General features: G+C 36.6%; 1 protein-coding gene and 3 pseudogenes across 1 annotated transcript; 1 reads left to right on the forward strand and 3 right to left on the reverse strand.

Annotated features, from left to right (window-relative positions):
• Positions 1-7,577: 7,577 nt before the first annotated feature.
• LOC120193242 (katanin p60 ATPase-containing subunit A1-like) lies at positions 7,578-11,684 on the reverse strand. Its single transcript, XM_039195793.1, has 7 exons — positions 11,418-11,684; positions 10,559-11,027; positions 10,092-10,289; positions 9,494-9,738; positions 9,007-9,165; positions 8,756-8,843; positions 7,578-8,070 (listed from the first exon to the last, which is right to left on the reverse strand). The coding sequence occupies exons 1-7, from the start codon at positions 11,537-11,539 to the stop codon at positions 7,789-7,791; spliced, it is 1,563 nt and encodes a 520-aa protein (XP_039051724.1). The 5' UTR covers positions 11,540-11,684; the 3' UTR covers positions 7,578-7,788.
• Positions 11,685-14,672: 2,988 nt separating this feature from the next.
• LOC120193162 lies at positions 14,673-16,007 on the reverse strand (annotated as a pseudogene).
• A 486-nt stretch (positions 16,008-16,493) lies between these two features.
• LOC120193164 lies at positions 16,494-39,535 on the forward strand (annotated as a pseudogene).
• An 826-nt stretch (positions 39,536-40,361) lies between these two features.
• Positions 40,362-41,857, reverse strand: LOC120193165 (annotated as a pseudogene).
• Positions 41,858-72,089: the final 30,232 nt, after the last annotated feature.

The following is a 72,089-nucleotide window of genomic DNA, read 5'->3' on the forward strand; positions in this document are numbered from 1 at the left end:
CTTGATGGATTATCTTTTCCAGTTCGAGTTCATAATGAGAAGAACTCATCTGAAGAATGAAGAAGAAGTTCATAATGAGAAGAATTTGTTCAACCTTTTGCTCAAATCCATCACTTGATGGATTATCTTTTCCAGTTCGAGTTCATAATGAGAAGAACTCATCTGAAGAAGGAAGAAGAAGTTCATAATGAGAAGAATTTGTTCAACCTTTTGCTCAAATCCATCACTTGATGGATTATATTTTCCATTTCGAGTTCATAATGAGAAGAACTCATCTGAAGAAGGAAGAAGAAGTTCATAATGAGAAGAATTTGTTCAACCTTTTGCTCAAATCCATCACTTGATGGATCAGCTTTTCCAGAAGAAAATCATAATAAGAAGAACTCATCTGAAGAAGGAACAAGAAGTTCATAATGAGAAGAGCTTGTTCAACCTTTTGCTCAAATCAATCACTTGATGGATTATCTTTTCCAGTTCAAGTTCATAATGAGAAGAACTCATCTGAAGAAGGAAGAAGAAGTTCATAATGAGAAGAATTTGTTCAACCTTTTGCTCAAATCCATCACTTGATGGATTATCTTTTCCAGTTCGAGTTCATAATGAGAAGAACTCATCTGAAGAAGGAAGAAGAAGTTCATAATGAGAAGAATTTTTTCAACCTTTTGCTCAAATCCATCACTTGATGGATTATCTTTTCCAGTTCGAGTTCATAATGAGAAGAACTCATCTGAAGAAGGAAGAAGAAGTTCATAATGAGAAGAATTTTTTCAACCTTTTGCTCAAATCCATCACTTGATGGATTAGCTTTTCCAGAAGAAGTTCATAATGAGAAGAACTCATTTAAAGAAGGAAGAAGAAGTTCATAATGAGAAGAATTTGTTCAGCTTTTTGCTCAAATCCATCACTTGATGGGTCAGTTTTTCCAGAGAAGTTCATAATGAGAAGAACTCATCAGGAGAAGAAGAAGTTCATAATGAGAAGAGCTTATTCAACCTTTTGAATGACTCTATCACAGAAAGAAAGAGGTCAACATCATCCCCAGCGGAAAGTTCATAATGAGAAGAACTCATCTGAAAGAAAGAGAAGAATTTATTCAACATCTCCATACTAATCAAGTGAAGTCAAATGAAAAAAACTTATTATCTTTTCGTCTTTGCTCTATTCTTATTAAGAATAAGCAAAGAGGGGCAGCTTAAGATATTCATTTTTTTCATTTTAATGTTATTTATATTTATATTATTATTATAATTATTATTATTATAATTATAATAATAATTATTATTATTATTATTAATATATATTATTTAATATTACAAGCCCAAAATGGAGGCCCAATTACAAACAGTGGCCCGGATCCAAAATCTCATAGTAAACCCTAAACCTAATTTAGGGTTTGTATCATCCAGCTGCCGCCGCTCAGTTTCAGCCGTTGGATCTGGTTTGATCCAACGGTCCACAGTTTGCCAGAGGAAACCCTAGGGTATCAAAACCCTAGGGACACATCCCAGCGCCGCCGTAGATTCCAGAAGACCACGCGGCGCTGCTTCAGTCTCGCCACCACTCCAGCCGCACACGTCTTTCCCAAATGGTGAGTCACCACTGGAAGTCCGGTGACTCACCGAAGAACCCCTTTCGGACCGGTTTGAGACGAGCACCGGTGATGGCTATAAAGCCATCACCCAACCTGCAAAGAAAGAAAAGAGACCGAGAGAGAAACAGAGAAACAAGATACTAAAAAAAAACTACCAACGATCTCAGTCAACAACAACGCAGCAAAGAAACAGAAAAGAAAAAAAACAGAAAAAGAAAGAAGAGAAGCTTACCGAGGAAGCCACGACCACCGGACCTCACCAAAACCTTCGAAAAACCGAAGGTATATTTCTTAGATTTGCTCCGATCGGGAGCCGTTTAAAAGAAAAAGCCATCGGAACCGTCATTAGGACGGTCCGATCTATGTTTTAGTATAAAAAAAAATTTCCGGCCACCGAAGGCGGTGGCCGGCGGCGATGGCTGGCGGCGGAAGAACACCGGCGGACGGCTGCCGGCCGTCTGGCTTCTCTCTGTTTTAGAGAGAAGCGAGAGAGAAATTGCTCTCTCAGAGAAGAGAGAGAGAGGAGAAATAGAGAAATGAAGGCTGGCCCTTCGGGCCAGCCGTTTTGGACCTTAAATAGGCCTTCCCGAACGACGTCGTTTCGGGAAGGACTATTTGTGCAAATTTAAATTGTTAAATCCCATCCGCAGCCATTATAACTTGTAACTTTTACATTTTAGTCACTAAATCGAGTTTATAATCCTTTTAATTCGGTTCTTTAATTTCATTTTTATTTGTTTTAGTCCTTTATATTAAAATAATATATATAGGGTAAATAACAGATTTAGTCCTATAATTTTAATAATTAATATTTTAATCTGAATAGTATGTTTTAATTTATTTTAATCTAATATCCGAATTTTATATAGTTTTATTTTAGTCACTAAATTAATAAAATAAGAAAATAGCATGTTTAATCCCTATAATTTTGATTAATTATGAATTAGGCTTTTAATTTTAATTTTACTATAATTTAGTCACTAATTTTAAATGTTTTCATTTATTTTACTGCTTTTAAATATATCGTTCTAATTGTATTTTTATTGTTTTATTTAAATATTTTTATAATTATTATATCATAAATATATATAATAAATAATAATTTATATTTTTTTCAATAAATTATTTTAATATTTTTCAATATCGAAGAAAAGGGCAGTCTTAATACAACTGGATGTCCTATTCTGGTATTTTAAAATTAAATATTATTAAAAATTATTATTTAATTTAATTTAAATTTAATTTTATTAATATCAAAGAAAAGAGCTGTCTTAAGGCACCTAGAAGTCTTTTTCTGATATTTTTAAATAAATAAATATATTTTATATAATTTTGAAATAATAGGATTATAAATTAAATATATTTTGAATTTTTAAATTTCTAATAATAGAGACAATTTATAATTAAAAAGTACCAATTTTGGGCGTTGTAGGGGTGCTAATCCTTCCCTAAACGTAACCGATCACGAATCCCTTTTTATTATTAAAAAGAAAGAATTTTTGGTTATAAACGCAGATCAACTCATCTTTTAACTGATTTTTTCTTAAAAACTCTGTTAAAAGATAATTTTTAGGTATTCGACCTACCTGACCCAAAAGGCCGATGGCGACTCACAAATTATTTTTAAAACCATTTATTCACATCATTTATTCCGTCAAGTAATAAATATTTCGTGCCCGGACGAAAACCGGTTACGACACTGAGGCTTCTTCCAAGATCCAAACCGGTATTGGTTCGGAGTAGGAGGATTGATTGGATTCATAATATTGTTGAATTTTTTTTTTCATATTGGATTCATGTAACTGGATCAGGTATTAGAACTCATCTAGATTTGTTTGTGTTATTATTTACAAGCTATTTTGTAGGATGCTAAATCCAGTTGATATGCAGAGATTCAAGAGGATGTTCAAAGAAGCATCTTGTCAAAATCCTCGTCTATAACTGAGGTAACTGTTGTGGCAACTGCCATCAAGAAAAAGGGAATGGTTCTTCCATTTGAGCCTCATTCCATGACATTTGATGGCATTATATATTCTGTTGATATGCCACAGGTAACGCAAGGTTCCATGTATAAATTGTTTATATGTTTAATGGTTGGACTGTATTGTTTTTCCAGTTAATATGGTCCACAGATACGAAAGTTTAATCGATTCATCTTAAACTTCCCAGGAAATGAAAAGAACGAGGTTTTACTGAAGATAGGTTGGTTCTACATTAGTTTGTTAGTGGTGCTTTTAGACCTGGTGTTCTTACAGCTCTAATGGGTGTCAGTGGTGTGGGTAAAACCACTCTTATGGATGTGCTTGCTGGTCGGAAAACCGGTGGCTATATAGATGGGAACACCACAGTTTCATGTTTCCCGAAGAAGCATGAAACATTTGCTCGAGTATCCGGTTACTGTGAGCAAATGATATTCACTCTCCTCATGTCATTGTGTACGAGTCTCTGCTTTATTCCGCTTGGTTTCGACTTCCTGCTGAAGTTAATGCTCAAACTAGAAAGGTTGGCATTCACGGAACTCTGAGCTATTTCAAGTCTCTAAATCTTTCTTCCTTGATATATGTTACTTATGTTTTTAATATGATAATGCAATAGATACAATTGGATCTTGAACTCCAAGGAATTATTCGAGTTGAGAAGTTTTTAGTTTGATACCCTTTTATTGCCTACTAGCAGAGTCCAACGAAATAACCCATTTTCTTAATGATCACTCTGGTACGGCTTATGTTAATGGTTTTCTTTTGAATTTTCTTTCCAGATGTTCATCGAGGAAATCATGGATCTAGTGGATCTAGTGGAATTGAACCCGTTGAGGCAAGCACTAGTCGGTTTACCTGGTATAAATGGTTTATCAACCGAGCAGCGAAAGAGGCTCACGATTGCAGTTAAGCTTGTGGCGAACCCTTCGATCATTTTCATGGATGAGCCAACTTCAGGGCTTGATGCAAGAGCAGCAGCAATTGTTATGAGAACAGTTAGGAACACGGTGGACACCGGAAGAACAGTTGTCTGTACCATCCATCAGCAAGTATCGACATATTTGAAGCATTTGATGAGATGAGGAACTTGAAAGTCAATTTAGAAAGAATTTATTGCATATTGTTGGCTGTTCATATGAGTTTTTAACTGAATAAAACATGAAATTGCAGCTGTTCCTCGTGAAGCGGGGAGGACAAGAGATATATGTCGGACCATTAGGACACCATTCGAAACATCTGATCAAGTGCTTCGAGTTATGATGAAATGACAGACGTCAAATAACAAGATTCATTTACTTATTATTCCAACACTATAATGTTCAACTTTCTCCAGGGAATTCAAGGAGTTAGCAAAATCAAAGACGGATACAATCCAGCTACATGGATGTTGGAAGTAACCACAACAGCACAGGAATTATCACTAGGTGTTGATTTCACTGATATCTACAAAAACTCAGATTTGTACATGTAATGATAAGATACTCAGACTGAACATTGCAACAAAAAGTTGTAAAATCATTCAACCAATGACATTAATTCAGCATGAGATTGATATCTGAGATAGCTGTCTTATCTAACTCCAATTTGCTATAAATGTGTGTCATTTTTTTCAGGAGAAACAAAGCTCTTATTGAAGATTTAAGCAAGCCTGCTCCTGGGACAAAGGAACTCTATTTTCCAACTCAGTACTCTCAGTCGTTTATGACTCAGTGTGCTGCTTGCTTATGGAAACACACTGGTCATATTGGCGCAACCCACCATACACTGCTGTTCGGTTTCTTTTTACGACTGTAATAGCATTGATGTTTGGGACACTATTCTGGAATCTCGGCTCGAAAACGTAAGCTACAAGCCAAACCAAAAAGCTCATGCTTAAATGTGGTTTCTAGCAACATCATATATCTAACTGTCACATTTGTGGATTACACGAATACTAGGCAAGAACTGACGAATGCAATGGGTTCAATCTATGCTGCTGTTCTTTTCCTTGGTGTCCAAAATGCTTCATCTGTGCAGCCTGTTGTTGCTGTTGAAAGAACAGTCTTTTATCGAGAAAGAGCCACTGGAATGTACTCTGCCATGCCATGTGCCATTTCACAAGTACGATTTTATGATTTTGAAAACTTGGAAAAGCTTCAAAACGGTTAAGAAAGTTAAACAAACTTCCATTTTTTTTCAAATTGCAGGTCTTAATCAAGTTGCCTTACATTTTTGTTCAAGCCACTGTGTATGGCCTCATAGTCTACTCTATGATCAGATTCAAATGGACCGCTGCAAAGTTCTTCTGGTACCTCTTCTTCATGTACTTCACCTTACTATACTTCACCTAATATGGCATGATGGCTGTTGCCGTCACACCAAACCACCACATTGCATCGATAATCTCCGCCGCATTCTACGGAATATGGAACCTCTTTTCAGGGTTCATCGTCCCACGACTAGTAAGTTCTTCTCTTTTCATCATGTGATTCTCCATTGTTAAAGTTCATTCAGATTTCTTGACAACTTAAATCTATTTTGCAAAGCATACGTGTTTGGTGGCGATGGTACTACTGGATTTGTCCGGTATCTTGGACCTTCTACGGATTGGTTGTTTCACAATTCGGAGACTTAAAAACACCCCTTGTAGACGGCGAGTTTCCTGGTCAGATGGTCGAAGAATATTTCAGAAGTTATTATGATTTCAGACATGATTTCCTGGGAGTTGTGGTTGCAGTAATTCTTGGTTTCACTTTGCTGTTTGCATCCATCTTTACTGTGTCCATTAGGCTGTTTAATTTCCAAAGGCGTTAGAATTTGTTCATGTATTAAATGCATGGCATTTTAATTTCTATGCAAGTTTATCTTTATAACATACAAATTTTTTCATTGTAATTGAAGATTTCGTTGTAACGATATGAATTAATGAATAAAAACACTTGATCTATTAGTAGGGTGACAGAATAACTCTTTGCTTCATTGGTATGTCGTAATGAACATTGAAGGGTTTGAGCCATAATCTCACCAATTTCACGGCTGCTGCCTCTGCCTGCCGTTACTGGAAGTTGAAGAAGAAGCTCGAAAAGAGAAGCTGTTGAATGATTGGAATTGGAAGAAAATGGGGTTCCTTGTATAATTCCGCCATGCTTGCAAACAAGTTCTCTCATGGAAAAAAGCTCAATCTTGCTTCAAGTCTGCATATTTCATCACCCTTCGCTTCCAGTTTTTTTGTTTCCAGCAGAGGCCTATCATCAATAAAATCATAAGCACAAACGAAGAAGAAAACAAAATGTCAGTTCTTAATCTTCCTTGGTATTCTTGAAACAATGAAATTTCGGTGAGTGACTTTAATAACGCGGCCTCCTGGCTTCTTGGAGCCGAGTTTAAAGAGGTTCGCCGTGCAGTTTCTTGTCACCACAAGGAGGCCATCAAAGAAGATGGAGGGTACCTTGAAAATAAATGTTGATGGGGCCTTTCATTCCCATCACCGCAATTGCATCAATAGGCGTTGTAACTCGTTATCACTTTTGTATGGTTGTTGGCGGGATAGCAACAAGGCTTAAACACAGCTGAGTCGGTTGAAGCTTGTAGTTTCATGGAAGGATTTCGTTTGCCAATTGACGACTGATGGGATAATGTGATTATTGAGAGGGACGCTTTCTCCATTGTTAGCCGTTTGACAAATTTGTGCTATGATATTTCGGTAATTGGATTGATACTTAATAAAGTGTGTGTGACAGTCGTTAGATTTTCGACTTTTAGATTTCATCACTCTAGTAGGGAGGCAAACCAGATTGCGCATTCACTTGCTAACTGGGTCATGTGTCATATATTGATTGATCGACTCATTTTAACAATTATTTTAACAGCCATTATGACATAAACACCTAAATGATAACATTGCATCTAAATTGACAAAAAAATAACACCTAAATGAAAAAAGATGTATAATTTAAACAATTTTTTTATTAGGCCTTTTTTATATTTAAAAAAAATCAGTACTCGTGTAATTCAGATGCCAATACATAAACCCTAATTAAGGCAGAGTTTGATTAAATTACAATGAAAAATGATGAGGTTACAGGTACAAATAACAACAATGTACGAACTTTCAGAACAATCAGCAACTTTCAGGTGAACAAATAAACTTTCAGAAATTACAATGAAACACCCTTTCACTACCAAACATATCAGGAAAGCAAACAATATTGTCCATCCACTCAGGTTTTAGTCTTTTCATTATGCTGATCCGAATTCGGTAAACCATTTTTCATGCTTCTCGATATCGGCTTGTGAAACACTTCGCTGGACCTTCGACAAGGCTTCTTCAAAGTCGCACATTGCCACAGGATCCTTTGAAATCTCATCTTTCGACATATTCTTAATCTCGTCACGTGTTTTTCCGGCTATTTTACGCCTCATGCCATTTAAGGAAGCATCACGGCAAACATTGGTGAGATCATCCCCACTATACCCTTCTGTTCGATGGGCCACTTCATCGATATCCACATCAGCAGCTACCTGCCACATTACCACACGGACAAGGTAACCTTTTCAGACTACGAACAGCCTTGATGCTCAAAGACCAAAGCACAAGAACTGGCTAACTAAAACTCAATTTTATAACAGACATAGTGTACTAGCCATTGGCCAATGTTTTTCAGGGTCCATTTGCAAGGAAACTGAAGTAAATTTTAGAAGTTTATCCGACCGGTAAGTATCGATCCAAGCATTAAATCCTTCACTTGAAAAAAAAGGTGAACCATAAAATTTTAATAGGAAAACGAAACATGGAAAAGATTTGGTTTTTAAAGAAGGTTTGGAGCTATGTTGCTCTAGTTCTTTATTTTCTTGTAGCACCCATACCCTAAACCGATGTCTAGCACAAATCCAGCCATGGGTAGAGGAATATAACCCTCCAAACATCCACCACTGTCACCAAAAAGAAGAAACCACTTGGCTGCCAAATTTCTTGTTCTCATCAGACAGATTAATGAAGAAATTAATTTTACATGAGACATGACCTACCTATCATAATATTTTATAAACATTTCGAATCATCTAGTTTTCAGATGTTTCATATATATACTTACATTTGGCTTCCAAAAGAAACATTTAATTTACACCATCACCATTACGCTACCAAAGCAACATTTCATAAATAACCATGACACAAATTTAACAGTAGATTAGTGAGAGTATTCACCTCAACTGTTTTTAAATTGATCCGAATGAGCTCCTTACGACTCTCAAAATTAGGCAGGGGAATATATATACGCTTTTCCAGTCGCCTCCTACATTCCATGAAGAATAATTGGATACAGCATATGTAAACTAATAACCTTAACAATAAGATCTCTCAGGCATAAGATTGGGTGCAAATAAGATACCCAGACAAATGAAAACGAGAGGAAAAAAATTCGAAACTTGAACATATGAAAAATAAACAGGACAAACCTGAGTGCCTCATCTATGTCCCATGGAAAGTTAGTTGCAGCCAAAACCATCACTATTTTACGGCTACCATCTTCATTTGTGCCTGTATTATTTACACCATCTACCTGAACAAGCAGTTCAGATTTCACCCTTCTAGACGACTCATGCTCCCCAGAAGCCCTAAACCAAAATAAAATAAAAAGATTGCATTTGAAATCAAGAGTATGCAAAAGCCATGCCAAAAAGGGAGAGAGAGAGAGAGAGAGAGAGAGAACTCAATGCACCAATAAATGCCCAAATGAAGAAGAAGTAAAAGAGAGCCTGTCTATCTGTGTAAATTTATGAGTTAAACATTAAAATAGTGCCCCCACCACCCAAAAAAAATATATCATGCAAGAAAATAAACACAAAATACCTAAACTCTGTACATCAAGAATAAATGAAAGGAAACTGCAAAGATAGATCCCAGACAACAGACAAACTGTACAGGATCAAGCAGCAAACTTACCCACGGGCATTGCAAAGAGAGTCAATCTCATCAATAAAAATTGTACTAGGAGCATAAGCCCTTGCTAGATCAAACAAGCACCGAACCATGCGCTCACTCTCCCCACGCCACTTTGAGGCTAATGTAGCAGAAGAAACATTGAAAAAGGTTGTACCACATTCAGTTGCAACGGCTTTAGCCAGAAGTGTTTTCCCAGTACCAGGAGGTCCAAACATAAGAACTCCTTTCCATGGCCTCCTAATACCCTAAAGACAAAAACACGAAGAAAATAACTCAAAACATTCTATTAATGCAAGTCGGAGAAAAAAACATTTAAAATAGGGAGAAAAAGGATATGCAGAAAAGTTAATTTTTTAATTTTCCAGATATTTCAAAATAAAACTAATCCCATCTTGATGATTTTCCGTGATCATAAAAATGTATAGAGAAAACTAAAATTAAAATTAATATCATTATGTCTCTTAACTGAATGCAAAATCAAGGCAAAGAAATAAGAAGAAATAACAGATTTAGTACTTAAATCATAGTATGTGACAGAAACTAGAATCAATCTGGCAATTATGCTTTGATGGCAATTCAGGTGCAATGCTGCAAATACCTGAAAATATTCAGGCATCCATAAAGGAAGAACAACAGCTTCCTCTAAAAGCCTTTTTGCCTCAGTCAAACCAGCAACATCATCCCACCGTACTCCAGGAGTTGCTTCTAAAACATCCCTTTCTAACATCGCAGCGAGATCTGGATCAGGTCCCTCATACTGTGACCTCTTAGACTTCCCATCTTCAGCATCACCATTCTAAGCAATTGCAAAAGCAAATCAATCACCAAAATATTGAGAACATCAAACTGAAGTACTTGAACCTCGAAATAGAGAAACTGTTCATATCCCTATAATTATTTAGGGTTGTATTAAAGCCCCTCTTCAGATATTAACAGCAAGCTTGCCACATGCATCCGTGTTTTGAGCCCAAACATGTTAAGCTTTATATCGAAATCTCAAACTTCAATAAATAAATAAATGAAGTTAAAATTAACAGGAAAGATGTTCTGTCAACCAGAACTTACTGCTGAATCTCCTTTGGTAGATTTCCCTGAGCCAGCACTCTTCTTTCCAGTGGTAGATGCTCTGGCCCCTGCGTTAGTCCTATTTGAACCACCTGCCTTCGCACCACGTCCAGTCGTACCACTTCTAGTATTGCCACGACCCCAAGCCCCATCTTGTGGCGATTTCCTCGCGCCCACTTGACCAGCCCTTGCAGGTCTTCTACTTGAAGTGTCCCGACTTGGAGGCCTCCACACATCAGGATCATCCATTGGGGCACCTGATGAAGTCGGGTACTCATCTAATGGTTGGAATACGAAAGATGACTTAGCATGAATCGGTGGTGAAGAAGGACGCCGCACATTGGGAGCTTCCTTAAATGACCTTCTCTCAGCATCCAATTGCTTCACAACTTCTGTCTCTTCGGATAGTGCTTTCTTTACATTCATCCATTTTGCACGAATTAGCGGGTCATCAAGACTGGTTAGATGCCTAAATGCATAACAAAAAATAAAAGAAAATTAAGCAAATCAGTTCAAACAATAGTCAAATAATGCATCTTTTACAAAAAGAAAAATGAAACGAATAAGTAATTTATGACCCAATAAAATAGAATATTTATATTTCATATCTACAAACTACAAATCATTTTCTTAAAACTGACAATCTAAAAAGAAAAATCCAAGCTGAATATGTTTTGCATTTTACCCTTAATACTTGATTTTTTTAAAAGTCTAACTGAACTGCTGATGTAACTAACTAAACAGCGAATCAGAACGGTATAAAAAAACCGGAATTGTAACGGGAACAAAAATAGGGGAAAATGTGAGTGGCTGAAATTGAGGAAAAGGAGTGGAGATTAAAAAGAGGAAGAAAGTTTACTTGTTGATCTGAGCAATGGCTCCATCAAAGAAGATAATAGAAGTGTCGTAGAGGCCTTCGAGAGCGTATTCACGGGCCAATTTCAAGTGATTTTGCAATCCAGCCAGCGAATTCCCTACCATTTCGATTTCAAAAAGAAATATCCAATACAAGCAAATCCCCCAAATTCTAGGGTTTTAAATTCGAAGGAGGAACAATCTCTTGCTTTTTCCCCGGTTCAGATTGGTGGAATGGATAAGCTTTCACGGCGACGTTTAAAGCTCAAACCGTGGGGAGGAAAGGGAAGGGAAGAGAGATTAGGGTGGAGAGGTATGAAATTACTTTTGAACCCCTACTTGACGAAATTACATTTGTGCCATTTCTGTTTTGGAGAGTTTTAGGCCGTTGGTTAATATGGTGGACCCAATAACGGATCTTACATCCATGGTGGGGCCCGAAAGGCAAAAGGCTTATTAATTGCTTTGATTTTCATTAGAGATCGAATCCCATTTTTTCAGGTTTAAATGTAAAATCTTATAAAAATTGAGAAATTAATTTTTTTATTTTAATTTCTTAGAAAAATCTTTATGTTTTTATAAAAAAAAAGTAATAAGGTCACTTAATTATGAAATTAATAATAAATGAACTAGTTATAATGCAATGGAAAAAAATTGTTCGAATAACGCACTCTCAAAATTATTTGTTCAAATGGGATGAATGCTACAGTACACATCGAAGTCGCACTGAGCTCTCTGCGTCTCCCCCAGGTCGCATGGAACACCATGCGACTCCCCCTCCCTTGGATCACAATGAGTCTCTCCCCAATTTTAGCCTTCCCAATTTTTTATCTAATGATTAAAACTTAAATAAAAAATGAAACCAGATCAAAATACGTCTCTCTCCCCCCAATTTTACTCTTCTTAATTTTTTATCTAATAATTAAAACTTAAATTAAAAAATTGAAACATGAAAAAAAAATATGGGAGACTCATTGCACTCCATGCGTCTCCCCCAAATTTATATTAGAGTCGCATGGACTGCAAAGCGTCTTTGGGGGTGTACTGTAGCAATTATCTTATTTGAAGAAATAATTCCGAAGTACCATATTCGAACAATTTTTTTCGACTAAATTATTACAAAAAATCAGCCAATTAAAAATTATTACAAATAAATTATTAAATTATTAAATATTAAATAAAATAATAACATGACATTATATAATAATAATTTTAATATTTAGAATTTTTAGAATTTATCAACCCGTTCTTAATATAAAATGATTTAATACTTATATTTAAAAATTATAACATTTTAATTTTGTTCCTCTCCTAAATCACTTATTCTTACACTCTTAGTTTTCTTGGTGCTTGAACCCAAGAATTTAAGGAATAACAATAATTTCTTTATTACTGAAGTCATTTGATTTATTTAACCGTTACTTGTTTCAAGAAAGAATGTGGTTATCCAATTACTTCTTTGATCTAATGGGTTTGTTTGCTTTGATAGTATAAAAAAAGTTAATTTGATAAAAGTTTTAAATATAAATGATTAAATTTATTGAATTGTTTAGAATTAAAAAATTAATAGAATGTATTTTCTGAATAGTTTGAAGTGATTATAAGGTTATCTGTTTAAGATTTTACTTACTAACCAATTGAGATGTAAATGAGACATGACAGATCACGAGCTACTCGAGATCGACTCGATCAAAGCTCGATAAATACTCGATTCGAAATAATTTGACTTGAGCTCGAGATATACTCGAGTTCTTAACAAACCGAAACAAGTTATTTGATACTCAACTCGAAAAGCTCGTGAGGAGCTAAAAAATAATATATTAAGATTTTATTTTCTAAAAAATAAATTATTAATAATATTAACATTTATGTATTGATTTTTTTAAATGAAGTATAAGATTTTCATGTATTTAAAATTCAGGTTCGAGTTTTAGTTTGATGCTTTAATCGAGCTAAGTTTAAGATTTTTTCATTTTGAGCCTTTTTAAGCTTTTACGAGCTTCAGTTCATGATTTTTAGTTCATGTCGAGCTTGAAAGATTTAGGCTCGCGAGTTTTCGAGTCGAGCTCCATTTCAAATTTTTTAGTCGAGTCGAGCTCAGCAATACTCGAGCTCGACTTGGCTCGTTTATAGCTCTAATCACCATCAACGTATATATACCCTACAGGCGTAACTACTCAAATACATAACTTCAAAGGAGAATAACACTCTTTCTAACCACTACAATTACTTAATGAATTCAAATTAATATAATGTATAAATTTTAAGAATTAAAAATATTATAATATCTTATCAAATTAAAAATTTATTTTAGTTTTAATAATAAAGTAATTTATTTATAATAATATTTTAAATAAATAATTTATTTATTACTAAGTTTATAATTAAGTGACTGTGTAATTTACATATGAGTCAGAGAATATAAAATAAAATAGGGTAAATTACATATTTAGTATCAAAATTATTTATTTTATTTCATTTTAGTACCTAAACTTTCATTTGTTTCAAAATCATACTTAATGTTTACTTTTTATTTTATTTTGATATTTTACCGTTAAAAACTTAATGAATCTGTTGTTGAAGTTCAAATGTTTTTAATTTATTTACTTAAATTTTAAATTACTCTTAATTTAATCACTCTAAATTTCAAATTCAAATTTTTTTATTTTAATTATATATTAAAATAATAATAATAATAATAAATGTCATAAAAATTATTGATAAAACAAATTAGAGTGATTAAAATAAGAGCAAATTGAAAGTTGAGTAGTTAAATTGACAAATTTTAAATTTAGTGACTAAAATAGGAGTGAGAAAATAGTTGAGTGATGAATGATGTAATTTACACATAAAAATACAGTCGGTACTAAAATAAAACAAAAAGTAAACATTATGTATGGTTTTGAAATAAATGAAAGTTTAGATATCAAAACAAAATAAAATTAATAGTTTAACTACTATAAGTGTAGTTTATCCAATAAAATAAATAGGTAAAAATGAGGTTTAATAAAAACCTTAAAGGGTAAACTACTCCAATGGTCATTATTGTTTGGATAAGTTTCTGTTTTCACCACTGATGTTTCAAAAGCCACAAATCAGTTACTAACATTATCGTTTGTTACAAATTAGTCACTCACCGTTAACAGGCGTGACGAAAAACACACGTGGACTGTTAACAGTCGTTAACAGACTTACCTGGATGATATAATTACACAAACAGTCCATGTTATTTATATATTTTTTCAATTTGATCCTAGTTTTAATAAATTAAAATATGGACTATTTGTAGATAAATTTTCTCAGATCTTGGCTTTTTCTCATCATTCCAATCAGGATTTGATGGACATATTTGGCTCCCAATCCACTCCATTATATAATCTTTACTGCACAATTCACCACTACCATCTTGCCTCCACCATCAATCCCTTCCCCATTGTTTCATACTGGCTGGTGTCCCTGCCGCCTCATCAGCACCCAAATTTGCACTAGAATTCAGCTCCTTACTGTGATCAATACTACCCAATTCGTCATCATAAGGTACAAACTTAGTATTCCAATCATCCCCACCAGTATCCACACATGCAACCTCCTTCCCTTTTCCATTAATCCCATTCTTACAATCACTATCACTGGCTAAGTTTGCATTAAAATTCAAAGAACTTAAACTCAAGGCTCTAACATTATAACACTTTTTTCTATTTTTTGAAGAAGAATAAGTTTGTAAAGCAAGGGCAAATTCTACCTCGGTGTTGTTACTCTCCTTCATAGGAGTCCTAGTAGCTGGTGTCTGTTCACCAGTAGTTCCTCCCAAAGTCCCAAACAACTCTTGGCTCTTCCATAGTTCTTGACTCCTTCCCAAATCTTGACTGAACAAATCCACTCCAAACTCACCTTCTACCTTAATTCTCGACAACCCAAAATATGAAATCTTCGCTCTATAATCAGAATCAAGCGACACATTGCTGGGCTTAATATCTCCATGAATCACCGGAGGATCACAACGGAAGTTAAGAAACTCGAGAGCTTTAGCAACATCGAGGATGACATCAAACCTTCTTTGCTAGTTCATGCTCAAATTACCATCTCCAAAAAGTGATTATTGCAAGCTTTTATTAGGCATATACTCGTAAACAAGCAAACACTTGTTTTTTTCAACACGATATCCCAAAAGGGTAACCAGAAAAGGTGATCTTAGCCCACCGAGAATCTGTAACTCGTTTTGGAACTCTCTCTCCGTTTGCAAGGAGAGCGTATCAAGCCTTTTGATTGCAAACAATTTACCATCTCTGACAATGCCACGAAATACGGTACCCGAACCACCTTTGCCAATGATATTAGCGTCATCGAAATCATCGGTAGCATTCTTCAAGTCCTTGTAACAAAACCTTTGGAGCTTGAGAGGAGCACTAGAGTCAAAAGGGATGGTTCTGGCTCGGTTTGAAAGAGAGTTCCAAATATGGTAAAGGAAGTAAATTATAGTAAAGAGTATAACAGCCGAAGAATAGATAGTTAAGACCAAGAATATAACTCTTGTCCTGTTGAGGAAACTTGGTCTTGACAGGTTCGAACCCGGATATAAAGGCCTTGAATGCATGTTTTACCCCCCTCTTGGTTCAGTTTCTGTGCATCTCAAAATCTCTTGATATAGTCCCTAGATTTATCAAGAAAATGAATTGGAAATAGAAATCAGGAAATGGGTTTCTTTTGAAACATGGACTATTTGTGTAATTATAAATAACATGGCACCGCCTGATTCATAGGTAAATTTATTTTAATTTATTAAAACTAGAATCAAATTGAAAGAATATATAAATAATATGGACTGTTTGTATAATTATACCATCCAGGTAAGCCTGTTAACGGTTGTTAACAATCCACGTTTATTTTCCGTCACGCCTGTTAACAACGAGTGACCAATTTGTAACAAACGATAACGTTAATAACCAATTTGTGACTTTTGAAACAAGAGTGGTGAAAACGAAAACTTATGAAAATATTAGTGACCATTAGAGTAGTTTACCCAACCTTAAAACGCCAATAGTCCAACGCAATCGCTTACCTTTGGTCCGTCCACCTTCTTATCCACTGAGATAAAGAAATTGAAAAAAAATGGCAGCTTTGACAACGCTTACGCCATGGCAAGCCACCTCCATGCATTTTAATAATAGAATTTCCCATCATTATACTCAAAACCAAAATGTTTATATTAATCATACTAAAAGAATTCATAAAGCAAAGTCCTCTTTGCTTAGTTACCATCATCCTAATCGCTCCCTTGCTTTCCTTTCTCTTTCTACACATTCCACATCAATTATTCCATCAACCCATTTCTCTACTTCAGGTATCTCTCTCTCTCTCTCTGTGTGTGTGTGTGTGTGTATATTTGTGTGTTTCATTGATTTTATTACAAGCTTTTTATTTTTTTATGGTTCATGTTCTGTTTTATCTACTTGTTCAAATAGTAGCCACTCGAAAAGGTTGGATAAGATTAAGGAAAATGGAACTTTTGGAAACTTCTTTTGTTTCTTAATGGGTATTCAAAATAATTTGGTATGCTTCAGTTAGGAATTTAATGATGGTTTGTGAGTAATTAGGAAAAACAAAATGGAGCTCAAACCTAATCTACTGATGTTATATTATAATGAGAACTAGACATGTTTTATTCTGTTTCTGTCATGAACTGTTAATTGCTTTCTTTTATTGTTTTCATGGTGGTTAAAACTGGAAATTTTCAATATGGAGTTGTCATGAAAGGGGTTGTTTTTCTTTCTTTTAGTAAACTAATTTTGGAAATTTTAAGTAGACATTCAAATTACTCACGTTGGATGTATAAGGTTCCAAATTCTTATGCAGAAAAGAGGTTTTTTAATATGTTGTTCAGCTCTTCATTTTTCTTCAAATCGAACAATACACGGACGGAAATATGATCCTTTAAGAACCATCAAAATACAGTGAAAATCTTAGAAAAATTGAACAGGCACATCCGGAAACCCCCAGTGCGGTTGAACGTGGTTTATGTTTAGTAAATCTGACTTCTCTTCATTTTGTATTCTTTCTGCAGGCACTGGCAGCTCATGGTTGCAAGATACCACCATGAATCACGATGCTAGCAGTTGTAGTGGATTAAGGGAGGGTCCAATATATTCAGCGTTTCCCACACAACCTGCACAAGTTTCCTCTGTACAGGACCTTTATGATTTCATATGCTCTGGTCCTCTTTTGGACAAAGTGGGACTGACTGCTGAAAAGGTAGCGGAATCCATTGAAAAGTGGTTGTTTTATGGATCAAAGCTTTGTCGGTTGTTTCAGCTCAATGAACTTTACCTTACGACTCCCGAGAAGGCAAGGTTTTATCACTATTACATACCAGTCTTTTTATGGTGTTAAGACCAGATTTCAGAACACAGGTCCAAGTTCGAAGACGAGGAAGAGATTCCTCCCTTAGTGGTATGGATAGCGTCTTCAAATGATTGTTGTGTGTGTTTGTGTTCAATTTCCCTTTATTATTTTCAGTACTGTTTTGGATTCCATTTTCATTAGGATTCTGATATAGTAGAAGGTTCTTATTGGTGAAGGCTTTGTGCCTATATCAATGCCTGATGCATATTTGGACATTAGTATCGTATCTGATCCACTAAGGTTCCTTTAAAGGCATGAAAAATAAACCTAAGAAAATTTGAACATACTCATATCTAATAATTTGTTTCTATGGTACTTTGATGTTTCATTTTCTTTGAATTATTCATGTTCAACATCCATGTAATGTATGACTCGTATCTGGACATGAATAAGGAGACATGACCCTCCACGAAACTTCTAAATACATAAAAGGCATAGGAAGAAGTTAATTATTGATATTAGACACATACTCGATTCTGAGTAACAGATTTGTTTTGGTAGTCTCCCTGGCATGCAATATTTTTCTTGTTTCAGTTACGTGGAAATGCCGGGAGCCATGATCTTCCATTCTCTGTCGAAACACTGACAGCTCTAAGCAAGTTGACTAAAGGTGTTCTTTCTTTTCTTCTCTCATCTTTCCTTGGTACGATTAGCTGTTTATCCATCTTCTCGTGGTTGATTTTGTTTAGATACAGGTGTGAAGATGAAGCTTCCTCGTTATGATAAAGTAAGCTCGACATTATCAATTTTAATTGTTTTACACTTGAGTTTTTTTGTTGAACTTTTCTCATTATAATACTATTTTTCTTTAAAGTCTGCATATAGAGGTAAGGGTGACAGAGCTGACCCTTCGACATGGCCGGAAGTTGAAGGACCGTTAACTGTAAGAGACTCTTCAGCTAGAGCTGGGAGATTATGGGTACAGTTTTTCTTTCCGGATTTATATTTGTCTGAAAAGTAATCAATAAGTCGTGTTATTCGGGTTCAGGTTATTTTATATGAGGGCTGGATGCTTGGCTTTAAACCCCTTCCTACTGAAGTTGTTAAACCTGTTGATCCACAGGTTAGGCCTATGTTACTTTAGTTCTTCGTTTTGCTTGAAATATCTCCGTTCGATATATATTCAGACATAGATATGGGATATGACCCTCAATCGACCCTCCAAAGACATGAAAAAACATAGAAAAATTGAACACATCCGTGTTGAACACACAGTCATATCCGATATTCGCACCCGAGTTTGAACAACACGAGACCAAACTCCAAAGTATTCAAGGACCACTTAGAGATGTTTTATGTTGATCCAACTCTGTATTCGTCATGTGTAGACACAAATTTTCTTAAAAGATAGAGCTAGCAAGAGTTTCTCTCCTAATAGGACTCTTCCACCACCATATCTTTTAAAGCAACAACCACACCAACAAACGTGCAACAACCGAGCAAGGAGTCTAGTTGCATTAGGATTTTATTGTTAGTTAGTTTTTTTTTTCCACTATAAATACATGTAATCCTCCCCATTTGTAAGACACGATACGAAATAAACAACAGAAATTACTAGCAAACCGGAGCAAAAAAGGTGATTCTCGAAGAGGAAAATAAGTAGAAAAGGTAAAAGCTTGTACCTTTATCGCTTTAAGTCTTTGCATGTGTGTTTCTCCATTATTTTTGCTCGAGTCAAACCCAAATAAAATCATTTTTGGCCGATGAACGGGAAGGTTTTTTAAAGATCTATCTTGTAGATCTAGTAATCCCGAGGCCCGATCTTAGAAAATTATTTGGATTTTTGAAAAATAGAGAAGAAAAGCTTAAAGTTAAAACATTCATTTCGCCCCCCTAATGCGCAATATCAACGTTAATTGTCTTTCAAATTTGGCTCCAATTTTAGCTTTTCTTTTATAATAGTTTTTTGTTGCTACATGCATATTCTTTTATTATTTTTAATATATATATATATATATATATTATCTTCATTTGGCTATTTTTTATATTTTTTTTATTTTTTATATTCTATCGTTATATATATATATATACTTTTAATTCTTTTTCATATATCATTATTATTTATATATATTTTTATTACTATAATTATATGTTATATATATTTATTATTTTATATATTTCATTTTATCTTTTATTTTTTTATCTTTTATTTTTTTTTGTATTGTTATTATTATTATCTTCTTTATTTTATGTATTTTATTTATATATATATTTTTATATTTGTTTTTGTACCTCTTTATTTTATTTATCTTGCTTACATCTCCTTTATCTGTTTTATTTTCTCTACTTTATTGCATTTATTTTTATTTCACCTTCTTTATTTTATTCATTTTTACTACATTTTTATCTAACATGTTTCTTGACTTCCTAAAGGGTACACTTTTAAAACTATCAAGGGTAAGTATTTGAGATCGTTATTTTACCTTTCAAGTTAAACTTTCAATTTTCTTAATTAAAAACAATTGGAAATTACATAGTACCGAAAGGGTAGTTCAAGGGTGCTAATCCTTCCTTGACTGTAACCGACTCCCGAATCCGACACATCTTTGGTACGACGCAGATCAGGTAAGAAATAAGGTATCTGATCAACCTATTTTTCATAAAATAAATGATCGGTGGCGACTCCCAACCCAATTATTTCAAGTCAAAGCCCAATTCGAGGCCTAACCGAAAAACGGTTACGACAGCTTGGCGACTCCACTGGAGATAGGTAAGTGAGTCAGACTAAGGTAATTTCTAGTTGTCTTTTTAACGAAAAGGGTAAGTTTAAATTTTAAGATAACATTTCGATCATTTTTTACTTACTTTTGATTATATTTTCGAGTAAATAGTTGTACTACTCGTTTTCTTGTGATTTTAGCCTTCAAATCTTTTTCATTTAAGGCTCTATACCCGAGCTTCAAACCCTGTCTTAAGTGGGGGTGAAAGCGACGTATTCGTGTGAATTTATTCACCGTGCGGGCCTAGTAAGTAGCCTTCGGGATTCATATACCTTATGTCTTCGTGTGAATTTATTCACCGTGCGAGCATAAGGGAATGTGTCCTCTCGAGTTTAACTTAGTCCACACAAGCCTGTGATGGGTTTAGGACTAAGGGTCTGGCAAGCCCAAGGGGCCACCAGCAAGGAAAACTCAGGTACCGTTTTTAGAACCTAAACCGGGAAACCATGGAGAATTAGAGCCTACCCCAAAACCACATTCCAAAACCTATGATATTTTTACCCTAACTATTTTCTTTTTTGTGTTTTTTTCTTTCGTCATTATTTATTTATTTATTTATTTTTATTTTACTAATTCTTTTGCCTTCGTGTTTGTTTTCTAGCATTTGCATCATAACAAGAGGCTATTGATCCTTAAAAAGCGTTTGTTAAACACAAAATAAATCCGAATTAATGGACAAAGGTGTTGTAATACAAGAGATTAAAAATACTGAGGCACAACTATGGTCCGAGAAGACTCAGAAAAAAAGGGAGACAATCTTTAGGAAAATTGTGTTTCAGAGCTTGTTAGTTATACATCTGTCAGCCTGAAACAAAACGATGTCTAAGAACTGTGAAATATTTGGGACAGTTGGGGGAATGACAGAAAGAAGAAGTTCAACCAACGATATGGTGATATTGCCCTCTTACTCCATGTCAAGACTGATGAGCCCTTGCTCCGAGCATTAATTCAATTCTGGAACCTGGGATGTAGTTGTTTCACCTTTAACCGAGAGGACATGGTGCCCACAATTGAAGAGTATACTACCCTACTGCACTGCGGAAACATCAGACTAGAGAGGGCATATATCAAACACATTAATCAGCCTTTCAAGAATGAACTAGCTAAGATTGTAGGGGTTGATGAAAAATGGGTGACTGATCGACTTCGACACAAAGGTAACGGGGAAGGAATCGAGTGGATTCACATAAGGCAACTAATGAAGAACCACCCTGATGAATGGAAGACTATAGACCTTTTTGCACTAGGTCTGTACGGTTTGGTTATCTTTCAGAAGACTTTGGGCTGCATCAACACAGCCGTGGTAGAGCTATTCGAACAACTTCCAAGACGAGTCAACCCAGCACCGGCCATCTTAGCCGAAACCTTTCGATCTCTCAACCATTGCAGAAGAACTGGTGGAGGAAGGTTCGTTGGGTGTATTCAACTCCTTCAAGTCTGGATTCACAGTCACTTTTGGAAGACTAATGGGGTAGCTTATCGCCGATTCAGCACTACCTATTCATCTTTGGGAGAATTCATCACTAGGAAATGGCATGAAAGTGCTTCAAAGGAAAAGTGGATGAAAGTTTTTACACATCTTCAGGATCGAGATATTACCTGGAGAGCCCCCTGGTTGTTCCTCGGTGACGTTTTTTTTTCGGTGTGGGGATTCTAATACTATAACCTTACTCGAACTTTGGGGTACAGTTGGGTATGCTCCGTTGTTAGCACTTAGACAGTATGGGGCATGTCAGTTTGTCCCGGTAACATGCGGGCTAGCTAGATCAGAGTTTGTGTATAATGGTGATAGTTATAAGAAGAGGATCAAGGAAGCAACTGATTCGTGGAAGAAAGTATACTGGATGGATGTTGTGGCTGCTAGAGACATGCTTACTCCGGATTATGTGGAGTGGCGAAGACTGAGAAAGAATGATAACATCCCGGTGCCAGAATGTGAAGACACCCGGACCATGGAGGAACATCTCAGGCATGTCCCTTTTGAACTTGAGATAGCTAAGGCGGAGTTTGAAGCTGTGAATAATGAGATGAAACAGAAGGTTAAAGAACTGGAAGCTGAACGTTATCAATGGAAGCTAGATGCCGAATCTCAGAAAGATAGAGTATACATGTAACATCCTCCATGCCGGGTTAGTGATTAATTTGCAAAGTTTCAACATTTGGTGATTAAAGTAGAATAATTATATAGTTTAAAAATAATGGTTAGTAAATATGAAATGAATGTAAGGACAAAATGGTCATTTGTAAGGAAAAATTATAATTAAAAAAATGTTATGGGGCTTGTGGAGGAAACAAATGTTTCCATAATCCTCTCATTTCTTATTCCTTCTTTCTTATCTTCACTCTTCTCTTCTTCCAAACGTGAAGACCAAGTTTAAGGTAAGAATCTGAACCTTGGTAGTTTCTTTGATTTTTAGATTGGAAATGGAAGTTTGGATGTTATATAAGCTAAAGGAAAGCTTATATGACATTAAGACAACAAGATAAGTGTTTTAAGTATAGATTTGGGAAATGAGTTTTTAGATGAAATTTTGATATGGATGAGTTTTTGAAGTTTGAATAAGATTTTTGACTTGTCAATAAGTTAATTAAGAAGTATGAGGTGATAGAATTGAAATTAGAACAAGTTGGAATTTGAGTAAGATTCTTAAATTCTATATGGATGATTAGTTTTTTTAGTTTTAGAGGTATTGAATGGATAATAATTAGTTTAAGTAAGTGTATGAAAGCTAAGAGTATTAAAGGGAGTGAAATAGGTATGTTTGAGCTGAAATGAGATGATTTTCGAGCTCAAAATAGGATTTTTGGGCTAGAGGAATCGGTACCCATTCAAGGGGAATCGATACCCCCTCAACGAATATGAATTTCCAGAATGCTAGAGGGGAATCGATACCCCCAGGGGGGGAACCGATTCCCCCATGAAAAAAAAAGAGAAAAGAAAGAAAGACTAAGCTATTAATTCCTTAAATTGGTAAGCTATTAAAGCTTAATTTCAAGACATAGACATCTGATAATCATCTTGAAAATTATGTTTATGTAGATATCGAGCATACACGAGTTCGGGAACAATCTACAAGTAGGATCGATCGAGGAAAAGGCAAAGAAATATAGGTGAGTGCATATGCATAGCATAATTATAGAAATATACTCAATTCTAGACTTGTGATAAGTCTAGATTTTATATCTTGGTACATGAGCATATTCTGTATTATGAGACATGACATGAATTTATATAAAATGCATTATATGACATGAATATGCAAGAAAAGTTATGAGCTATGTGAAGAGGTAAGAATTTACATGTCTACGCGATATAGACTACGTGAAATGTAAAAGCCCATGTTATGTAGATGAGAACTATAGGTATAGTTGGCATGCCAAGGGTAGAGGGTCTACGCGGTCCTTCGGGATAAAATTCTACGCGGTCCTTCGGGATATATATATATTCTTTAGAACATGTGTGAAGTCTGGTGAGACACATATGTGATCCCTAGCATATGTATATGATTCTTAAGGAATTCTATGTGGTCCTTATGGACATTATTATATGGCACTACGGTGCAATTCTACGCGGCACTTCGGTGCATTTATACGAGCTGTGGTGACAGTATAGTGCACAACCTCACATTACTCAGATACCTTAGGTTCTCAATATGATATCATGGGCCAATAAACTTATTCATACAAATTCATGAATGCTAAAGTAATATGCTTACAGGTATGGATATTGATGATGTAGACTACATTGATTAAGTACATGTTTGCATCTCATTTCATATCATTATGACATGGTCATTACATTGCTTTGTTATTATTATTACATTGCCTCACTAAGTCGTTGACTTAGCGTGTGAGTGTTTCACACGTAGGATCCGAGAAAGTAGACGAGACAGGTTAAGCAGCTTGACAGCATTACTCCTACAACCACCAGATCAGAAGCAACTTAATCAGTAGGTCATTTTGTTATGTAAATGGCAGTTGGCATGTAATTAAAGGGTTAAGTTGTGTATGCTCTGAATATTTTGGTAAACTTATATTACAATATGTATATTATCGTATTTTCTTAATATAAGTTTAAATATTTTGTTATTATTTGTTAAAAGTTGTGTTTTAAAGTCAATGTAGTATCTATGACTCATATCCGGGTCGGGTACGGGTTGGGGGTGTTACATTTAATGGTATCAGAGCTATGGTTTAGCCGATTCTAGGCATGAACCAGAGTCTATAGAGTCTTTAAATGGAATACATGCCAACAAATAGTGAGAACTTCTGATCTGGTATAGTATGAGTATGTTGTTTTGCTAATAGAACAATGTGTTTATTCTTATTAGATGTCCGGACATAATAGCTCCCGAAGTGAAGCGGGAGAAGATAGGCATGCTGAAAGCAGTAATTCACCTGCCCTGGCCAGGCAAGGTGAAGAACAGGCATCTCAAGGAGTGCCTGTGCAAGATACGTTCTTCAGAACGTTAGACGCTATTTTGACGCGTCTTCAACCTGCTGCTCCACTAACTCAAAGAATAAATGTAGTAAAAGAGTTGAGAGGTTTAGGAGCTCCCGAATTTAAGGGAGAAGGTGAGGAAGGTCCAGTATCAGCGGATCTTTGGTTGAATGATTTGAAAATCATGTTAGATGGTCTCCACTGTTCCGAAGTGGAGAAATTAGATGGAGTTGTATCTTTATTGAGGGGTCAGGCGAGGATATGGTGGACGAACGTCACCATGAGGATGTCAACCGACCAGTTGACTTGGTCTTTGTTTTTAGAAGAATTTAAAAACAAATATATTGGAGATCAGTTTATCCGACAAATGAAGCAGGAGTTTATGAATTTGAAGCAGATGAGCCGCTCTGTATACGAGTACGAATGTGAGTTTAATAAGTTGAGCAGGTTTGCAGCTGAGCTTGTGCCTACTGAAAAAGATGCTTGCGAATGGTTCGTGGAGGGCTTGCGCCCTAGACTTAAAGAAATGTTGATAGTATTAAACTTGTCCTCGTTCTAGGAGGTGATCAATCGTGCAAAAGCTCTTGAAAGGGCTCAAAATGAAAGATTTGGGGACTCAAGAGTTCAGACATCAAAGAGGACGACTACTTCCTCTAGCTCAGTACCAACAAAAAAGGGAAGAGACTCGGGATTTCGATCACAAGCTAGATCAGAATCAGTTGCATCGTCTGCTAGGGGAGCAAGTCAGGCAAGACCTAGACAGACGCAGTCAGTGGAATCTGGTGCTGGGAGATCTACTCCGAGTCAAGGGAGACAGTGTCAGCACTGCGGGAAAAACCATTATGGGGCTTATCGTATGGCTGCTGGGACTTGTTTTCGATGCGGAGATGCCGGACATTTTATCCGGGATTGTCCATTGATTGTTGGGGAGCCTGCACCATCTGGAAGAGTTGGTTCTTCCTCACAAAGAGGACGAGGAAGAGGCAGAGGAAGGAACCCGTCTGAATTCTCTGCTCAACCTGAAGTTCGATCCACTGCTCGGGTATACAATCTAAAGACAAGTGAAGACCGTGATGACCCTGATATTATAGTAGGTACTTTTCAGTTGTATAATAAATTAGTATTGGTGCTGATTGATCCGGGTTCTAATTATTCTTATATTACAAGTAAGTTAGTAAAGGAGTTGAGGATTCCTATAGAAGCTACGAGTAATGTGATGATAGTAACTAATCCGTTAGGGCATAGTACTCAGGTGGACAAAGTCTGTAAGGGGTGTCCCATAAAGGTTCAGGGAATTGAATTCCCTGCTAATCTGATGGAATTACCCTTTGACGAGTTTGAAGTGATTCTGGGAATGGATTGGTTGTTTCATTATTATGGGAATGTCGACTGCCAGGATTACCTCCGGATAGAGAGGTAGAATTTCAAATTGAAGTAATGCCAGGAATCGCTCCAATTGCAATGGCACCTTATCGGATGGCTCCGAAGGAATTGCAAGAGTTAAAGAATCAATTGCGAGATTTGTTAGAAAAAGGATTTATTCGACCAAGTGTGTCACCTTGGGGAGCTCCGGTGTTATTTGTTAAGAAGAAGGATGGATCAATGCGTCTCTGTATTGATTATCGACAGCTTAATAAGGTGACCATCAAGAACAAGTATCCCCTTCCGCGTATTGATGACTTGTTTGATCAACTAAAAGGAGCTTCGGTATTTTCGAAGATCGATCTACGTTCGGGTTATCATCAATTGAAGATCCAGGAGAAAGATATTCCGAAGACGGCTTTCAGAACGAGATATGGTCATTATGAATTCATCGTAATGCCATTCGGAGTAACGAATGCACCTGCTGCTTTCATGGATCTCATGAACAGGATTTTTCAGCCCTATCTGGACCAGTTTGTTGTTGTCTTTATTGATGACATACTGGTCTACTCGAAGTCCATTGAAGAGCACATCATACATCTGAGGCTAGTGTTGCAAATTCTCAGGGATAAAAATCTCTATGCGAAATTGTCCAAATGTGAATTTTGGTTAAAGGAAGTAATTTTCTTGGGGCATGTGATCTCGGCAGTTGGGATTAGAGTAGACCCTCAGAAGGTTAAAGCTATAATGGATTGGGAAGTTCCTAAGAATGTGTCTGAAGTTCAGAGTTTTCTTGGACTTGCCGGTTACTATCGAAGATTCGTTAAGAATTTTTCGATGATTGTGCTGCCTCTAACAAAGCTAATGAGAAAGAACGTACCATTTGTTTGGACTTCTGAATGTCAAGAAAGCTTCGAAGCTTTAAAGAGAATTCTGACGGAAACTCCGATATTGGTTCAACCGAAATCTGGCAAGAATTTTGTAGTATACAGTGACGCATCCCATAACGGGTTGGGGTGTGTATTAATGCAAGAAGGCAAGGTGGTAGCGTATGCATCGAGACAATTGAAACCACACGAAAGGAATTACCCCACTCATGATTTAGAAATGGCTGCTGTAGTATTCGCTCTCAGGATTTGGCGTCATTATCTTTATGGGGAGCGTTGTTACTTATATACGGATCATAAGAGCCTGAAGTATCTGATGACTCAAAAAGAATTGAATTTGAGGCAACGTAGATGGGTAGAGTTCTTAAAGGATTATGATATGATAATTGACTATCATCCCGGAAAGGCTAATGTGGTAGCAGATGCAACGTCAGATACCTTAGGTTCTCAATATGATATCATGGGCCAATAAACTTATTCATACAAATTCATGAATGCTAAAGTAATATGCTTACAGGTATGGATATTGATGATGTAGACTACATTGATTAAGTACATGTTTGCATCTCATTTCATATCATTATGACATGGTCATTACATTGCTTTGTTATTATTATTACATTGCCTCACTAAGTCGATGACTTAGCGTGTGAGTGTTTCACACGTAGGATCCGAGAAAGTAGACGAGACAGGTTAAGCAGCTTGACAGCATTACTCCTGCAACCACCAGATCAGAAGCAACTTAATCAGTAGGTCATTTTGTTATGTAAATGGCAGTTGGCATGTAATTAAAGGGTTAAGTTGTGTATGCTCTGAATATTTTGGTAAACTTATATTACAATATGTATATTATCGTATTTTCTTAATATAAGTTTAAATATTTTGCTATTATTTGTTAAAAGTTGTGTTTTAAAGTCAATGTAGTATCTCTGACTCATATCCGGGTCGGGTACGGGTTGGGGGTGTTATAATACAAGCTGGAAAGAGAACAGAAAAGAGTCTGTTTTGAGCTCGAGAATTTGAGAAAAGGGTATCAAGATAAAGTCAAGGATAATTCCAAGTTAAAAGTAACATCTGAATACTGGAAAGACGAAGTTCATAGCTTAAAAAGAAAGTTCGAGGGGTTTGATGAAAGAGCTTGGAAAGAACAGCTGAAAACTGCTCAGAGGCGCTTAGCATACAGTCAGCATCAAAATCAATGCTTGAGAATCCAGATGGCTGACCTAGAAAAACAACATGAGAGAGATGGAAAAACAATATCCGAGTTAGAAGTTATTGTGGATGGATTCAAGAAGCAAGCAGTCAAGCTTCAGATAGTACCATTCGACGGAGGTTTGTAGTGGCGTTTCCGTTGGGAGCAAGCACAACAAAGGGTGAAAGCTAAAGACGCAGTCATCCGAGATTTCCTGGATTAAGTGCAAAAAGCAGCCTGTCATCTTTACGGCCTGGCAAGGGAAGCTGGAGTGGTTCAACAAGGCATTCAACCAATGACAGATGAAGGCAGAAGACTTGTCAATCTACTAGAAGCTGTTCGGGGTCTAGAGGATTTAGTCCGAACGTACCTTTGATTGTTTTTTATGTCTCTTACAAGATAAAATATTTATGTCTAAATAAGGATTATTTATAATAATAGACACTTTTCTGGATCAATGCCTCTAAATTGCATACATTGTGCATTGCATACTTTGCATTTTATATTTTATATTTCATGTTTATTTTTATATTTTCCATGTTTTTACATTCATATTAACTAACAAAACATGTCTTAGAAAGGGAAAGAGCAAACACTAAATTTACCACCGCAAGCATTAAATACGCATCATCCACGTAATACTCGAGCAAAGAAGAGAAAAATAGAGGCCAGAATGGAAAAACTCGAGGAGAACATGGAAAGACTTCAAAAATAACTAGAAAATAAGATGGCTCAAAACAATCAGAGCACCCTGGAGTCCATCAAGAAAAACCAGGAGTCCTTGGTCGACCAAATTGTAGCCAAGTTATCGGGATTACAACAAGCTAGTGTAGTAGGGGGAAGTCTCTCCGAGGGGGTAACCATATCACCAACCCCACAAGTGGTTATTTCACTCGGGATCTTACCCAAACCACAAGAAAACTCCTCTGCTATCAAAGGAAAAGCATCATCTGCTGTAAAGGTGCAAACTTCCACAACTAATCCTGATAATCATCCGGATGATTACAATATCCCGGATTTCAATGAAGATGACAAAGCAAGAAAGATGGAAGAGAAGATCAAGATGTTAGAAGATCGAATGAAGATGGTCCAAGGGGACCATGATTATTATGGAGTGGACGCAAGAGAGTTGAGCCTAGTTCCAGATTTGGTGCTTCCGCCAAAGTTTAAAGTTCATGAGTTTGAGAAGTTAGATGGGAACAGCTGCCCATCAGCCCATATCACTATGTTCTGTCGGAAGATGACAGGATATGGAGAGAATGACCAACTCTTGATCCACTACTTTCAGGAGAGCCTGTCCGGTTCAACTATCCAGTAATACAACCAACTCATTCGAACTCATATCAAGACATGGAAAGACCTAGCCAAGTCTTTCCTGGAGCATTACAAACATATTAATGATATGAGACCAGATCGAGTTATGCTACAAGGCCTGAAAAAGAAGCACAACGAGAGTTTCCGACAATACGCATAACGTTGGAGGGATTTGTCTGTGCAAGTTCATCCACCCTTGGATGAAAAAGAGACTAGAAAGTTGTTTGTACAAACCCTGAAGACACCTTACTTTGGGCACCTGGTAGCAATTACGTCGGGAGGTTTTTCAGACCTAGTCATGGCCGGTGAAATGATCAAGTTGGCTATTAAACAAGGAAAAATCGAGGGAGGAGACTCCAGTAATAAGCCTCCCACGAAGAACAAAGACCGAGAGATCAACAATGTCAACACTTACAGTGTCAACAAGGGTGTTACGATCTCAAGCTCAAAAAACACTGTAGCTGTACCATCTGGTACTTCAAACCAAGCTCAGAGAGAACCAAGGAAAGAAAGGGAAAGGGAGCAGATCGATCCCATTCCCATGACATATAAAGAGCTATATCAACAACTCTTCGACACTCATGTAGTGTCGCCTTACCCAATGGATCCGATGAAGCCCCCGTACCCGAGATGGTATGACGAAAACGCTCACTGCGAATATCATGGCGGTGTGCAGGGACATTCAATCGAAGGTTGTCTCGCATTCAAGAGGCTTGTACAACAAATGCAGAACAAGAATTGGACCACTTTCGACTCTGAAACGCCAAACGTTGCCCAGAATCCCTTGCCTAATCATCCGGAGACCGGAATTAATGCAATCACCACCGAAAATGGTAGGAGAATTAAAACTAGTGTTTCAGAAGTCAAAGCTCCTCTGGCTTGGGTATAGAGCCAAATGGTAAAGGCAGAGCTTCTTACACCACAGTCATGTGCAGCAAAGGGTGAAGGTGGTAACTATTGTTGTTATCACAATGAAGAGGGACATAAAGTGCAAGAATGATCTGAATTCAGGACATTCGTCCAACTCATGATGGACCAGAAAGAGTAGGAGTTTTACGAAGAAGTTCAGGATTCCCTGGAGGCAGATGTTTACGCTACCGGAGAATCATCAAACAAAAGACTCGGTAGGGGTAGTCATTTGGTTATTACTCCTAAACCAAAGATGATAACAACAACTCCGCAAGCAAAGGTGGTGATCACGGCACCTCGACCTTTTCAATACAAGGATAGTCAGCAAGTGTCTTGGAAGTACGAATGTCAGGTAAGCGCTTCCAAAGAATGTGACAGCAAGGTGGGGCAAAGACCGCTAGAGACCTTCAAGGAAGATGTGCTGGCTATCAATGAACCTATAAAGGAGAAGGAAGCTAAAGAATTCCTCAAATTCTTGAAGCATAACGAGTATAGTATTGTAGAACAGCTCCACAGCTTGTCAACGCGCACTTCAATGTTGGCACTGTTATTAAACTCTGAAGCACATCGGGAGGCACTGTTGAAAGTCCTGAATCAAACGTTTGTGCCACAAGACATACCAGTCAGCAAGATGGATCAACTGATAAGTAATATTCAAGCTGATAATCTCATCTCATTCTCAGATGATGAGATTCCATCCGGAGAAAGAGGTCGAACTAAGGCATTACACATCACTACCTATTGTAAGGGGCATGCCTTACTGAGTGTGTTGATCGATAACGGCTCAGCAAACATTGGGACGAGGTGCCAAGACTGAAAAAGGGTTTGGGAAGTTTCTGCAAGGGAGGATTGATCCAGTCCTTCTTATTTCAAAGCCAGGCCGGTTTGGGCTCGGCTTTTAGCCCAGTTACCATGAGAAAAGAAAAGAAGTTCTGAAGAACCGAGAGAGAAGACTAGCCAGGTTGACTGGAAGTGAACTTCAATGAAAACCCATGACATTTCCGCCTTTTTGCCACACATTCAAGTCAGGTGGTTATGTATTTGAGACCACCTTATCAGACTTAGAAGCGGATTTAGAAGATCTGAGCATCAATGTCGTGACCACTGGAAATGCTGACAACGAAGATGAATCTGGGATATGCCCTCTGCCACCTAGGTTCGTGCCTAGCAGTTGGTCGGTCGAAGAACTACTTGTGGTTTACAAGAGTCTTTCAGAGTAATATTCAAACTATCCCTATTTGCCTATACCCGGGGCAATAGGTAATCTTTTGTAAACATTTGGTTTAAGTTCAATAAAAGATGCATTTTTCTCTTCCCATGGCAAACAAATTTTCCTTTATTTCCTTTTGAATTCATTGTCTATTTTCTTCATTTCGGTACTTCATTTCCTTTCTCTCGAATTCAATTCTTTATTATTTCGTGTGGGATATTTTCCTCTCACAAATGCACATTTTCCATTCTTTCAGATCCCCAGATAACAATAATGTAGGCACTAATGATCTTGATTTGGAGGTGGATTTTGAATCAACTATTTGTCTCGGAGAATTTGATGAAGGCGACACTGAAGAGGAATGTAACTTGCCTACCGAATTATTGAGAATAGTAGAAAGAGAAGATAAACAAATACTGCCCCATAAAGAGACAATCGAAATCTTAAATCTGGGCACTGAGGAAGACCGAAAGGAGGTTAAAATCGGTACAACTTTTTCGACAGAAGCAAGACACAACCTAATAGTCTTACTTTAGGAGTACAGAGAGGTGTTCGCCTGGTCATATCCAGACATGCCGGGATTAGACACAGATATGGTAGTCCACAAATTGCCTATCAAACCAGAATGTAAACCAGTGCAGCAGAAACTGAGAAGGATGCGACAAAAAATGCTCCTTAAGATCAAGGAATAAGTCAAGAAACAATTTGATGCCGGTTTTCTTCAAGTGGCCAAATATCCGTAATGGGTGGCCAACATAATGCATGTACCGAAGAAAGACGGGAAAGTACACATGTGTGTCAATTACTGGGACCTTAACAAGGCAAGTCCCAAGGACAACTTTCCTTTACCACACATAGACACTCTGGTGGACAATACAACCATGAACAACTACTTTTCATTCATGGATGGATTCTCGGGGTACAATCAGATCAAGATACACCCTGAAGACATGGAGAAGACCACTTTCGTCACAATATGGGGAACTTTCTGTTACAAAGTGATGCCTTTCGGATTAAAGAACGCTAGGGCAACATACCAGAGAGCCATGGTAACCCTGCTCCACGACATGATCAAGGTTTATGTCGACGACATGATTGTCAAAGAACAGATCGAAAATGAACATGCCGAGCATTTGAGAAAGCTCTTTCAGAGATTGAGGAAGTTCCAGCTACGACTAAACCCTAGCAAGTGTACTTTCGGGGTGACGTCCGGAAAACTGTTAGGCTTTGTGGTCAGCAAAAAAGGCATTGAGGTTAATCCCGACAAAGTTAAGGCTATCCAGAATCTATATCCACCTCAAACACAAAAAGTTCACTAATTGCGAGGTCAGATATCCTCATATTGAGAAGGGTTGTTGTGCTTTAGTTTGGGCTACAAAAAGACTCTGACAATATATGTTGTATCATACCACTTGGCTGATTTCCAAGCTGGATCCACTAAAATACATGATGGGTGTGCATGTTCTATCTGGAAGGTTAGCCCGATGGCAAATGTTATTGTCTGAATTCGACATCGAATACGTGAGCCAGAAGGCTATAAAAGGAAGTGCCATATCAGATTTCTTGGCAAGCAGAACCGATGAGAATTATGAGCCGTTAGACTTTGATTTCCCAGACAAAGACTTGATAGCTTTATCCTTAGAAGAAACAAGTACTTCAACAGACATTTCCTGGAGAATGTATTTTGATGGGGCGTCAAATACATTAGGACATGGTATCGGGGCAATACTGATCTCTCCAGAAGGGAGTCACTACCCATTTACCAGCAGATTGCACTTCGATTGTACCAATAAGATGGTAGAATATGAGGCCTGTGTCTTGGGAATTCGAGCTGCACTGGGGCAAAATGTAAAGACCTTACGGATATACGGAGATTCAACATTAGTGATCTATCAGCTCCGTGGAGAATGGGAAACCAAAGATAAAAAACTGATGGAATACCAGAAGCTAATACTGGATCTTCTCGAAGAGTTCGATGAATTCACTTTCCACTATGTGCCAAGAGAAGAGAATCAAATGGCTGACACTTTGGCTACCTTGGCAGCCACATTCAAAGTTGGCGGGGAGTCTGAAATGATGCTAATTGACATGTAGTCGTATGAGTACCCGACTCATTGCTACCAGATTGAAGAAGTAAAAGACACTAAGCCTTGGTACTACGACATTTTGCAGTATATCAAGCATCGAAGTTATCCAGAGGAAGCCACTGAAACTGATAAAAGAACCAATAGAAGGATGTCAACTGGATACGTCCTTGATGGGGAGGTATTGTACAAGAAAAGGCATAATCAAGTTCTGTTAAGGTGCGTCGATACTGAAGGGGAAAAAATGATAATGGAAGTACATGACGGAGTTTATGGAGCACATGCAAATGGACATATGATGTCGAGACAAATAATGAGATGCGGATATTTTTGGTCCACACTGGAAAGTGATTGCATCAACTATGCTAGAAGATGTCATAAATGTCAGGTTTACGGAGATAAAATAAATGTTCCACCTCATCCACTTCATGTCATGACGTCACTATGGCCTTTCTCTACGTGGGACATGGATGTTATTGGGCAAATTCATCCGAAGGCTTCGAATGGTCAGTATTACTCAATCCGTTATTTGCAAGTTTTTGAAAAATTCATATATCGGTATGGTTTACCTGAAAGGATCATTACCGATAACGCTACAAACTTGAACAATAAAATGATGAAAGCTTCTTGTGAGCAATTCAACATAAAGCATCACAATTCTACTACCTACAGACCAAAGATGAACGGCGTAGTAGAAGCAGCAAACAAAAACATCAAAAAGACAGTGAAGAAAACGACCGAGACCTACAAAGACTGGCATGAGAAGTTGCCTTTCGCTTTGTTCGCTTACCGAACCTCATTACGAACCTCGATTGGGGCAACTCCATTTTCATTAGCTTATGGAATGGAAGCAGTGCTACCCATTGAAGTAGAAATTCTGTCATTACGGGTCTTGACAGAAGTTAAATTGGATGACGCAGAATGGGTGCAATCCAGATATGACCAGCTTAATATGATAGATGAAAAGAGACTAAAAGCCATTCACCATGGTCAAATCTATCAGAAACAAATGATTCGAGCACATGACAAGAAGGTTCGCCCGAGAATATTCCATGAAGGAGATCTGGTGCTAAAGAGAATTTTGCCAGCCCAAAAAGATTTCCGAGGAAAATGGACACCAAATTGGGAACGATCTTATGTCATGAAAAAGGCCTTCTCCGGAGGAGCCCTTGTCCTGGCTGAAATGGACGGACCCGAAATGCCATATCCCATCAATTCAGATGCAGTCAAGAAATACTTTGCTTAGGATGAAAACCCAAAAGGGTGTCCTAAGTAAAAAAAAACAAAAATGAAAAACGTTTAGGGTGAAAACCCGAAAGGGCGCCCTAAATTGAAGAAATTAAAAAGAGAAAAAAGAACAAAAAAGAGAAAGAACAAAAAATAAGGTGGGTTCAAGATGAAAACCCGCAAAGGGCGTCTTGCAACCAAGGATGGGTCCAAGTTGAAAACCCGAAAGGGTGATTTGGATAATTCAAGAAATCCAGACAATTGAAACTCCCCGGCATCTAAATTTTCCACAGACTCAACGAGTCGGAGAAAGGTTGCACTCTCTGTGTGTCACCTAACGACTTTTCAGCTCAGAAGTGCCCACATTATTGAAATCTAAGACATTCATTTACACCTCATCATGTCTTCATCTTCCAGAATATTTGCCATGTGTTATTTGTTCTTTTTTCCTCATGAATAAAAGACAATATTTTTTTCTCCAAACCAATTCCTTTTGAGCATCTTGGATTGAGCTTAAGCTTAATGATTTATTTACTTATGCAAAAGATATTTTGCATATTACTGTACAAAGATTCATTGAAAAATACATGTACTTGGAAGCCAATCAAGGCTCATGCATATACTTGAGATGGTCGAGAAGCATTTCCCATATCAAGGATAAAAAACAAACATCAGATTTGAACATTTGAAGATTTCAAGATCAGGGATCGAAACTTCAAGATTTCAGAATCAAAATTTCAGACAGGTCTTAGCTAGAGTCAATATCAACTTCGCGGCGAAGGATATTGAACTCGAAGCGACACAATTGGTTCGAGAGTAGACTTCAACCTTGCAACGGAGGATATCTAGCTCGAAGCCAAACTTCACAATAAAAGGGACATCTACAGTTTCAACCTCACGGCGAAGGGAATCGTGTTCACCCGCAACATGCAATACTTGGATTTCAACTTCACGATGAAGGATATTCAAGTCAAGGCTTAACTTCACGACGAAGGGGTCATCCGCGATTTCATCTCCACGACGGAGGATATCGTACCCGCACATCCACGATTTCAACTCCACGACGGAGGATATCGTGCCATTTGAGGCTCAACTTCACGACGAAGAGGCTTCCCAGTTTCAGATCCAATTTCAACTTCACAGCGAGGGATATTGGACTCAAGACAACACAAGCTCAACTTCACAACGAAGGGGCGACTGATTGTCAACAAACAACTTCTCAGTTTCATTCAGAGTCAATTTCAACTTCACAGCGAAGGATATTGAACTCGAGACAACATAAGCTCAATTTCACAGCGAAGGGGCGGCTGACTATCAACAAACAATTTCCAGAGCCAATTTCAACCTCACGGACGGAGGATTTTGGACTTGGAACAATACTACCTACTTGGATTTCAATTTCACGATGAATGATATCCAATTACCAGGCTCAACGAAGGTGCCACTCGCGGTTTCAACTTCACGACGAAGGGAATCGTGCACACAAGCAACATCCATCTCTAGATTGGATTTCAACTTCATGACGAAGGATATCCAACTCAAAGAAGGGTTATCTGTCAACAAAGACCTTCGAGTTCGACTACGCTCAGCTCCAAGGCACATCATTTAACACATAGTACAAGGCAAGAAGGGCTATCTGTCAATAAAATTATCGAGTTCGATTCCATTCAGCTCGATAACACCTCAATCACACTATTGTCCGGCTGCAATCGAGTTTTTCAAGCCGAGAAGAAGATATGGGTTAGTCGTGCCTTAGTAGCAAGAAGCCTTTTTTCCGTCAGCATAGCTTAAGTTGAGAAAAGCTATATGTCAGTGAAGACTTTTCGAGTTCGGTTTCATTCAGCTCGAGGGCATATCAACCACATTGTGGAGACAAGAGATTACTTTCCAGTCGAATTTTTAGCCAAGGTCTTTAAACCGAGAAGAAGACCAAAGTAAACTACAATGAGAAGCCACATTCTGATTCAAATCATTTCAAGATTGACTCCACTTCGCGACGGAGGAGCCATCCGCAACTCAATTCGACAGGGAATTATTCTTCAACTCCATTGAATGAAAATTTGTGTCTTTTTATCTTTGTCCTATTTTTCGTTCCACGAAAAAGGACAAAGAGGGGCAGTTGTATACACCAATTTTCTTAAAATATAGAGCTAGCAAGAGTTCCTCTCTTAAGAGGACTCTTCCACCACCATATCTTTTAAAGCAACAACCACACCAACAAACGTGCAACAACCGAGCAAGGAGTCTAGTTGCATTAGGATTTTATTGTTATAAACAACAGAAATTACTAGCAAATCGAAGCAAAAAAGATGATTCTCGAAGAGGAAAATAAGTAGAAAAGGTAAAAGCTTGTACCTTTATCGCTTTAAGTCTTTGCATGTGTGTTTCTCCATTATTTTTGCTCGAGTCAAACCCAAATAAAATCATTTTTGGCCGATGAACGGGAAGGTTTTTTAAAGATCTATCTTGTAGATCTAGTAATCCCGAGGCCCGATCTTAGAAAATTATTTGGATTTTCGAAAAATAGAGAAGAAAAGCTTAAAGTTAAAACATTCATTTCACCCCCTAATGCGCAATATCAAAGTTAATTGTCTTTCAAATTTGGCCCTAATTTTAGCTTTTCTTTTATAATAGTCATTTGTTGTTACATGCATATTTTTTTAATATTCTTAATATATATATATATATATTAATTATCTTCATTTGGCTATTTTTTTTTATTTTTTTATTTTCTATATTCTATCGTTATTTATAATTATATATATATATCTATATATATATATATATATATTATACTTTTAATTCTTTTTCATATATCATTATTATTTATATATTTTTATTACTATAATTATATGTTATATATATTTATTTTTATATATTTCATTTTATCTTTATTTTTTTAATTTTTATTTTTATTTTGAATTGTTATTGTTATTATCTTCTTTATTTTATGTATTTTATTTATATATATATTTTTATATTTGTTTTGTGCCTCTTTATTTTATTTATCTTGCTTACATCTTTTTTATCTGTTTTATTTTCTCTACTTTATTGCATTTATTTTTATTTCACCTTCTTTATTTTATTCATTTTTACTACATTTTTATCTAACATGTTTCTTGACTTCCTAAAGGGTACACTTTTAAAACTATCAAGGGTAAGTATTTGAGATCGTTATTTTACCTTTTAAGTTAAACTTTCAATTTTCTTAATTAAAGACAATTGGAAATTACATAGTACCGAAAGGGCAGTTCAAGGGTGCTAACCCTTCCTTGACTGTAACCGACTCCCGAATCCGACACATCTTTGGTACGACGCAGATCAGGTAAGAAATAAGGTATCCGATCAATTCATTTTTCATAAAATAAATGATCGGTGGTGACTCCCAACCCAATTATTTCAAGTCGAAGCCTAATTCGGGGCCCAACCGAAAAACGGTTACGACATCATGGAACACTTTGCCAAATACATGAAAACTCTTTAAAAATTCTTAAACATAGCTGCATCTTACACCTGCAGTCGAGTTGATCAAACTGATGTTTACTTCTACAGCTGGAAACTGTAAATAAAAATCTGGAAGCATATTATGATGCATGGGACAAATTCATTAAGGCATGGATTGTTATAAAAATTCAGGACCCGAGTTGTGTCTACCGTTGGCGTCTGCAGGTTCATGTTCTTATTCTAAAAAAGTTCTTCCTATCAACTAATTACCCCAACCTTAAGGAAAAACCTTCATTTATTGTCAGTCATTGATAAAATTCATCATTTTGTTTTTCTTCTTTAAATGGTTCTGGTCAGGCTGAGATTGCGATGAGGGACGCAGGAAACCTGGAATGTCCGACGAGGAGGTACGTTTAAATGTTATGTAATGTATTACATTTGTACGGATTTTTCATCTTTCGTGAAGTATTCGTGTTTGATATCCATATCCGATACATAATAAGATATGTGTATTGAGTCTTGAGATAAGATCGTTCAAATACATGAAATTAGAATGTAGGTACCCATGTCAATGTCAAAACTTGCATTAGAATGTAGGTACTCATGTCGAAACTCGCACTCGCACTCGTCTCGAGTAACGTAACATGTAGCAAAGTATCTATATACCTTGTGCTACTCAGACATGTGAGTGTTGGATACGAATATTTTGCTTATTTAATTCTCACTCCAAGCACGGGGGGATGTTCGACAGGTGAGAGATTTCGTATCACGATATTTACCGGCTTACAAGGCTTACCTTCCTACACTGTACTCCGAAGGACCAAACGGATCGGATCCGAAGCATCTCCTGCTGATTGAAATCGATGAAGGGAGGAACCCCATCCTATTTGAGTAGATTTTTTCTTCCTCAACAATGATTTTCTTTTTACTATTTCGTCACTAAATTATATCAACTTTCATTTGTATCACTTAATGGAAACAATGATGTTACTATTTTAATTGGTATAATAAAACATTTGATCCTCAACGTTTGTCAATTCCATTAATTTGATCTTAATTCTAAATAATTCAACAAACCATTACATTTATAAATTTTATCAATTTGGTCCTCAAACACGTTATCATCATCATCATCCACCCGAATATCATCTCGTTACCATATCCACACATCCTTCATTGAAGAGATGCCAGGAAAACAAAATAGTTCCTTCAAATAATTATTGTTCCAATATATTTGAGTCAATTTGATAAAAAAAATCGAAGGCCAGAAGGAACAAAATATAAATTGAAGGGCTAAAATGACTATACTGATAAAGTTAAGGGACCAAAAGATCATTATGACAAAACAAAAAGATAAATAAATACTACTTTTCTACATCTATTCTAAATAAGGGTGTTCATGATCGGTTAACCATACCATGTAACCTAAATAATCGATTAAACGTTATAACAGTTATTAAATTTTGTCATAACTTTTTTTTAGTAGTATGAGATAATTACAAGATAATATTTGTTCACAATATTTTCAATTGTTTTACAATGAACGCTTAAACACTTATACAAACGTCATACTCGAACCCGAAATCTCTAAAGATAACAACATCTTTTAACCGCCTAAGTTTTTTCGTTCATCATATTTGAACATTTATTATTCCAATGAAATGGTTCCTTTTTCCATAATGAGGAAGACAATTACAGCATGTTCTTTGAACAAAAAAGATTACATGGATCAAAACGACATCTTGACCTGAATAATTATGAGAGTTTGATTGTCCTATTTATTTAACACTACATCTGCAAATTCCCACATACACTTGGATGTTCCGAAAATGCTGTAACCAATTCTCCTGTCCTCAGTTACTGCTATCAAGTGCAGGTAAATATTCATGTAAAATCTCAGCTGCATGTTCCAATTCTTTCTCTGAGATGATCAATGGTGGGACCAGTCTCACCACATTTCCTTTCCCTGCTGTTAATACTATAACACCCGAATCTCTACATGCATCAACGAGTGGTGAAGCCGACATCCAGCTCTATTCCGAGTATAAGACCATAACCTCGCACTTCTTTCACATGCGGATTTCCTCCGAGCTTCTGGGTTAACAGTTCTTTGAAGTAATGACCTTTCTTCAAGACGCTAGAAAAGAAGCTAGGATTTGCGATATTATCTAGAACAGCAATAGCAGCAGCGCACACCAGACGTGAACCAGCAAAAGTATTTCCATGATCTCCATGGACAATAGCGGAAGAAACCCTTTCTGTTACCAAAGCAGCACCTATTGGAAGACCTCCTGCAAGAGGCTTGGCAAGCGTCATTATATCAGGGAAAACACCTTATGCTTCATAAGCCCACAGACAACCATTTCGACCTAATCCGAATTGAACCTGAGAATAAGAGGAGTGATTGCAACAATGATAGATTATGTCAGACTTCTTTCTTGGAGAACATGAATTCGTTTATAAACAAAACGAAACTAAATTATCATTCCACTTTTCATAAATCACGATCTTCCCTTGCCTACAAATATCATGCTAGAAATCATTCTTTACACATTCCTTTAGGCACCAAAGGAAAGTATGTTACCACTTTTACCAACTGAAAAAGCTTTAAAATGGAAACTAGTGGTGATTTCTCTATTACCTAAGAAGAATAAAATATGATTAACTACTACTAATTATCTCCCAAAATATATTGCCACCAAGTTAAAGTTTACTCCAAAGTAATGATCCATGTGTGAAAATTGGATCTTGAGTCTTGACCCATTTTAATAGTTATATGACTTCAATGTAATCTGAGAATACCCATCCTTTGGGTTGTTTGGGAAGAATAACAAAAAGGGACAAGGAAGCATGAAATCAAGCCACAACTTAGATCTGATCAATGACATTACTAACATGAGTAAGCACATTAGCTTGGTCAGTAATGGCCTTGATCCAATCCGGATCCCCATGACCAAGTGCATTGACGGCAATCCCAGCTGCACAATCCAGAAACTCTCGGCCTTCAGGATCGTACAATTTACAGCCCTTGCCACTGGAAAGTACCAGCGGAGCTCTAGCATAGGTTCCAACTATAACTTTCTCTTCTTCCTCTATCACGTCTTTGATTCCGTTCGACTTTAGTTTCAACGGATTCGGTGCTTCCACGTCGACGTTTAGACATGCAGCCACTCTCCCTTTTTTTAACGGACGGCGGAGAATAGTGGGTGTAGAAACTGAAACTGAAATGCCGTGAAAAAGATGGAGAGAACCCATACAGTCGTGGAGTATTCTTCATTTCACAGAATACGTCATACAGTCGTGGAGTAATCATATTTAGTTTAAAGACGTGTCGAGTATCTGACGTCTTTAAGTTGATACTGTTCAATTCATCCTGAAAAAATATTCCCCAATTTAGATTATATTGGGAATTAAAAAATCTCACTTAAATTATCTCAATCATTTTGTCGGAGAGAAACTATTAATAATTCAACAAATGAATTGATTTTCAAAGAACGAGCAGGCTTTGGTGGCTAGTTATGTTGTAAACGAGCCTATTAGAGCTCGACTCGATTAAAAAATTCACGAGTTTAAAATTTTTAAGAGCCTACTAGGCTTTTCTCTTGATTAGGCGGAAATCCTCTTGTCAATCCCTACTCAAAAGCTCAAAAATACGACGCACCAAAGTGAAATGGCTATCCACTATTGCCGAGGTAATCAACTCAAACGCGTCGAAGCTGTCCACCTGAAGAATGATTGATCAAAAACTAGCTCTAGACCCAACAGAACACCCCAAAGCTCCGCCTGAACTACGGTTGAGGTGCCATGTTTGCGGGTGAAGCCAATGAGAGAACTCCCATCGTGAGATCTTATGAGGCCCCCAGCTACACTTCCTCCGTTTTCGCTCACTGCCTCATCTGTGTTTAAACAGAAGACATTCATGGACGGCGGCTCCCATTGAATTGCGGAAGCTTTCGAAAGGTAGAGCCCATTACCATCCCCCGAGTGGTAATCTTTTTCCCAGAGAAGACCATGGGAAAGAAAAGCATCAACTGAAGAGGTAATATTCTGGAAAATACGAGCATTTCGATGCTTCCATATTTGCCAAATTATTGAGGCAAAGAGACATTCCATGGTAGAGTGGCGCCATGAATTTGCATGACAGAAGACAAGCTCAAATTCTCATAAGCAAATTATAAAGGCTTTGCTGAAATAATGTCTGGTTGTTGCGAACGTGGGGAATGAAATTCCACATATCCGCGGCCATCATGCACTCCCGTAGGATATGAACGGTGCTTTCATCAGTCGCACCACAAAATCTACAAGCGGGATCGTGGGAAATGCCCCGTTTACACCGGTTGACGTTCAACAGAATTTTATCATGTGCAACCAACCACAAGAAAACCCTTAAGCGTTCAGGGATAGGCTGCTTTTTTATTAAAGACCATATTGGAGCAGGCTGTTGCCAACAATCTTGAGCAAGGGCTTTATACGCACTTTTGACAGAGAAAGTGCCAGCTTTACCATGCAGCCAGTGGAACCGATCAGCACCTAAGCTGAATCGTGGAGGTGGGATGCCATGCAAATGAGATATGGCGGTGGCGTCAAGGATTGGAAGAAGCCGATCCCAGTCCCAATTTCCAGCAGTGTCCACGAAGACAACAACAGGATCTTCATTGAACTCAACCAAAGGCGAACTCCCCCAGAGATGAAGTGGTCCGATAGCCGGTATCCAATTATCATACCAGAACCGAATCATTTCTCCGTTGCCAACAGATCACCCATTATTAGGGAGGAAAATGGTCCACAACTTTGAGAGATCACCAAAGGGAAGAACAAGAGCTTCGGTGTAAAGATTCCAGGACTACCCCGGAGACGGAATCTTTCTCACGCAAGACTTTAATCCAAAGCGCCTCAGGGACATGATTAAAGCGTTGGAAACCTTCCATAAAAGAGAGAGATTGTGTAGAAACGGCTGCCGGATATTGATCCCGCCATGCTTATATGGTTGAGCTAAAGTACTCCATTTTACCAAAGGGAAGACGCTGCCACTAGGGTTGGATTTCCAAATAAACTGGCGAATGAGCTTTTTCAATGCTGCTACAAACATGCCTCGGTAGTAGATATGACTGCATAAAATAGGTAGGTATCGCCGATAACACGACATTTGCTAAAGTTATTCGCCCAGCCAGAGACACAGTGGATGAAGACCAATGAAAAAGTTTCTGACGAAGCTTGTCCATGACCACGGTGTGCAAGTGTGAACCATGGTGCCGAACCGGCTTGCCCAGGTACATACCCAGTTCCTCCACCCGGTGAAAACCAAGTTGCTCACTAATTTGCTGACGCGCAGTCAGGGGGTATTAGGAGAGAAGAAAATCTCCATCTTCCTTTTATTAACAGTGTGGCCAGAATGATAACTAAAGATATCCAGGACATGGGCGATTGCAGCAGCCTGATCAGTACTAGCTTTGCTGTATAGGAGAAAATCATCAGCAAAAAAATAAATGAGACAACAGGATGCCAGATCTTGTGAGACGAAGGGATCCCAAGTTGTAGATGTAACCGAGTTATGAACGAGGTGACTCAATCGCTCCATGGTGAGGATAAATTGATATGGCGAATTGGCGATAATGGGTCTCCTTGACGGACGCCCTTCTCATATGTGAAAACCGGACATAGATCACCATTCCATTGAACTTCCATTGTAACACCAGTAATACAACTCATGATAAGACGTGCAGATGAGGGGAAAGCGGCCTCAAGGAGATATTGAAAGTAAAAACTTTCGGTGCATTAATGGTCTTATTTTGCTGCAAGGGACGGTTGATTAGGTCCAATTTGACAGCAATGGTTGAAAAAAGTAAATGAGAAAATTGCTCATTTAGTCTCTGTACTTTAAGGTATTTATAAGATTAGTCCTTAAGCTTTAACTATAAATACCTTAACTCATTTAGTTTCAAAAGCATCCCATATCATTCTAGCTTTCTCCCAATACTAGAGAATTTAGAGAGTTTTCTTAAGAGTTGTTTTCTCCTTTTTATCAAGAGTGAATTGTCATTGTTTTCTCCTTGTTAGATCGAGAGAAGTTGTAATTCCTATTTTCTCATAGTGAAATTCTTTTACCTTTGCCCATGGTTTTTACCCTATATTATTTAGGGGTTTTCCACGTAAAATTTTTGTCTTTTTTATTTTTATTTTCTCAAATTATCAGTTGCGATTTTGCTCTATCCGATAGCCGTATTTCGCAACAATTGGCATCAGAGCCATATTTGAGTGTGTAATATCTACTTATTGTCTTTGTGGTTGCCACCAAAAGGTGGATCCTCAAACATAAGAAAGTAAGAAGGTATTACCTATTCTTTGAAGGTTCTAGAGAACTATTCACGATAGTGAAATAGTGGGAGCTATCCGTAATAGAAGCTATTACAACAAAATTTGATATTGAAAAGGTCAATGGGAAAATTTTCTCATTGTGGAAATTAAAGATGAAAGCCACCCTGAGGAAAGACGATTGTCTAGCGGTTATCAGTGAAAAGTCGGTAGATTTCACAGATGACAGTAAATGGAACGAAATAGACGGGAATGTTATGGAAAACCTTCATCTAGCATTAGCAGATGAAGTATTGTCAAGCATTAAGGAAAAGAAGACAACTAATGAGATATGAGATCATCTCACCAAACTGTACGAGACCACATCGTTGCACAATAAAATTTTCCTTAAGAGGAAATTGTACACTCTCCGGATGCCAGAATCTACTTCAATGACGTAGCACTTTAACACACTGAACACTTTATTTTCTCAACTTACATTCTTAAGCTATACAATAGGAGAACAATAATGTGGTGAACTTTTACTTCAAAGTATACCTGAGTCGTATGATCAACTCATCATCAACTTGACAAACAGTAATGCCACCAGTCTAGTCTTCGATGACGTTGTAGCTACTATTCTACAAGAAGAAAATCGGTGCAAGAGCAAGGAAGACAGACAAGTAAATCTACAACAAGCAGAAGCGTTGACAACGATGAGAGGGAGATCAATAGAACGTGGCCAAAACATCAGTCACAAACATGGTAGATCAAAGTTGAGAAGAAAAAAGAATTTAAAGTGCTACAACTGTGGAAAGAATATTCACTTGAATAATGATTGCTGGAGTCTAGGTAAAAACTCCAATCCACAAGACAGTACCACAAACACTTCAGATGATGAAGATGGTTTATGTTGTGAAGCGTCAACCATCGTGGAAGGTAGAAAGAGGTTTATAGACATATGATTCATTGATTCGGGAGTAACATATCACATGACCTCAAGAAGAGAATGGTTTCATCATTATGAACCTATCTTATGAGGATTTGTGTATAGTTGCAATGATAATGCCTTAGAAATTATTGGCGTTGAAACCATCAAATTGAAGATGTATGATGAAACAATTAAAGTTGTTCGAGATGTTCGACACGTGAAAGGCCTAAAGAAACATTTATTATCCTATGATTGTTGGATAATAATGCAAGCAAGATTGAAACAAAAAAAAAGGAACCATAAAGATGTTCCGTGGAGCGCTTGTGGTGATGAAAGGCAAAAAGATAGCATCAAACTTGTACATGCTGAAGGGAGAGACTCTAATAGAAGCAGAAGCCTCTGTTGCCTCATGTAGTTCAGATTCTGCAATGCTATGACATCAGAAACTTGGACACATGTCAGAACAAGGAATGAAAGTCCTTGTGGAGCAAAAGCTACTTCCAGGCTTAACAAAGGTATCACTTACTTTGTGTGAGCATTGTATAACAAGTAAGCAACACTGTTTAAAATTCAACACGTCAAATTCTAGAGGCAAGAGTGATCTAGAATTAGTTCATTCTAACGTATGGTAAGAACCAGTTATATCCCTAGGCTGAGCAAAATACTTTGTCTCATTTATTGATGACTATTCCAGTAGATGTTGGGTGTACCCTATTAAGAAGAAGTCAAATGTGTTTTCAAATTTCAAAAACTTAAAAGCGCGGGTGGAACTTGATTCTGGAAATAAGATCAAGTGTTTCCGAATAGATAATGGAGGAGAATACACAAGTGGAGAATTTGATGACTTTTGCAGGAAAGAAGACAACAAAAGATAATTCACAGTGGCGAACACTCCTCAACAAAATGGAGTGGCAAAGTGGATGAACAAAACCATGTTACAAAGAACAAGAGAAATGTTGAGGGATGCAGGCCTAGAAAAATCATTTTGGGCAGAAGCAGTCAATACCACCTATTATTTGGTGAATCGAGCTCCATCAACTACAATAGAGCTGAAGACACCAATGAAGATGTGGATTGGTAAACTAGCTGATTATTCAAACCTCCATGAATTTGGAAGTATTGTGTACGTTGTAACATCCTAAAATCAGGGCTAGTGATTAAAATAGAAGCTTTGAAAATTTGAGGTCAGATTTTGAAAGATTGAAAAGTTTATGGACTTATTTGGGAATATTTTGTGAATGACTGTTTAGTAAATATTTAATGAAGTAAGGGTAAATTGGTCTTTTCAAAGGAAGATTTTTATTATTCTTTTATAAAGGAGATAACACGTGTAAATGGGAAGGAAAAGTCTGGAGAATGAAGCTTCTTATTCTTCTTATTCTTCTCTTCCTCCTTCCCGTGAGCTCAATTAAAAGGTGAGTTTCTTGTAAGTTGATTATTCCTTAATTTTATGATGGGATTTGATTCTTGGAGGATTAATGAAGCTTAGGGAATGCTTAATGTGACTTAAAACCTAAAGATGAATAAGTTATGTAAGATTGAAGATAAAGAATTTTTAACAGAATTATTGAGAAAGAGTTGATAAATAAGTTTTTAAGTGAAAATTGACTTGTCATCAACTAAATTAAGAAATATGAAGTGTTAGAATTGAGATTAGAACATGTTGAAAAATTGGTAGGATTCTTGATTTCAATATATAGGATGGGATTTTGAAGATAAGGATGTGTTCGATGAATATAAATTGGTTTGAGTTTGTGTACTTGAGTTAAAAGTATGAAAGGGAATATAACATGAAGGAATTGAGCTGGTATGGGTAAATTTTTGGGTTTAAAAAGTGAATTCTGGGATATGAGTATCGGTACTGCTTCATCTAATACCGATACTTCAAGAGTAAAAGAGTGATAATTGGTATAGGGGTATCGATACTGGTTGAACAATATCGATACTATAAGCTTGAATTTCACAAAGGCATTCATGGGGTATCGATACCTAGAGGGTAATATCAATACTAAGAGTAACGATACCATATGGTCAGTATCAATACCAAATTTTGAAACAATGATTTCAAATGCAAAATGGGTATCGATACCAGGCTTGGTATCGATACCACAACTAGGGAAATATCGATACCCTATAGGGGGTACATATACTACTCCAAGTAGAAAATGGAATTAAGCCTTTCTTTTGGTCTAAGAAATTAATGATCAAATTATGATATTTGGAATGTTGATATGTATATAATATGTATGATTGTGTAGATATTGATCGAGAGAAACGTACGGACAAGTTGACAAGTAGTAATCGAGGAAAAGATAAGAGATCGATATTGACTAGTGAGGCCAGGTGAGTGCATATTAGATAGTATATGATGTTTAATGGAAATAAGACTTACGAAAAGTCTATTTCCTATAGTAGAATGCATGAATTCATTAATATGAGCATATGTTTGACATGATATATGTGTGTTATTGGTTATTGGATATGTTATATGATATACGTGAGTACATATTAGTGTAATTGTGAATGCATATAAATGATATATGTGATGATATAAGAATCTCTTATAAGATATATGATATGAACATAAGAGATCATATGAACATGATATATGTGATTATGAATGAAATAATATGAGCTATATGAAAATAAGTCATGTGTTTACATGATCACAAGATATGAGACATTACATGAGATATATGAGAGAAAGTATATGTGATAAGCTTTGTAATATGAGAAAGTGAACCATATGTCTATATGAATATGAGAAATGATACGAAAGAGAATACCCATGTTATGTGTCATGAGAGCTAGAGGTATAATTGGCATGCCAAGAGTCGAGGGTTCTACGTGGTCCTTTGGGACATATATGTAATCCTTTGGAACATATATGTTGTACTTCGGTACACTTATTTGGTCTATTGGAATATGTATATGATTCTTAAGGAGTGGTCTTTCGGGACATATGTGATATATGTGGTCTTTCGGGACATAGTGGTCATTCGGGACAAATTATAAGTGCCCCTAGTGGGAATTATACGAGCTGTAGTGACAACATATGTGCAAACCTCTATGTACTCACATATCTTTAGATCTCATATGTGTACATGGGCTAATAAAGAGATAATAACAAATATATTGTATGTGATATGTATGTTTTGTGATATGAAATGTGTTACAGAAATCATATGATGACGTGTATATGGTTTGGTTAAGAATGTTAGGTATAAGAGCAAATGACTAAGAGATAAGAATTAAAATGATGCTAATAATGATAAGAATAATAATAAGGATAATGAGATGATATGTATATGTATGTATTTATGTTTTGATGCATAATGTGTTTTGTAGTTTAATATGATTACATGACTTGTGCATAGTAGAAATTAGTATTGATATGTTATATTTTAGTTTAGTTATGCCTCACTAAGTCATCGACTTCGCGTATGAGTGTTTAACACGTAGGTTCGAGAAGATTAATGAACATAGAGGAGCAAGACAAGTCAATTTCTCCTTACTGAAGGTCAGAACAGAAAAGAAATGATTAATATGTATTTTGTTTTAATGAATATATTTGGCATGTAATTAAGAGATTGAAATTTTATACGCTCTGATATGTTTTGTAAACCAATTATTTTTAATTAATTTGAAATCCTTCATTCTTTTGTAAAAGTAAATGTTTTGAAAAGTCAATATGACACTTCGAATTCGTATCCGGGTCGGGTATAAGATGGGGGTGTTACATTTAATGGTATCAGAGCTAAGGTTTAGCCGATTCTAGGCTTAAACCGAAGTCAAATGAGTTTTAAAATATGTACATGCCAACATAAAGTGAAATTTTTTTGATCTGATAAGGTAAAGAGTGCGATGTCTTGCTAATATAATTAGATTGCTACATTATAATAGAAATATGATAAGGAGAGTTTCGAAATGAAGTGAGAGGTGATAGACCTGATGGTGGTAGTAATTTACTTGCCCTGGCCAGGCATGATGAAGAGCGGACACCTCAGTGAGCGCCTTTGTAAAAGTTAAAGATCGTTTTCAGAAAATTGAAAACGCATTCGAATAGTGTTAGAGGATCTCCACTGTTCCGAAGTGGAGAAATTAGATGAAGTAATTTAGTTACTATGCGGTTGAGTTAAAATATAGTGAACAAATGATATCAGGAGAATTATAGAAGATTCAGCGATGTGGTTATTAGTTTAGAAAAGTTTGATAATAAGTATTTCAGTGATAAACTTATCAGATATAAGAAGCCAGAGTTTATGAGTTTGAAATAGGGGAACCGTAATGTGTATGGATAAGAGTGGAGTTTGATAAGTTGAATGAATTGTTGTTTGGCTAATTTAAATGAAAATTATGTATGCAAGTGGTTTGTGGAAGGCTTGTGCCCAGATTAGAAGAGTGTTATTGGTGTTGAAATGGTCATCTTTTCAAGAAGTGACTAATTGTGCTAAAGTTCTAGAGAGAGCTCAGAATGATTAAGAGAATTAGTATTTCATAGAAATCAACGCTATCAAAGAGAAACAAAGATTTTGGTTTTCAACTACATATTTGGTTTGAATCGTTTGTATTCCATGTCAAAAGATCAAATCTGATGAAAGCCAAACCCACTTAGGTAGTAGAGTTTGGTACTGGAAGATTAAAGAAGGAGTTAAAAATATATATGAAGTACAATTTAGAAATGAAAGTGGTGGATTGGATTAAAAGTTATGCTAGAAATTATGAAAATTGAAGTAGAAAAAGTATTTAAAATGAATCGAGTGATGTAGATATTGTTTCGGAAGAGTTTAAGAATGGGTACATCGATGATTTGTTTATAAGACAAAGGAGGTTGGAATGTTGAGTTTGAATAAAGGAAATTGCATGGTGTATGAGAAAGGATGCAAATTTGATAAGTTAAGTAAATTATTGATGGGTTAATTCCGACTGGAAAGAATGTATATGAATGGTTCGATGAAGGTTTACGTTCTAGATTGGAAGAACCGATGTTGATTAACGAAGTTATGTGATAGTAAGTGTATTAGAGTTAAAGGATTAGAAAATAATTTAAGGGTAAGCTAATCAAGTATGATGTGGATTTGGATATGATTATGTATTTTGATAATGGAAATGTGAGGTGGTAAAGGAGATAAGGATTCATATGTTTGAAGAAAACACAAGTTCAAGAGATGATAAAGAACGAGGTTCTGTATAAGTAAAGTTGACTATCAAAGTCATGAAAATGTGATAAAGATTGATAATCAGGGATAAGTATAAGTGATATAAAGAGAGTATGGGAGTATGAAGGAAAAGATACGACCTATGTTATAAGGAGATTTTGATTTATGGAAAAATAATTGAATAAGGAAATAAAAAGGTTGAAGTTTAAAGGATCAGATATGATAAAGGTTATGTTGAGGTATATATTATAAGTTGATTTGTAATGCCCCAAAAATCGATTTAAGGACTAAATCGAAATGATTTAAAAATACGAGGATTTATTAAATTATATATTGAAAAATGAGAATGAATTGGATTCATGGTTTAAACCAAATTGTAACAAAGGATGATTAAAAGGATATTTTGGTAATTTGGATTAAATTGAATTAAAAATTCAAATTAATGGGTAGGATAACATATAAGAGGAAGAGTGGGAATAGGAAGTCAACTCTTCCATCTTCTTCTTTGTTTTGCTGTGGGTGAGCTCTCTTTCTTAGCTCAAAGGTAAGTTTTTAATTTAATGGTTATTTCCTTCGATTTTTGTTGGGTATTGAAGCTTTGTATATTATGGAAGCTAAAGGAAGGTTTAAAGGAGATTAAAACTAAGTTATGGATGAGATATTAGAGATTAAAGAAAAAGGGTTTTTGAAAGACATGTTGAAATAGGAAGGTTTATGGATGTTTTATGGTAGATTTGACTTGTCATCAACTTAATTAAGAGATATGAAGTGATAGAATTGGATTTAGAACATGTTGTAAATTGAGTATGATTATTGATTCCTATATGGAGAATAGGATTTTGAAGTTTAAGATGTAATACATGAGTATAAATTGGTTTAAGTATAGGTATGTAAGTTAGGAATATAAAAGGGGATGAAATATGGAGTATTTGAGCTGGAATGAAGTGATTTTCGTGCTCAAAATGTGATTTCTGGGCAAGGTGCATCGGTACACATTCAATATGTACCGATGCACACTTAAATAAATAAACATCGAATGCAATGAGTGTATCGATGCATATGTAGTGTATCGATGCACCCCCTTAAGATGAAAACATCAAATGTAATTTATGTACCAATGCATAGGTAGTGTATCGATGCACACGTTAAGGAATGTACCGATACATAGGTTGTGTACCGATGCACTAGTGAAAGGATGCATCGATGTACTATAGAGTGTACCGATGCATACGTTAACTAAATAAATGAAAATAACCTTTCTTTTAGTTTAAGAAATGAAAGATTTCAATACACTAATAAGTGATATTGAATGTGTCTTTAATGGATGCTTGAGTAGATCAAAATTAAGCTCTCGAGTCTAGAAAAATGAAAGGTAAAGGCAAAGTAGCTGTGTAATCAAATTTGCGTATTGGAGATAACAGCGAGGCAAGCCAGGTGAGTGCATTTAATTATGTAAGTACATGTTGTAATAGTTAAATACTATGATTTATTGATATATGTATAGTGATTACCAAATGACACTAAGTGTGCTAAATGATAAGGAAATCATACTGAGTGTATGGATTTCCAGATGGAGCACTAAGTGTGCTAAATGATTAGGAAATCATATTGAGTGTATGGATTTCCAGATGAAGCACTAAGTGTGCTAAATGATAAGGAAATCATACTGAGTGTATGGATTTCCAAATAGAGCACTAAGTGTGCTAAATGATAAGGAAATCATATTGAGTATATGGATTTCCAGATAAGGCACTTTATGTGCTAAAATGGTAAGGGAATCATACTGAGTGTATGGATTTCCAGATAAAGCACTAAGGGTGCTACAATGATAAGAAAATTATACCAAGGGTATGGATTTTCACATAGGGCACTTCATGTGCTAAAATAGTAAAGAAATCATACTAATGGTATGGATTTTCGAATAGGGCACTTCGTGTGCTAAAATGAGAGGGAAATCATACTAAGTGTATGATATTCCAGATAGAGCACTGAGAGTGCTAATATTAAAAAAATTATATGAATTACATGAATTTCCTATGGAATGTATGGATTCCAATAATGATTGATAAATGGTTAATGGCCTCAGTGATGCGAATTATAGTATATCCATTGGAATTAAAGATTCCTTGGAGGTTGAATATCAGAATATAACTTGTGCGTAGAACTGTTAATTATGATTAATTATGCCTCACTAAGTAATACTTAACGTGTGTTTATTTCACGCGTAGGTTGAATACAATTGAGTAAGGAGATATTTGGACATTTAGTCAATGTCGCCTCATCAATAACCGTATGACATAATGAACTACTTTTGTCATATTTTAGTTGGCATGTAATAGATTTAATAAAAGTGTTTTAAAAAGCTTTTAAATTAAACTAATGTTTTTATTATAAGAATGTTAAACATCTGTTTATGGTGTATGCAAGATGATGCATGTTTTTATTACAAGTAAATTATAACGATATACAAAATGAAATAAATTTGTACTCATTTTTGTATAGTAAACTATTTCGAAAATGATATGACATATGTATCTTGTATACATAAAGGTATACGAGAGATGTGTGTTACATTTATTGGTATCAGAGCTATAGGTTTAGCCAATTTTCTGCCTAAATCTAGTGTATTTGATGTAAAAAGAGTTTACATGCCACTAAGATGTCAAGGCTACTGATAGGTCATAGAAAGAACATGATAGATGTCTCTCCTTACTAAATTAAGTAATATCTACATGTATGTTAAGCCAGATGTCGGATTCTATGAATTCGAGAAGATCTTCTGGTCGAGATAGTAGAGACGAATTGGGTTATGAGAGCTATGAAGAGAATAGCGAACATCCGATTCTGTCTGACAATGCCAGTGCACCGGTACCTCAGAGTATGCCTGTTCTGGAGTTTGGAGCTTTTATGCAAGCTTTAGATGGTATCCTGACACGACTCCAACCTTCTCCGCCTCCCCTTACTCCTCCAGTGCCACGAATGTTAATCCCAAAGGAGTTAAGAAGTTTTGGAGCTCCTGAGATTAAGGGAGAAGAAAGTGAAGGTCTGATGGATACATATTTATGGTTGAATGATGTAAAGGCAATGTTGGAAAGTTTGCACTGCTCTGAACCTGAAAAACTGGGCGGAACTATATCGCTACTCAGGGGATTGGCTCGGGTATGGTGGATAAACACGACGATGTATGTGTCGCCCGAACAAGTAAACTGACAGTTCTTTCTAGAGGAATTCAAAAACAAGTATAACGGGGAGCAGTTTATGAGATCAATGTTATTGAAGTTTCTAAACTTGAAACAACGTGATCGAGCAGTACATGAGTATGAGGCTGAATACAATAAACTTATCCGATATGCTACCGAAGTAGTACCTAATGAAAGGCTCATCGGGATTGGTTTATTGAGGGTTTGAGACCTAAGTTGAAAGAAACGATGTTGGCCTTAAATGTGTCCAATCTACAAGAGGTTATAAACAGAGCGAAGGTTATTGAAAGAGCTCAAGAGGAAACGTTAGCAGCAGATCAGAGTTTTCAGACGGGAAAAAGAATCGAAATGTCTTCATCTGCACAGTATGCAAAAAGGGGTAAGGGCTCAGGCTCTCATTCACTTTTCAAAATGATCATTTGACAACTTCACAGAGAACTAAGTAGTCCCAATCCTATGCTGCTAGCTCGAGTATAGCTCATGGAGAAAAACCTCGATGTAATACATGCTGCAAATTACACGGAGGTGAATGCAGGGTGAACTCCGATACTTGTTTCAATTGTGGTGAATATGGTCACTTTGCTCAAAATTGCCCGAAGAAATATGGTGATGGATCCATAAAGTCTGAGAGATCTGTAGCAGCACCTAATAGAAGTAGAGGGAGAGAAAGATCAAGTGGTCAATCTAAGGCTAGCTAGAGACGAGAAACTCAGGGAGTGGCCCGAGTATATAATATAAAGACTAATGATGATCGAGATGATCCAGAGATCATAACAGGTACATTTCACCTTTTTAATGAGCCTGCTTTTGTTCTAGTTGATCCTGGTTCTACGCATTCATATATTAGTACCAAGTTTGTTAAAGAAATAGGAATAATGTGCTGAAGGCGACAAACAATAATCTTCGTTACCAATTTGTAGAGAATAGAGCAGAGGATAGTGGGCCTGAAATCATTAAACCATTCAGGAGACTCCGTTTTTGGAATTAACATGAGCACCTTCTAATTTAGGGATGGATCTAAGGAGGAGGTCTAAAAAATTCTCGGGATAAGCTTACAGACAGAGTCACCCATTAAAGCCCAATGTTTTTGAAATTTTTTTACGTGTAGCCCATCCAGACCCGGGGCCATCAGAGGGGCCATAGAATTTAAAGCAGCTCTAATATCATCAGTGTTCGGAATAAACTCAAGGTAGTGCTTATCTGCATTTGAGAGCTCCAAAAAGTAACCCAACAGAGGGAAGGCACCCATTGGCCATGATCGACTAGAGAAAAGAGAACTAAAATGCTCAGAAGCTACCGTTCTCAACTCATCATCATTATTGCACCATTCACCATCGTCTGAGCATTCAGATTGTAGTACGATGACACTTGGAAAAAGCCTTGGAGTGGAGGTATTTAGTGTACTGATCTCCAAAGCAGATCCAGTTTATGGCCGCTCCCGAAAAATTGAAACCCTCTCCTCAAATTTTAAAAACCTTAATCCCGAAAGGGATCCAAAAAAGCCATACCAGCTCGATCCTCCTCCGGACCCTCCAGATCGTGCCGCCGAGTAGCCCTCCCTTCCCATGGATTGCGATGGTGTTCACCAAACCCCACTTCCTACAAAGATATGGACACTGGTGTTCACCAAAACCCCTCGGGTAATCAATCACAAGAGGAGATAATTGATATCGATGATGAAGATAATGAATTGCTTGAGGATGATGTCTACGTGGGAGAATGCGATGGCTTCCCATTCATCAATTTTTGACCAAAGTTTGATCTTTGGCCATTAAAAGTATAAACTAAACTGAGGTTGTCAAAATTCTTGGTCGAAGGGTTGGCTATAACATGCTCCATAATCGAATCTACGGTATATGGAAACCCTCCCACCCTCTTAAACTTATTGATATTGAAAATGATTACTTTCTTGTGAAATTATCTAGCAGGGAAGACTATCTCAAAGTACTCTCGGATGGTCCTTGGACAATCTTTGGCCATTATTTAACAGTGGAATCGTGCTCTGTTGACTTTTGTACGTCACAATCGCACCCTAGCAGGATAATGGGTTGGGTCCGATTGCCAGGGCTGTCGATTACTTGTTATAAACGGAGCATGATCGAGTCGATTGATAGTTGTATTGGCTCTGTCGTGAAAATTGACTATCAAACTGACTATGGCTTTCGGGTCGATTCACTCGCATGGCGGTGAATATTAATATGCCCAAGCCCCTAATTTCAAAAATTAACATCAACAGCATGACGCAACTTGTTGAATATGAATCTCTCCCTATGGTCTGTTTTGAGTGCAGAATTTATGGGCATGTTAAGGATATTTGTCATTCTTTAAAGGTTTCCACAATAAAGCTAGCTTCGCAACAACATAATGTACAAGAAGCAGCGAAATCTATTGATATCCCCGTACATGCCGCTCATGCACTCATCACCCGATGAAGGCTTTAGGACCATGGATGATCGTTGAGAAGCTTTAATGTCGACATCCAAAAACATCTTCTAGCCAAACAAGAAAGTCTGGGAATATCCGTATTGATTCCTCATTCTTTTCCAATAAGGATGATAATGCCCCCATGGCCAAAACCCCGACAACCCGCCCTACAACGTTCGTTGTGCCTGATACTGCCACAAAATCGACCAAAGTTGCAAACCTAGTGGCCACCTCTCATAGATCTCGAGTTGTACCTCAAAGTGTAAGTTTGAAATTAAAAGGGAAGGAAGCTATCTCTATTAACAAACCATCTGCACCTTTAAAAGAAATCTCTCACAATGTCATTCATCACCATGATGCGGCTACTCAGTAAGTAGAGTCATCAAAATTCGCTGTTAGCAGGAAACTGGGTATAACTCTAAATCCCTCCAAACACTCGGTGGTTAACATTGATGTCAACTCAAACCCTGCTTTACTGATTAGTATTCATGCAAGGGATAGGGCTGGTCTCTTGCCTGATAAAATGATGACTACTCCTTCAAAAGCAAGCCTCCAGTCTGACGTTGCTCCCCGGTCTCGGCTGATGTGCCACCAGCCATGGTCGAATGACCTTTTTTTTACATTTGCTTCTTGTAGATTTATTCCTTATAGCTTGGAATACGCAAAAATGTGGAAGTAATAGTTTTTTTCGAGTCGTAAAGTAGTACATTCTATTGCAGAATACAACTATCAGATAGAGCAAAATCACAACTGATAATTTGAGAAAATAAAAATGAAGATAAAGAAGACACAAATTTTACGTGGAAAACCCTAAATGATATAGGATAAAAACCACGGGTAAAGATAGAAGAATTTCACTAAGAGAAAATAGGAATTACAACTTTTCTCGATCTAATAAGGAGAAAACAGTGACAATTCTCTCTTGATAAAAAGGAGAAAATGATTCTCAAGAAAACTCTCTAATTTCTCTAGTATTGGGAGAAAGCTAGAATGATATGGGATGGTTTTGAAGCTAAATGTGTTATGATATTTATAGTTGAAGCTTAAAGACTAATCTTATAAATACCCTAAAGTATAGGGACTAAAAGAGGAATTTTCCCATGTCACTTTTTTAACCATTATTGCTGCCAACTTTTAACCATTATTACTGCCAACTTATTTCACCGAAAGTTTGGCCATTAATTTTCACAAGTTGGCCACTTCATGGCCACTTGACTTTTCAACAATCTCATACTTGAAGATTTGATTGGAACAATCATATCTTCACACCATTCTTTCTACCTTGTACCATTCATGTTACTTATGTTTCTGACAGGCCACAAGAGGATCTACACCAGGTAAATGTATCAACATTTACCACATTCGTCATGAAATCTACTATGTTGTCTTTGGTATGAATTTTCTGCATATCTACTGTCCCTTCTTCCATCTTTTCACGAATGAAATGGTAATGAACTCGTATGTGTTTTGTCCTTTAATGAAATATTGGATTCCTTGCTAGATGCAAGGCGCTTTGACTTTCACAAAACAGAGAGACGTACTCTTGATTGTGCCCAAGCTCCTCCAATGGCATCTTTAACCATATTGCTTCTTTATTGTCTTATGTAGCTGCTACATATTCTGCCTCTATTGTGGACGTATCCACAACTGACTGCAATTTTGAAACCTAACTTACAGCTCCACCAGCAACTTTGAACACATATCTTGTAGTAGATTTGCTTTTATCCAAATCCCCTGCATAGTCAGAATTAACATACCCATTGATAAGTAAGTTTGATCATACGTAACATAGTGCAACATTTGAGGTCCCTTTGATGTATCTCAAGTTCCTCTTTATTGTATTCCAATGCTCTTTGCATGGATTTGTCATGTACCGACTAACCACTCCCACTGCTTGTGCAATGTCTGGTCTTGTGCATATCATAACAGACATGAAGCTTCCCACTGTCAATGCATACGGTACTTGAGACATCTCCATCCTCTCTTCTTCACTACTAGGACTCATACTGGAGGATAATTTGAAGTTAATAGGAAGAGGGGTAAAAATTGGCTTACAATCTTGCATGTTGAATCGTGACAAGATCTTCTTCAAGTAATTCTTTTGTGAAAGCCAAATCTTCTTATTACTTCTGTCTCAGTGAATTTGCATCCCTAGAATCTTATTTATTGATCCCAAGTCTTTCATTTCAAATTCCCTAGCTAGTTGTGCCTTCAATTCTTCAATATGATCTTTTTTGGGTCCTGCAACCAACATGTCATCCACATACAACAACAATATAACAAAATCGTTATCACCAAACCTCTTAAAATAAGCACAAGGGTCTGCATTAAGTCTGTTGTATCTAAGGAACATAATAAAGGAATCAAATCTCTTATACCAACACCTTGGTGCTTGCTTTAGACCGTACAGAGATTTGTTTAACCTGCAAACCAAGTTCTTCTTTTCTTTCTCTTCAAAACCTTCAGGCTGGAGCATATAAATCTCTTCTTCAATATCTCTATGAAGAAAAGTTTTTTTAACATCTAGTTGTTCTAGATGTAAGTTCAAACATTGCAAAGACTACTCAAACTGTTATTAGTCGAACCATAATATAAAAGATTTCATTGAAATCAATACCTTCTTTTTGAGCATATCCTTTGACCACCAGTCTTGCACGATACTTCTCTACTTGATCGTTACCATTTCGCTTGATTTTGAAGACCCATTTGTTACCAATTGGCTTCCTTCCTTGTGGTAGTGGCACAAAGTCCCATGCATTATTTTTATGAAGGGCTTCAATTTCTTCTTGCATCACCATCATCCATAGTGAAGAATCTAAGCTGTTTATTGCCTCTTGGAATGTTGATGGCTCACCATCCCCTATTAAAAGGAAGTATGCAATATTTCTTTCTATAATATAATCTGAGTGCCAATTGAGACGTCGTTTCACATGATTTAATTGACGAGTTTTTGGAGCTTCAGAACTCTTTGGTTCTTTTTCATCATATGTTGGTTCTACTTCAGAAGAATCTCCTTGTTCAAACTCCTTTTCCACATGTATATGTGTAATATCTGACTTTTCAGTGCTACCATCTTCTTTTTTTCTTTATAGTTTATCTTCTACAAAGATAACATCCCTGCTGATGATCACTTTGCAGGAAGTGGGATCCCACAAGCGATACCCCTTTACACCATCAACATACCCCAAGAATTTTCATTTCCTGGATTTTGGATCCAACTTTGAAATTTTTTGGGAGTTGTACATCACGTACACAATACTTCCAAATACATGGAGGTTTGAATAATCAGATGGTTTACCAGTCTACATCTCTATTGGTGTCTTCAGCTCTATTGCAGTTGATGAAGCTCGATTCACCAAATAACATGTTGTATTGACTTCTTCTGCCCAAAATGATTTTCTATGCCTGCAGCCCTCAACATTGCTCTTGTTATTTCTAACAAGGCTCTGTTCATCCGCTCTGATACTCCATTTTGTTAAGGAGTGTTTGCCACTGTGAACTGTCTTTTGATGCCTTCTTTCCTGCAAAAGTCATCAAATTCTTCACTAGTGTATTCTCCTCCATTATTTATTCAAAAAACACTTGATCTTATTTCCATAATCAAGTTCCACTCACGCTTTGAAGTTTTTGAAAGTTGAAAACACATCTGACTTCTTCTTAATAGGGTACACCCAACATCTCCTAGAGTAGTCATCAATAAATGAGACAAAGTATTTTGCTCCACCTAGGGACGTAACTGGTGCTTGCAATATGTCAAAATGAACCAATTCTAGAACACTTTTGCCTCTAGAATTTGATGTGTTGAATTTTAACCGGTGTTGCTTACTTGTTATACAATGCTCACACAAATTAAGTGATACATTTGTTAAGCCTAAAAGTAGCTTTTTCTCTACAAGGACTTTCATTCCTTATTCTGACATGTTTCCAAGTTTCTGATGTCATAGCATTGCAGAATCTGAACTACATGAGGCAACAGAGGCTTTTGCTTCTAGCAAAGTCTCTCCCTTCAGCATGTACAAGTTTGTTGCTATCTTTTTGCCTTTCATCACCACAAGCGATCCACGTAACACCTTCATGATTCCTTTCAGTGTTTCAATCTTACTTGCTTTATTATCCAACAATCTATAGGATTATAAAATTTTCTTCAGGCCTTTCATGTATCGCATATCTCGAACAATTTTAATTATTCCATCATACATCTTTAATTTGATGGTTCCAATGCCAATGATCTCTAAGGCATGATCATTGCAACTATAAACAGATACTGCTGAGATAGGTTCATAATGATGAAACCATTCTCTTCTAAAGGTCATGTGATATGTTTCTCCCGAATCAATGAGCCATATATCTGCAAATCTATTTCTACCTTCCACGGTGGTTGACGCTTCACAACATAGAACATCTCCATCATCTGAAGTGATTACGGTATTGCCTTATGGATTGGAGTTTTTACCTATACTCCAACAATCCTTCTTCAAGTGGCCCTTCTTTCCACAGTTGTAGCACTTTAAATTCTTTTGTGACTACTTCTTTGACCATGTTTTGTTGATCTCACTCTCATTGTTGTCAACGCTTCTGCTTGTTTTAGATTTACTTGTCTATCTTCCTTGCTCTTGCGCCGATTTTATTCTTGTAGAACAACAACTACAACGTCATCGAAGACTAGACTGGTGACATTAATGTTTGTCAAGTTGATGATGAGTTGATCATACGAATCAAGTAGACTTTGAAGTAAAAGTTCAACATGTTCTTGTTCTCCTATTGTACAACTTAAGGATGTAAGCTGAGAAAATAAAGTGTTCAATGTGTTTAAGTACTCCGTCACTGAAGTAGATTCTCCCATCCGGAGAGTGTACAATTTCCTCTTAAGGAAATTTTTTATTGTGCAACGATGTGGCCTCATACTATTTGGTGAGATGATCCCATATCTCCTTAGTTGTATTCTTCTCCTCAATGCTTGACAATACTTCATCTGCTATTGTTAGATGAAGGTTTGCCATAGCATTCCCGTCTATCTCAATCCATTTGCTGACATCTGCGAAATCTACCGACCCTTCACTGATAGCCGCTAGAAAACCGTCTTTCCTCAGGATGGCCTTCATATTCAATTTCCACAATGAGAAATTTCTCCCATTGAACTTTTCAATATCAAACTTCGTTGCCATAACTTCTATTACGGATAACTCCCACTATTTCACTATCGTGAATAGTTCTCTAGAACCTTCAAAGAATGAGTAATACTTTCTTATTTTCTTATGTTGGAAGATCTACCTTTTGGTGGAAACCAAAAAGACAATAAGTAGATATTACACACTCAAATCTGACTCTGATGCCAATTGTTGCGGAATACAGCTATCGGATAGAGCAAAATCGCAACTGATACTTTGAGAAAATAAAAATAAAGATAAAGATAAAGAAGTCACAAATTTTATGTGAAAACCCCTAAATAATATAGGGTAAAAACCACAGGCAAAGGTAGAAGAATTTCACTATGAGAAAATAGGAATTACAACTTCTCTCGATCTAACAAGGAGAAAACAATGATAATTCTCTCTTGATTAAAAGGAGAAAACAATTCTCAAGAAAACTCTTTAATTTCTCTAGTATTGGGAGATAGCTAGAATGATATGTGATGGTTTTGAAGCTAAATTGGTAGGGTATTTATAGTTAAAGCTTAATGACTAATCTTGTAAATACCCTAAAGTACAGGAACTAAATGAGCAATTTTCCCATGTCATTTTTTCAACCATTATTGCTGCTAACTTTAAACCATTATTGCTGCCAACTTATTTCACCGAAAGTTTGACCATTAATTTTCACAAGTTGGCCACTTGATGGCCACTTGACTTTTCAACACACTCGTGACAACCGGCCTGATATCTTCGCTTTTGTTGAAACTCAAGTTAGTGGTTCCATCGCTGACCAAGTCATTGTTGTTCTTGATTTCGCGAACTCTCATAGAGTGGAAGCCGTTGGATTCTCCGGTGGAATTTGGTTATGCTGGTCTGATAAATTCAAAGTGGACATCATATTCTCTCATTTTCAGTTTGTTCTCTGCTGAGTTACTGATCTTTCTTCTCGCTCTTCAGTTATGGTCGTGGTTGTCTATGCTAGCCCTTCAAAGAGCAAGTGTAAAGCTTTATGGGATTATTTGTGACAGCTTGCTCTTCACATTTTCGAACTGTGGCTGCTCATTGGCGACTTTAACGCCACCTTCTCGGATGTTGAACGAAAAGGGTGTGCGCCCTCTAGTCGACTAGATACAAACTTTCAGAATGTGATTATTGATTCAGATTTATTTGATCTTGGCTTCCAAGGCTCTCCCTTCACCTGGTATCGTGGCGCTAGTTATGTTCCGACTTGACCGGGGCCTCTGTAACATCTACTGGCATGAAACTTTTCCTGAATCTTTTGTCCTTCATCTGCTTCGGATGAAGTCCAATCACCGTCCAATAATGCTTTGCACTACTCTGGAAAAGTCCTCGACTCGGAAACTCCTTTTAGATATTTCGTCGGATGGACTTCTCATAGAGATTTTGATCGTATGTTGCGTGAACATTGGGACTCTTCTTTGCCCATCTCTGAGACAATTGAAAATTTCTCCTCCGCTGCGGCTGAGCGGAACAAAAATGTTTTCGGATTCATTGGGAAACGTAAGCGGATGATTATGGCTCGTCTTCGGGGGTTTCAACGTCTTTTTGATTAACAGCGGTTGCCTAACCTAGTTAAGCTTGAAACTGAACTACTGGATGAACTAGAATTGCTTCTCGATCAGGAGGAATAATACAACACATTTTATATAACTTATCCCTTCTAATGACAAAAAATGAACTGAAAATGATAACAAAGAGATTCAAACCTATAATTGTAAAAATGGATCAACCAACCATAACCATTAAGCCAAATCACATACTTAGATAAAAAAAAATTAGTACGTTTTATACATTGTTTTTTTTCTTAATTCAATATTATATATATTTATTAATTATAATTTAATATTTATTAAGAATTATTTTTATATTAAATTATATTAACAATTTATATAGTTAAAATTAAGAGTGTTTTTTCTATTAAATTATATTGGTCTAGTAAATTAAAACTTATTATATATAAATATTAATAAATATATATAATATTGAATTATAATTAATATATATATAATATTAAATTAAGAAGAAAAAAACAATATATAAAAAATGCTAAAAAAATTTATGTAAGTTAATGGTTATGGTTGATGCATCTATTTTTGTAATCCTAGGTTCGAATCCCTTTGTTATCATTCTTAGTTTATTTTCCTGTCATTAAAAGAAATAAGTTATAAAAAAGTGTTGTATTAACAAATTATGTGGGAGGTTAGGCAGAGTGGTTCAGGCTTGAAAACTTCGATATCCCAAGTTCAATCCCTCCCTGGTGCTGCATCCTCTCCTATTTATTTTCTCCCTTTAATAGGGTGGTGACGTGTCACCACCTTATTGGATAGAAATAAATAAATTATTATTATTGGATAGAAATAAATAAATAATTTTAAAAATATTCTCTAATCAATTAATGACATGTGTCATTATTTGAACTTGGGACTTAAGGAGCTATGTGTCGTGGCCGTCCCTTTCTTATGTGGCCACAACCGGATAGATACGCCAATGCCAACCATGTATAGGGCCTAGTGGCAGGGTAGAATAAGTTTGTCCTCTTTTCAAGCATTTCAATGTTTTAGGTAGGGAGTGGGGGTATGACTTATTGTCTCTTGTTTGAGCTTTTCAACGTCTATAGGTAGCATTTCTGTTATTTTGTTTTCGCATATATATAGGGGGTGGACAACCGGCAGAGTTTGGGCTGATCCACAGGTAAAGGTACCTGTCTTGTGAACATCATCGAGGGTCGCCCCTACGGCCTAATCGATGGTGTGGGTGAGTCTTCTGTAACCCGATGTTTCTTTTGTTAATAAAACATTTTTCTCTCGGAGAATTCAGGGGGTTGAGGTGTGCATCCGCTATGCCCCACGAGATTGGATTATTGGTTGAGGAACCATGTGGCTACAAAGATCTAACTTGATGTTTGTTCCTGTTTGATCAGATATACGAAATAAAGGCTGACTTGACTTGGGAAGGGTCCCTTTTCAGGTGCCGTACAGATTGCAAACCTAGTTGAAAAGGTAAGTCTGTGACATTTGGTATCAGAGCATAATGATTTATGGTAGACGAGTTGTGTTCCTTATTTCTTTTAAGGAATTATACCGAGCGCTTCATCATTAAGAGTTGGAAGGGGGACAAAGTTCATGCCGAGCGCTTCTAGTGGGGAGTAGGCCGGATGAACAGATCTTACGTCGGGCGCTCTAATGTGTGGAGTAGGCAGGGTATTCTTATTTTACGTCGAGCGCTTCACCGTTAAGAGTTGGAAGGGGGACAGAGTTCATGTCGAGCGCTTCCAATGGGGAGTAGGCAAGATGACTTGATCTTACGCCGAGCGCTCTAACGTGTGGAGTAGAGAGGGTGCTATAATATCATGCCTAGCACTTCAACGTTGTGAGTAGGCAGGGGAGACAGAGTACATGTCGAGCGCTTCCAGAGGGGAGTAGGCAGGATGACCTGGTCTTATGCTGAGTACTCTAACGTGTGGAGTAGGCCGGGTGAAATAAGATGTGCTTTAATATCATGCCGAGCGCTTCAACGTTTAGAGTAGGCAGGGGAGACAGAGTGCATGCCGAGCGCTTCCAGAGGGGAGTAGGCAAGATGACCTTATCTTACGTCAACCGCTCTAACGTGTGGAGTAGGCAGGCTATTCCAGATTCACGCCGAGCATCTCAACGTGTAGGGTAGGCAGGGTAGACAGAGTTCATACTAAGCGCTTCCAGAGGGGAGTTGGCACGATGACCTGATCTTACACCGAGAGCCCTAACGTGTGGAGTAGGCCGAGTGAAATAAGATGTTCTTTAATATCACGCCGAGCGCTTCAACGTGTAGGGTAGGCAGGATGACCTGATCTTACGCCAAGCGCCTTAACGTGTGGAGTAGGCTGGGTGAAATAAGATGATCTAGGCACAATGGTGCTCAATTGTGAAACTGCGCAGGGATATTTTCATCTGGGTAATAATATAAGCACACGTAATTAAAGTGTTTGGTAGGGGATCTTGGTTTATGTAGCACGGAGGTGCTTTATGGTAATATTTGTGCAAGAATTCTTATTTGTGTTGTTGACATCGAGGCGATACTTTGTGGCATGAGGATGCTGGAAAATTTGTGTTGTGACAATTTATATTCCAAGCATTATGGTACTTAGTTGTGATTATTATTGTTTTTACAGTGTTACTTAACACATATTGGAAAATGGTTGGAACACGTTCCAGTGGTTCGATAGACCAGAACAGAATTGAAAGTTTAGAAGCCAAAGTGGCGGCACAAAAAGCTAGGATGATTTCGAATGATCGAGTTCGAGTGATTGAGGTAGCTCAAGCTCAACTATCAGAATCATTAAACGAACTTAATGCTGAAGCACAAGATGCTATCAGTTTTGTATTGGAGTCGTTCGACAAACTCAAGGCTCAAGTTAATTTAATTCAACTCGCTGTGGGTAATCTGGGTTCAGGCATTGTTGACAAAAGTCAAAGGGTCAAGGTACCTAAACCTCAGCGGTTTGGCGGAACCAGGGATGCTAAAGAGTTAGAGAATTTCTTGTTTAACATGGAGCAATATTTTAAAGTGATGCAGGCTAACTCCGAAGAGGACAAGGTCTCTATGGCCTCAATGTATCTTGTAGGAGATGCCAAATTATGGTGGCGATCCAATTTTGTTGACGACGTGTGTTCCATCAATACGTGGGATGATTTGAGGAAAGAATTGAAGAAAACATTCTTCCCGGAGAATGTGGAGTACAATGCATGAAAGAAGCTAAGAGGACTAACACAAACAGTGACTGTTTGTGAATATGTGAGAGAATTTGCAACACTGATGCTAGACATCAGAGATATGGCTGAAAATGACAAAATGTTCTATTTCCTCAAAGGGCTCAAACCGTGGGCTAGAACAGAGATCCAGAGACAACGAGTAGAGGATGTGATTGAGGCTATGAATGTCGTTGAGCGTCTCAGCAATTATACTAATGTAATAGTCAAGCGAAAAGGCCCTTATCAAGGAGAGGATAATCTGTTTAGGGGTGATGGTGGTATGAATTTGAGTAATGGGAATAAGGTGGCTAGAAAGGATGGAGCTTTCAGTTGGGAAGCAGATAAGAGAACTTTTCTCCGAGACCCAATACCGAATACGTCAAGTAATGGGTATAAGAAAAGTGGTGATAAACCGAGGCAATCTGTGGATTCATATCCTAAGAATGGATATAGGCAAAGTGGGGAAATACCAAATTCATCCTTGGAGTGCTATTTGTGTAAAGGCTCTCATCGATTGGATGAGTGTCCGCATAGGAGGGCGTTCAATGCGTTGGTGAACACATCGAGGAATTAATCACAACAAGATCTGTCTGAAGAGGATACTAAATATGAACCAACTAGAATGGGTTCAATTCGATTCTTGTGTGCGTTACAAACTCAAGTTAGTAAGTTGAGGAAAGAGCCAGTTAAGGGCCTCATGTATATGGATCTCGTAGTGAATGGAATTACTTCAAGGGCCCTGGTGGACACTGGAGCAACCAACACTTTCATCTCTCCTGAGGAAGCTACGAGGTTTGGATTGAATGTTACCAAGGAAGAGGGGCAGATGAATGCAGTGAACTCGTCCGCTGTGGCGATATGTGGGACCGCTAAGAATGTGAAGATAAAACTAGGAGTACGGGAATGGGAAGTTGACTTTACCATATCTCCGATGGATGATTTTGATGTTGTCTTAGGTATCGATTTTATGATGTCAGCACGAGTTATACCGATGCCTTCTACAAGTTGCTTGATGTTGTTGGGAGAGAACCCATGTGTAGTGCCGACAACCTTGCTGTCGAAGTTGGAAAGGAAGAATTTTACCACGAGAGAAGTCCTCAACACAACGTCAAAAGGGAAAGGTTCGAGAAGCACTTGTTGATGAGGACATCGACTAATTGGGTGGGGTAGAATGTCGTGGTTGTCCCTTTCTTATGTGGCCACAATCGGATAGATACACCAAGGCCAACCATGTATAGGGCCTAGTGGCAGGGTAGAATAAGCTTGTCCTCTTTTCAAGCATTTCAATGTTTTAGGTAGGGAGTGGGGGTATGACTTATTGTCCCCTATTCGAGCTTTTCAACGTCTATAGGTAGTATTTCTATTATTTTGTTTTCGAATATATGTAGGGGGTGGACAGCTGGCAGAGTTTGGGCTGATCCACAGGTAAAGGTACGTGTCTTATGAACATCATCGAGGGTCGCCCCTACGGCGATGGTGTGGGTGAGTCTTCTGTAACCCGATGTTTCTTTTGTTAATAAAACATTTTTCTCTCGGAGAAGTCCGGGGGTTGAGGTGTGCATCCGCTATGACCCACGGGCTCGGATTATTGGTCGAGGGACCATGTGGCTACAAAGATCTAACGTGATGTTTGTTCCTGTTTGATCAGATATACAAAATAAAGGCTGACTTGACTTGGGAAGAGTCCCTTTTCAGGTGCCGCACGGATTGCAAACCTAGTTGAAAAGGTAAGTCCGTGACACTATGCACACGCACATAACTACTAAACCAACATCTATTTTTATGTGTTGTTTAACAGAATAATATATATATATATATATATATATATAAAGTAGTTAATACTAGAAAAAAAATGAAAAATACCTATAAAGAGATTTGAACCTAGGCCACATGAAAAAATTGAGAGCACTAAACCACTAAACCAATTCTTACACTTAAAAAATAAGTTGATATATTTTATATATACATTTGACATTGATTTATACAATATTAAAAGAAAATTAAATTTAAAATTTATATATTTTTAAAATAAATTTAATATTTTCCTTCACATTTATAATTTAATGATTATATAATTTAATTAATGATTTTATTTTTGTTAAAAAAAATAAAATGTATGAATTATTTATATTTTAGTTAATTTTTTATTAGTTGTGTAGTTTAAAATGTTTAATTTAAAGTCATTAATTTTTTATAACTCAAACTACATATTTTGTTTTTTCATAAAAATAAAATGATTAATTGAATTAAAAAGACTCAATTTAAGATTATATATAATGTAATTAAATGTGAAAAAGAAAATATTAAATTCATTTTAAATATATATAAATTTTAAGGGTAAATTACACGATTACTCACTAAACTTTACTATCTCTCCTATTTCACTCGCCATACTTTTAATTTTTTCACTGAACTTTAGACATTGAACTTTTTTGGTCACTTGACCGTTTACTCAGAACGACGTGCTCACGTGGCTTATTTTAAGAATAAAACATGCCACACATTTACTCACTGAACTTTACTCTCTCTTATTTTACTCACTGTACTTTTAATTTTTTTTAAATTTTAATTTAATGGTCGAATGATAAAAAAAGTTCAATATCTAAAGTTCAGTAGACAAATTGAAAAAAATTGAAAGTACGATGAGTGAAATAGGAGAGAGAGTAAAGTTCAATGAGTAAGCGTGTAATTTACCAAAATTTTGAATTTAATTTTTTTTAATAGTTTAGAAATCAATGTTAAGTTTGTATATACAATCTACCAAGCTATTATATAAATCTACGGTTTGGTTTAGTGGTTTGGTACTTTCAAGTTTTTCATGTGGCATAAGTTTAAATCTCTTCATAAGTATTTTTATTTTTTAGCATTAACTACTTTATAATATATATATATATATATATATATATATATATATATATATTATGTTGTAAAACATAAACCAATTCTAGAGGTTGGCTTAGTGGCAAAGCGTGCATGCTTGGTTCCTTGGTCCTAAATTCAAATCCCCCAACATCATTATTGTGCCTCTGTAGTTTAATTTTCCTTTAACTAGATGGTAGATGGTTGGAAGATAAATGATTAAATTCAAATAAATTTAAATTAAAGAAAATATCATTTAATTTAATGGTGTCATGTGTCATTATCTGATTAAATTTATTGAATTAAATTCAAATTATGAGTAGAATTTACAAGTATTGAGGATCAAATTTTCAAAAAATTATATAAAGGAATTTTGAGTTGAAATTTTACAAGGATATTATCCATCAAAATATCGACTTCAAGTAAAAAATCAATTCATTTGGACATTAAAAACCCCTTTAAACATGTTGATTGAGAAAAAAATAATAGAATTAGGGTTCATCCATTCAAGAATTTTTATCAGATACTATTGAATTTATTTTGACCTGAAATTCTATAGGCTGATTTTGAACTCAAAGAAAGACCTCCACATGAAATTTCAAGTCGTTTGGACATCAAAAACCCTTTAAACACGCTGCTCAAGTTGATCATGTGCTTTCTAGGTTTTTTGGGTTTGGTTTTCCTGCCTTTTTTTATTCTTATTGTTTAGGTTCTTTTGGTTTTCCCTTTTTTGTTCCTTTACTTTATCTAACACATTCTTGTTCTTATTTTAGTAGGAATAATAGAGTTTGTATACTTCTTCTTCTTTGCATTCTTGTTCAATTAGAGTCATAACCTTTGTTTGACTTCTTAGAAGCTTCTAAGATGTTTTTTCGTCTTTGTTATAGATTGAACTCCGAAACGAACATTGTGAGAATTATTTGTAAGAGAGTTTTAAAGAGTACACGATCAACTAACTTGTCTCTCATTATGTTACTTCGTTGGAGTTAATTGTGAGGTTTCTTGTTTCTTTGATTCTTTTTCCACTTTACATTGTTCTTTTAAGTGTTGTTACTTTTCAGAATGGTAAAAGACGGTGAATCATTGATGCTTTTAATCTACAAATGGGCGTGCTTAATGTCATTAAACAGAAAAAATGGCTACATAAACAAATCACATGGTTGACCTAAACATCAGAAGATAACAAGAAAATCAAGATGCCGACATTCAACCAACAAAGGCTCCACAAAACCTAATGCAACCAAGACGTGGAAAACCTAGGCTTATAATGTCAGAACTCTTTGCTAAACTAGAGTTCATAATCGTACAATTTAAAGGAGACTATGATCCAGATGCTTACATCGATTGGAAAGTAAAGTCGACCTTACGTTTTCATACCATGATTGTCTCCCAGGAGAACATATACCTTTAATAGTTATGGAGTTTTTAGATTATGCACTCACATAGTGGATGCAAACATAGAAAGCTATTCAAAAAAGAAGGATACAAGCAATTGGTTCATGGGAAGCGTTGAAACAATTCATAAGAAAACGTTTTCTTTTGATACACTATATTCGACTTCAAATACCACGACAAGATCAAAGCTCAAGGGACGACTACTATAAGGAAATCGTGTAGATATACACAAATCAGATGAATATACAATGATTAGATTTATCGTCAGTTTGAGTCTAAACATTGTTGATCTTCTTGAACTACATGATTATGAAAGTCTTGAAAACACATTGAATAAAGAAATTACAATAGAGGAACAACTTTAAAGGAAGTTTCGGCTCAGAGAACAATATCAAGGTACTTCAAAATAATAAACTTCTTCTACTACTCAACCTTTTGTCGCATATAATGAATCAAACATTGACATAGATGAATACAATGCTAGCTACATTGTAATTGAAGATATCAATCTTCAGTCATTGGAAATAAAAGATACATTTAAAAATCAAATAATGACACTTTGTGAGGAGGATCAATAGGGAAACACAAAAAGGAAAAAACAATGAAAAAAAGGCAAAAACAAAAGAGATTACTAGTTACAAAAGCCAAAAGAATAATGACCCACAGGAGATGAGTGAACTTAATTGTGAGAAGAAAAGAGTGATTCAAAATACATATGTGAACACAAAATAATTGAGAGAGAACATTCTTCACAAAGAGCCTTGCATTATTGTCCACTTTATACAACCACTGGTTTCAATTTCTAACAATAACATTGGCTTGCCTACTATGTTTGTTCCTCATTTACAGAGTTGTCGAATGGTGTTAGGTGACTAACCTGACAGGTTACCACCAGAAAGTCGTAATCATTGTGTATCTTAATAATAAATCACGATTTATAAGAATATAAAGGTAAGTATGTTGTTACTCATTTTAATCATATTATAACCTACTTTTTCTCTTTTGTGCAGGTTTAAGTATGTTGTTACTCATTTTAATGATATTCTAACCTACTTTTTCTATTTTGTGCAGGTTAAGGCACTTGATGTTTTCATCCATACTAACAACAAATCTTTTAAGTGGTTAAATGACCAAGATGGGTTTTTTTACAACTAAACATGTTCTACATTCCACAAAGCCCTTCACGAGAATTATTAGTTCATGAACCACACTTAAGAGACTTCATGGATTATTTTAACGAACCACTTCACATGATTTTTAAATACATATTCTTACCACACATGAATAAAACCATGTATAGAACAAATGAATCAATCATAAACAAAGCTAACAGTGGCCGACACAATGT

Source organism: Hibiscus syriacus, unplaced genomic scaffold (assembly GCF_006381635.1).
Source record: "Hibiscus syriacus cultivar Baekdansim isolate YM2019G1 unplaced genomic scaffold, ASM638163v2 tig00116989_pilon, whole genome shotgun sequence".
In the NCBI taxonomy this organism is placed as follows: domain Eukaryota; kingdom Viridiplantae; phylum Streptophyta; class Magnoliopsida; order Malvales; family Malvaceae; genus Hibiscus; species Hibiscus syriacus.

What these genes read in the sequence shown, in the direction of transcription:
- LOC120193242 (XM_039195793.1), bottom strand. Translation starts at nt 11,539, where the DNA reads ATGGTAGGGAATTCGCTGGCTGGATTGCAAAATCACTTGAAATTGGCC. An exon ending in GCCATTGCTCAGATCAACAA is followed by an intron (nt 11,028 to 11,417) that starts GTAAACTTTCTT and finishes TTATGCATTTAG; the next exon opens with GCATCTAACCAGTCTTGATG. An exon ending in TCTCTTTGCAATGCCCGTGG is followed by an intron (nt 9,166 to 9,493) that starts GTAAGTTTGCTG and finishes ATTTTGGTTTAG; the next exon opens with GGCTTCTGGGGAGCATGAGT.